Source organism: Heterodontus francisci, chromosome 43 (genome assembly GCF_036365525.1).
Source record: "Heterodontus francisci isolate sHetFra1 chromosome 43, sHetFra1.hap1, whole genome shotgun sequence".
Classification (NCBI taxonomy): Eukaryota; Metazoa; Chordata; class Chondrichthyes; order Heterodontiformes; family Heterodontidae; genus Heterodontus; species Heterodontus francisci.
In genome coordinates this window covers 8716268-8788356 of record NC_090413.1, presented here as the reverse complement: position 1 = coordinate 8788356, position 72089 = coordinate 8716268, and the positions used below count along the sequence as shown (strand labels likewise).

Sequence of the window (72089 nt, the reverse complement as noted above, 5' to 3'; positions counted from 1 at the left end):
TACATGAGGAGTTTGTCTCCACTCCCTGTACATGAGGAGATTGTTTCCACTCTCTGTACATGGGGAGATTGTCTCCACTCTGTGCACATGAGGAGATTGTCTCCACTCCCTGTACATGTGGTGATTGTCTCCCATCTCTGCACATGAGGACATTGTCACCACTCCCTGTACATGAGGAGATTGTCTCCACTCTCTGCACATGAGGAGATTGTCTCCACTCCCTGCATATGAGGAGACTGTCTCCACTCTCTGCACATAAGGACATTGTCACCACTCCCTGTACATGAGGAGATTGTCTCCACTCTCTGCACATGATTAGATTGTCTCCACTCCCTGTAGATAAGGAGATTGTCTCCACTCCCTGTACATGAGGAGATTGTCTCCACTCCCTGTACATGAGGAGATTGTCTCCACTCTCTGCACATGAGGAGATTGTCTCCACTCCCTGTACATGAGGAGATTGTCTCCACACTCTGCACATGAGGAGATTGTCTCCACTCCCTGTACATGAGGAGATTGTCTCCACTCCATGTACATGAGGAGATTGTCTCCACTTCCTGTACATGAGGAGATTGTCTGCACTCTCTGTACATGAGGAGATTGTCTCCACTCCCTGTACATGAGGAGATTGTCTCCACTCCCTGTACATGAGGAGATTGTCTCCACTTCCTGTATATGAGGAGATTGTCTCCACTCCCTGTACATGAGGAGATTGTCTCCACTCTCTGCACATGAAGAGATTGTCTCCACTCTGCACATGAGGAGATTGTCTCCACTCCCTGTACATGAGGAGATTGTCTCCACTCTCTGCACATGAGGAGATTGTCTCCACTCCCTGTACATGAGGAGATTGTCTCCACTCTCTGCACATGAGGAGATTGTCTCCCATCTCTGCACATGAGGAGATTGTCTCCACTCCCTGTACATGAGGAGATTGTCTCCACTCTCTGTACATGAGGAGATTGTCTCCATTCTCTGCACATGAGGAGATTGTCTCCACTCCCTGTACATGAGGAGATTGTCTCTGCTCTCTGCACATGAGGAGATTGTCTCCGCTCTCTGCACATGAGGAGATTGTCTCCGCTCTCTGCACATGAGGAGATTGTCTCCACTCCCTGTACATGAGGAGATTGTCTCCACTCCCTGTACATGAGGAGATTGTCTCTACTCCCTGTCCGTGAGGAGATTGTCTCCACTCCCGGTCCGTGAGGAGATTGTCTCCACTCCCTGTCCGTGAGGGGATTGTCTCCACTCCCTGTCCGTGAGGAGATTGACTCCACCCCCTGTACATGAGGAGATTGTCTCCACTCCCTGTCCGTGAGTAGATTGTCTTCACTCCCTGTACATGAGGAGATTGTCTCCACTCCCTGTCCGTGAGGGGATTGTCTCTACTCCCTGTACATGAGGAGATTGTCTGCACTCTCTGCACATGAGGAGATTGTCTGCACTCTCTGCACATGAGGAGATTGTCTCCACTCCCTGTACATGAGGAGATTGTCTCCCATCTCTGCACATGAGGAGATTGTCTCCACTTCCTGTACATGAGGAGATTGTCTACACTCTCTGTACATGAGCAGATTGTCCCCACTCTCTGTACATGAGCAGATTGTCCCCACTCTCTGCACATGAGGAGATTGTCTCCACTCCCTGTACATGAGGTGATTGTCTCCACTCTCTGTACATGGGGAGATTGTCTCCACTCTGTGCACATGAGGAGATTGTCTCCACTCCCTGTACATGAGGAGATTGTCTCCACTCTCTGCACATGAGGAGATTGTCGCCACTCCCTGGACATGAGGAGTTTGTCTCCACTCCCTGTACATGAGGAGATTGTTTCCACTCTCTGTACATGGGGAGATTGTCTCCACTCTGTGCACATGAGGAGATTGTCTCCACTCTCTGCACATGAGGAGATTGTCGCCACTCCCTGTACATGAGGAGTTTGTCTCCACTCTGTGCACATGAGGAGATTGTCACCACTCCCTGTACATGAGGAGATTGTCTCCACTCTCTGCACATGAGGAGATTGTCTCCACTCCCTGCATATCAGGAGACTGTCTCCACTCTCTGCACATAAGGACATTGTCACCACTCACTGTACATGAGGAGATTGTCTCCACTCTCTGCACATGAGTAGATTGTCTCCACTCCCTGTAGATAAGGAGATTGTCTCCACTCCCTGTACATGAGGAGATTGTCTCCACTCCCTGTACATGAGGAGATTGTCTCCACTCTGTGCACATGAGGAGATTGTCTCCACACCCTGTACATGAGGAGATTGTCTCCACTCTCTGCACATGAGGAGATTGTCTCTACTCCCTGTCCGTGAGGAGATTGTCTCCACTCCCTGTCCGTGAGGAGATTGTCTCCACTCCCTGTCCGTGAGGGGATTGTCTCCACTCCCTGTCCGTGAGGAGATTGACTCCACCCCCTGTACATGAGGAGATTGTCTCCACCCCTGTCCGTGAGTAGATTGTCTTCACTCCCTGTACATGAGGAGATTGTCTCCACTCCCTGTACATGAGGAGATTGTCTGCACTCTCTGCACATGAGGAGATTGTCTGCACTCTCTGCACATGAGGAGATTGTCTCCACTCCCTGTACATGAGGAGTTTGCCTCCACTCCCTGTCCGTGAGGAGATTGTCTCCATCCCCTGGACATGAGGAGATTGTCTCCACTCCCTGTACATGAGGAGATTGTCTCCACTCCCTGTACATGAGGAGATTGTCTCGCATCTCTGCACATGAGGAGATTGTCTCCACTTCCTGTACATGAGGAGATTGTCTACACTCTCTGTACATGAGCAGATTGTCCCCACTCTCTGTACATGAGCAGATTGTCCCCATTCTCTGCACATGAGGAGATTGTCTCCACTCCCTGTACATGAGGAGATTGTTTCCACTCTCTGTACATGGGGAGATTGTCTCCACTCTGTGCACATGAGGAGATTGTCTCCACTCTGTGCACATGAGGAGATTGTCGCCACTCCCTGTACATGAGGAGTTTGTCTCCACTCTGTGCACATGAGGAGATTGTCACCACTCCCTGTACATGAGGAGATTGTCTCCACTCTCTGCACATGAGGAGATTGTCTCCACTCCCTGCATATGAGGAGACTGTCTCCACTCTCTGCACATAAGGACATTGTCACCACTCCCTGTACATGAGGAGATTGTCTCCACTCTCTGCACATGAGTAGATTGTCTCCACTCCCTGTAGATAAGGAGATTGTCTCCACTCCCTGTACATGAGGAGTTGTCTCCACTCCCTGTACATGAGGAGATTGTCTCCACTCTGTGCACATGAGGAGATTGTCTCCCCTCCCTGTACATGAGGAGATTGTCTCCACTCTCTGCACATGAGGAGATTGTCTCTACTCCCTGTCCGTGAGGAGATTGTCTCCACTCCCTGTCCGTGAGGAGATTGTCTCCACTCCCTGTCCGTGAGGGGATTGTCTCCACTCCCTGTCCGTGAGGAGATTGACTCCACCCCCTGTACATGAGGAGATTGTCTCCACTCCCTGTCCGTGAGTAGATTGTCTTCACTCCCTGTACATGAGGAGATTGTCTCCACTCCCTGTACATGAGGAGATTGTCTGCACTCTCTGCACATGAGGAGATTGTCTGCACTCTCTGCACATGAGGAGATTGTCTCCACTCCCTGTACATGAGGAGTTTGCCTCCACTCCCTGTCCGTGAGGAGATTGTCTCCATCCCCTGGACATGAGGAGATTGTCTCCACTCCCTGTACATGAGGAGATTGTCTCCACTCCCTGTATATGAGGAGATTGTCTCCCATCTCTGCACATGAGGAGATTGTCTCCACTTCCTGTACATGAGGAGATTGTCTACACTCTCTGTACATGAGCAGATTGTCCCCACTCTCTGTACATGAGCAGATTGTCCCCATTCTCTGCACATGAGGAGATTGTCTCCACTCCCTGTACATGAGGTGATTGTCTCCACTCTCTGTACATGGCGAGATTGTCTCCACTCTGTGCACATGAGGAGATTGTCTCCACTCCCTGTACATGAGGAGATTGTCTCCACTCTCTGCACATGAGGAGATTGTCGCCACTCCCTGTACATGAGGAGTTTGTCTCCACTCCCTGTACATGAGGAGATTGTTTCCACTCTCTGTACATGAGGAGATTGTCTCCACTCTCTGTACATGTGGCGATTGTCTCCCATCTCTGCACATGAGGACATTGTCACCACTCCCTGTACATGAGGAGATTGTCTCCACTCTCTGCACATGAGGAGATTGTCTCCACTCCCTGCATATGAGGAGACTGTCTCCACTCTCTGCACATGAGGACATTGTCACCACTCCCTGTACATGAGGAGATTGTCTCCACTCTCTGCACATGAGTAGATTGTCTCCACTCCCTGTAGATAAGGAGATTGTCTCCACTCCCTGTACATGAGGATATTGTCTCCACTCCCTGTACATGAGGAGATTGTCTCCACTCTCTGCACATGAGGAGATTGTCTCCACTCCCTGAACATGAGGAGATTGTCTCCACTCTCTGCACATGAGGAGATTGTCTCCACTCCCTGTACATGAGGAGATTGTCTCCACTCCATGTACATGAGGAGATTGTCTCCACTTCCTGTACATGAGGAGATTGTCTGCACTCTCTGTACATGAGGAGATTGTCTCCACTCCCTGTACATGAGGAGATTGTCTCCACTCCCTGTACATGAGGAGATTGTCTCCACTTCCTGTACATGAGGAGATTGTCTCCACTCCCTGTACATGAGGAGATTGTCTCCACTCTCTGCACTTGAGGAGATTGTCTCCACTCTCTGCACATGAGGAGATTGTCTCCACTCCCTGTACATGAGGAGATTGTCTCCACTCTCTGCACATGAGGAGATTGTCTCCACTCCCTGTACATGAGGAGATTGCCTCCACTCTGTGCACATGAGGAGATTGTCTCCCATCTCTGCACATGAGGAGATTGTCTCCACTCCCTGTACATGAGGAGATTGTCTCCACTCTCTGTACATGAGGAGATTGTCTCCATTCTCTGCACATGAGGAGATTGTCTCCACTCCCTGTACATGAGGAGATTGTCTCCACTCTGTGCACTTGTGGAGATTGTCTCCCATCTCTGCACATGAGGAGATTGTCTCCACTCCCTGTACATGAGGTGATTGTCTCCACTCTCTGTACATGAGGAGATTGTCTCCACTCTCTGCACATGAGGAGATTGTCTCCACTCTCTGCACATGTGGAGATTGTCTCCCATCTCTGCACATGAGGAGATTGTCTCCACTCCCTGTACATGAGGTGATTGTCTCCACTCTCTGTACATGAGGAGATTGTCTCCACTCTCTGCACATGAGGAGATTGTCTCCACTCTCTGCACATGAGGAGATTGTCTCCACTCCCTGTACATGAGGTGATTGTCTCCACTCTCTGCACATGAGGACATTGTCACCACTCCCTGTACATGAGGAGATTGTCTCCACTCTCTGTACATGGGGAGATTGTCTCCACTCTGTGCACATGAGGATATTGTCTCCACTCCCTGTACATGAGGAGATTGTCTCCACTCTCTGCACATGAGGAGATTGTCGCCACTCCTGTACATGAGGAGTTAGTCTCCACTCCCTGTACATGAGGAGATTGTTTCCACTCTCTGTACATGGGGAGATTGTCTCCACTCTGTGCACATGAGGAGATTGTCTCCACTCCCTGTACATGAGGTGATTGTCTCCCATCTCTGCACATGAGCAGATTGTCTCCACTCCCTGAACATGAGGAGATTGTCTCCACTCTCTGCACATGAGGACATTGTCACACTCCCTGTACATGAGGAGATTGTCTCCATTCTCTGCACATGAGGAGATTGTCTCCACTCCCTGCATATGAAGAGACTGTCTCCACTCTCTGCACATAAGGACATTGTCACCACTCCCTGTACATGAGGAGATTGTCTCCACTCTCTGCACATGAGGAGCTTTTCTCCACTCCCTGTACATGAGGAGATTGTCTCCACTCCCTGTACATGAGGAGATTGTTTCCACTCTCTGTACATGGGGAGATTGTCTCCAATCTCTGCACATGAGGAGATTGTCTCCACTCCCTGTACATGAGGAGATTGTCTCCACTCTCTGCACTTGAGGACATTGTCTCCACTCCCTGTACATGAGGACATTGTCTCCACTCCCTGTACATGAGGAGATTGTCTCCCATCTCTGCACATGAGGAGATTGTCTCCACTTCCTGTACATGAGGAGATTGTCTACACTCTCTGTACATGAGCAGATTGTCCCCACTCTCTGCACCTGAGGAGATTGTCACCACTCCCTGGACATGAGGTGATTGTCTCCACTCTCTGTACATGGGGAGATTGTCTCCAATCTCTGCACATGAGGAGATTGTCTCCGCTTCCTGTACATGAGGTGATTGTCTCCACTCTCTGTCCATGGGGAGATTGTCTCCACTCTGTGCACATGAGGAGATTGTCTCCACTCCCTGTACATGAGGAGATTGTCTCCACTCTCTGCACATGAGGAGATTGTCGCCACTCCCTGTACATGAGGAGTTTGTCTCCACTCCCTGTACATGAGGAGATTGTTTCCACTCTCTGTACATGGGGAGATTGTCTCCAATCTCTGCATATGAGGAGATTGTCTCCGCTTCCTGTACATGAGGAGATTGTCTCCCATCTCTGCACATGAGGAGATTGTCTCCGCTTCCTGTACATGAGGAGATTGTCTACACTCTCTGTACATGAGCAGATTGTCCCCACTCTCTGTACATGAGCAGATTGTCCCCACTCTCTGCACATGAGGAGATTGTCTCCACTCCCTGTACATGAGGTGATTGTCTCCACTCTGTGCACATGGGGAGATTGTCTCCACTCTGTGCACATGAGGAGATTGTCTCCACTCCCTGTACATGAGGAGATTGTCTCCACTCTCTGCACATGAGGAGATTGTCGCCACTCCCTGTACATGAGGAGTTTGTCTCCACTCCCTGTACATGAGGAGATTGTTTCCACTCTCTGTACATGGGGAGATTGTCTCCACTCTGTGCACATGAGGAGATTGTCTCCACTCCCTGTACATGTGGTGATTGTCTCCCATCTCTGCACATGAGGACATTGTCACCACTCCCTGTACATGAGGAGATTGTCTCCACTCTCTGCACATGAGGAGATTGTCTCCACTCCCTGCATATGAGGAGACTGTCTCCACTCTCTGCACATAAGGACATTGTCACCACTCCCTGTACATGAGGAGATTGTCTCCACTCTCTGCACATGAGTAGATTGTCTCCACTCCCTGTAGATAAGGAAATTGTCTCCACTCCCTGTACATGAGGAGATTGTCTCCACTCCCTGTACATGAGGAGATTGTCTCCACTCTCTGCACATGAGGAGATTGTCTCCACTCCCTGTAGATGAGGAGATTGTCTCCACTCTCTGCACATGAGGAGATTGTCTCCACTCTCTGCACATGAAGAGATTGTCTCCACTCCCTTTACATGAGGAGATTGTCTCCACTCTCTGCACATGAGGAGATTGTCTCCACTCCCTGTACATGAGGAGATTGTCTCCTCTCTGTGCACATGAGGAGATTGTCTCCCATCTCTGCACATGAGGAGATTGTCTCCACTCCCTGTACATGAGGAGATTGTCTCCACTCCCTGTACATGAGGAGATTGTCTCCACTCCCTGTACATGAGGAGATTGTCTCTACTCCCTGTCCGTGAGGAGATTGTCTCCACTCCCTGTCCGTGAGGAGATTGTCTCCACTCCCTGTCCGTGAGGGGATTGTCTCCACTCCCTGTCCGTGAGGAGATTGACTCCACCCCCTGTACATGAGGAGATTGTTTCCACTCCCTGTCCGTGAGTAGATTGTCTTCACTCGCTGTACATGAGGAGATTGTCTCCACTCCCTGTCCGTGAGGGGATTGTCTCTACTCCCTGTACATGAGGAGATTGTCTGCACTCTCTGCACATGAGGAGATTGTCTGCACTCTCTGCACATGAGGAGATTGTCTCCACTCCCTGTACATGAGGAGTTTGCCTCCACTCCCTGTCCGTGAGGAGATTGTTTCCATCCCCTGGACATGAGGAGATTGTCTCCACTCCCTGTACATGAGGAGATTGTCTCCACTCCCTGTACATGAGGAGATTGTCTCCACTTCCTGAACATGAGGAGATTGTCTCGACTCACTGTACGTGAGGAGATTGTCTCCACTCTCCGTACATGAGGAGATTGTACCCACTCCCTGTTCGTGAGGAGAATGTCTCCACTCCCTGTACATGAGGAGATGTCACCACTCCCTCAACGTTTGGAGAAAGTCCATCCACTCCCTGAACATGTGGAGAATGACTCCAATCCCTGTACGTGAGGAGATTGCCTCCACTCCCTGTGCATGTGGAGATTGTCTCCACTCCCCGAAAGTGAGCAGTCTGTCACCACTCTCTGTAAATGAAGACATTGCCTCCACTCCCTGAACATGAGGAGATTGTCTCAACTGCCCGAGCGTGTAGGAATTGTCTCCACTCCCTGTTCGTGAGGAGATTCTCTCCACTCTCAGGACGTGAGGAAATTGTCTCCACTCCCTGCAAATGAGGGGACTGTCTCCACTCCCTCAACATAAGGAAGTTGTCTCCACTCCCTGGACATGATGAGATTGTCTAAACTCTGTGGACACGAGGAGACCGTTTCTGCTCTCTGGATACAAGGAGATTGTCATCGCTCCCTGTGCATCACATCTATTCTCTTGAATCCTAAATCCTGTCTAGATTGACTCCCTGGATTCTTGTTATGACAGCTCCTCACCTGACGCCTGTTTTTTCTGGTGCTGCAGGGACATAAGCTACTTGCCTCATCAGTCTTTTTCAGTTCCTTCTGCTCAGTGTTGTTCTGTGATTTTCCTCACAATTTACACTAAATGTCACTTTAAACATCTTCCTTCCCAGTGTTATGACTGAGGTGGGAGTAATGCACTGTCAATTCAGTCCCATTCAGGTCACAGTTTATTATGAAAGTTTCCCATCTCCTGTAAATTAGCCAAATTAAGCACTTTATTAATCCCCAGAATAAAATGCACTAAACCAGGTATCTTTAAACAACAACAAATTAATTATTTATTATTAAGCTAATTCTTAAACAATCCAGAGATAAATCTACGTTTGAAAAGACTTTATAACTTCTTATTCCTCCTAATCCTCATGCACGCACACTTACATTCAAAAACCAATGGTTAACTGGTTCAAAAATGATGTTTTAAATTAGAATTGTTTCTTTGGACTAATGAAACAACTGGGTTGTACGTCCTGGTTGGTTACTTTCCTGGACCAGTGCAGTCCCAGAGCTGAATAGTCAGATGCCACTCCAGGTCTCCAGGCGAGTTTGAGGAACAATCTGGAATGGATATGCATTCATAGCACTTTGGCTGCAGCAGGTGTCACACAGATCTTTCAACAAGGAGTGTAACAACAGGTCTATTTAGATTTTGAATTCTGCTGAGAGAGAGGCAAATCCCCACTTCCTTCAAGGAGAGCACTCTTCGCTGCTCTGCCAGATCAAACTGGCTCTAGTCAGTCTTACACACAGTCAAACTGATAAAGTAGGGCATGTAATTGCCACACTCATGCTGTTGCTTAGGAACAGGCTTGCTGCTCGCACACTTTTCTCAGAAAAATACAACTCTCAAAGGCATAGAGACCGCCTGTGAGAACAGAATTTTCGAGAACAGAATAATATGGGGACATTTAAGGTGAAATAATTAATCAATCATGTATTATTAACAAACTAACCTCGGAGCTGCACAGACATCTTATCAATGGAAATAGACTAACAAGCTAAAAACTAACAGGATAGCTGCAGCCTGCCGTAGAGTAGCCTATTGTACAACAATCAGCCCAACATTCCAAGGAAATAGGAGGATGAGAAACTGCTAGAGTAAGGAGGTGCCAATTGACAAGGCAGTACCCCAATCAGGCCATGACACCAAGAAACTGCAGAGTTTGTAAACCAATTGGGAACATAAAGGGGGTGTCAATTATTTGTAAGAAGAACTATAAGAAAGGCTTGAATACCCTGCTCAGGCAGGAGGAGACAAGGGAGAGCCCAGGTGTTGTTGTTGTTTGCTTTGCTGATGATGTAACCAAGAAGTAATGCAATAAAAGTTTCTTAAAGCTACAGTCGGACTTCATCTCTCTTTGTGTAACTAATGGGATCCAACAACTTGGCGTAGTCGGCAGGATCGCTGGAGGATAAAGACTGAAGCCACAGACATCGGACCTATCGGCGCCCCCAGAGGTAAGGACTCCTCTTTATGTTAAAAGTCCTTGGTCGTTGTCTAAATTTCGGTTCCCTGCCACGCGATCCCAAACTTGGCGGTATTTGATGGAAATACCCTTTCTTGTGCGGCTTGAGACCCCCTTTCTAGACGTCTAACTTGGCGGTATTTGACGAAATACCTATTTGGCGAAAGGCCTGATGGCTCGAGACCTACTTCCCTACCTGAATGGATAAAATGACAGACGAAGGCAACCGACAGTTACCAACTAACGTCAAAGGTGGGCGAGCCCCACCTGACGTTCCCGAAGATGAAATACTTCGGCAGTTGAAAGAATATGTAGAGCAACAGTTAAATCTGGCTGAAGCGTACACCGAAATTGGGCAAAAATATGGCAACTCCACGGGACAGTGGTCCCTGGAAGATATAAAGAGAGTCTGGGGAAAAACAACCCGTTTAAAGGATAAAGAACGGACCCAATGGTCCCTAGCCGTAATGGGCCACATTCGGCAGCGCAATGAGATTATGCGACAAGCCCAATGTGATCGCGACCTAACGGATGCAAAGGATCAACTGAAAGCGGTCTGCGAACAACTGAAAATTGAAAAGCTTGAAAAGGAAAAGCTGGAGATTGAAATTAAAGAGCTTAAAAAACAACTACAAGACCAGCAGACGACCCAACCGAAGGAACTGGGACAGCTCTGCAAACCCCGCCGACCACCTCCAACTAACTTGTATCCGAGTTTGAAGTCGTTACAAACGGAACAACGGAAGATGCAACTGCGTGAAGCAGGTGTAGCCGAGTCTTCCAGTGAAGAAAGTAACAATGATGATGGGTTACCGTTTCCGCGACCAGCTCCCCTTAAACAGAAATGCGTTAAGGTCAAGACGGAAAAGAAGACTGTGAACGGTCGCGAGGTCACCACGGCCGAGCACAATGCGTACTGGACACACGTCCCGGCTTCCCCTGAGAAAATCGACAAGTGGTCCACAAGATTGCCCGACCCGAAGAAAGGGGGTCTGAAAACGTGGGAGCAACTGGAACGATTGAAGGGAATTTACGATCTCCACCCGTGGGACGGGGTACAGATTCTAGCCCTAATGGTGCCCGGGCGAGCGAGCCGAAAGCTAAGGAGAGAAGTCCAAATTGCTTTGGGTGAAGATGGACAGCTACTTGACGCCGGATGGATTGTGATTAACACGTGGTTGCAAGAGTTTTGTCCTGTAAAAACGGACTGGGGCAAAGTTGCAGCCTGTCAGCAGAAGAACTCAGAGGAAGTGCGGGAGTATGAAGAGAGGTTTAGGTCCACCTGGGTGGAATACTCAGGGATAGTAGACCCTACTCCAGAGGATCTGGACGACACCAGTTTTGGACCCTTAAAAACCGCTTTTGTTGATGGACTAAAGCCAGAACTGTCTAAAATACTGAAGGCCACTCTACCGGAGTGGGACGCGGTAAGAGTAAAATACTCAGAGTTAATTGACAGATGCGCTCAGCTGGACAGGGATATGGGAGTCAAACTTCGAGCCGTGCAGACGGATCCAGTACCGAAAGAGCCTGACAAAGAGCAAGTTAGGCGACCCGGCCCCTGTTATTACTGCGGGAAGGAAGGCTATTGGGCTAAGTCGTGTAGAGCGAGAGGACGAGGCAGAGGACGCCAAGGACGCAACTCGGTACCCAAACCAGCTCCCTCCACTGATGCCAACGACCTCTTTGAGAAGGTCAAACGGTTGACGCCCCAGCAACAGAAGGAGATGTCCTCCTTACTCGATGCGACAAAAAACTAGAGGAGCCCTCCCTCGCCCTTTCGGCGCCTCTCCTAGCGCTAGTAGAAAATAGAAAAGATGGATTGTATGTTACTGTGAGGGTGGGCGATCAAGACATTGACTTCTTATTGGATACCGGAGCCGAATTAACATGTCTACCTCAACAATACGGAAACTCCCTACGGTAAGACGAAAAGAGCTTCCGCAGCTGGGGGCAATGGGTTGGTAATTAAGAGGACCCAGCCCGTACGCATTAGTCTTGGTCCGCATGAATTGATAATACCAGTCTGGGTAGGTCCGGTGGACCAAGCACTTCTCAGTATGGACGTTCTCACTCAGCTGGACTCTTCGTTGCATTTCGAAGGTGGCCAGGTAACTTGGTCTATCAGAAGTCTGAAGAAAGAGCAGCTGAGGGAGCACCCAATATGGGCCCAGGATAAGAACGATTGTGGGCTACTTCAGATGGAACCGGTAACGTTTACGGGATCTGCTCCGCCCTGTACTAAGCAATACCCCATCAGTCAAACATCTATTGCAGGAATCCTGCCCGTGATTAGACAGCTAGAGGAGCGAGGCGTGCTGGTTAAAACACACAGTACCTCAAACAGCCCTGTGTGGCCAGTACGGAAGCCAAACGGGACCTGGCGGCTTACTGTCGACTATAGAAAGGCTAACCAGTGTATTGATCAAAAGGCCCCTCTGGTAGCTGACCCCTCTACGGTAGTTAACGCCCTGAAGCCGGAACACGAATGGTTCTCTGTTATCGATATGGCCAACGGATTTTGGTCGGTGCCACTGGCACCCGAAGTCCAACCGTGGTTTGCCTATACTGTACAACAACAACAGTACACCTGGACTCGCCTGCCACAGGGTTTCCACAACAGCCCCACGGTATTTCATATGGCCCTACAAAACCATTTGAGGGAGTTACCTTCCATGCACTCCACGGTCATTCAGTACGTGGACGACATTCTGTTAGCCTCTGAGACAGAAGAACAGCACGAACAAGATCTGCGTACCCTGCTGGACCACCTTCATCAGAGAGGACACAAAGCCAGTATCGACAAAGCACAGATAGCAGAAGGAGAGGTCGTGTATCTGGGACAAAATATTTCGAAAGGAAAAAGGGAACTCACCCAGGACAGGACTGCCGCTATTCGAGCTGCCAAACTGCCCACCACTATCCGGGAGCTTAGGTCCTTTTTGGGTTTAACTTCAACAGAAACTGGATCGACTCCTACACACAGCTGGCTCAACCATTAACCGATCTCTTGAAGGGAAAGCGGGCCTCGAAAGAATCAGTTACCCTAACCAAAGAACAACAAGAAGATTTTGAAAACTTAAAGAGGGCTTTGTGCTCAGCGCCAGCTCTGGGAATCCCCGACAACGGGAAACCGTTCACCCTGTTTGTGCACGAAAAAGAGGGATATATGACTGCCATACTGACACAGGAGCACGGGGACAAACAGAGACCTATTGGGTACTATTCGAAAAGACTGGACACCGTCGTCCTAGAACGGGGCCGTTGTTTAAGAGCTGTGGAAGCGACATGCCAAGCAGTAATGGCGACTGCAGGTCTGGTGTCAGATCAAAAGTTAACTGTTAAGTGTCCGCACACAGTCCACACTTTGCTATCTATGAACAGAGTATCCCAAGTGACAGCAGCCAGATGGACCCGATGGACAACAATGGCTCCCAATCTCCACATTATCCGGGCCAGCCCGGTAAATCCAGCGACTATGCTCCCGTGGTCTGAAGAGATGGAGGAAGAAGAACATGATTGTGTGGAGATTATGGAAGAAACAGAGGAGCTAACCCTAGCGGCAGAGGAAGCATTGCTCAACCCAGATTTAATCCTATTCACAGACGGCTCATCCTTTGTTGACAACGGTATATGGAAAGCAGGATGGGCAGTTACAACTCAACATGAAGTTGTGGAAGTGGGATGCCTGCCTTCAGGGACATCAGCCCAACAAGCCGATCTGCGAGCCCTGTTGGAAGCGTGTCGAATAGCAGAGGGGAAGACAGCTAATATTTACACAGACTCGCGGTATGCTTTTGGAGTCGCTCACGACTTAGGTCAGCTGTGGCGTAAAAGAGGATTTTTCACGGCTGCTGGTACACCTATTCGAAATGGGAAAGAGGACTGACTGGAGGCCATGCAATTGCCACCAAAGGTATCCATTTTGAAATGTAAAGCCCATACGAAAGACAACACCATAGAGGCAAAGGGGAATGCCCTAGCCGACAAGGCAGCCAAGGAAGCCGCCTCGCAAGGTGATCCCCCGGACGCACGGACGCAAATATGTAAACTGAATGCGTCCCGTCTGACACAAGATCTACAAGTGATGCAGAGTGAATGTTCCAAAGAGGAAAAATGGACCTGGATAGAAGCAGGGATGAAGATATGTGACGACGGCATATGGAGGCAAAGGGACACCGGGAAACCCGTCGCACCACAGGCGTTGATGCCCTTTTTAGCCCAGCAAATTCACTCCTGGGGACACCTGGCCCCGCAACATTAGAACATTACAGCGCAGTACAGGCCCTTCGGCCCTCGATGTTGCGCCGACCTGTGAAACCATCTGACCTACACGATTCCATTTTCATCCATATGTCTATCCAATGACCACTTAAATGCCCTTAAAGTTGGCGAGTCTACTATTGTTGCAGGCAGGGCGTTCCACGCCCCTACTACTCTCTGAGTAAAGAAACTACCTCTAACATCTGTCCTATATCTATCACCCCTCAACTGAAAGCTATGTGCCCTCGTGTTTGTCATCACCATCCGAGGAAAAAGACTCTCACTATCCACCCTATCTAACCCTCTGATTATCTTATATGTCTCTATTAAATCACCTCTCCTCCTCCTTCTCTCCAACGAAAACAACCTCAAGTCCCTCAGCCTTTCCTCATAAGACCTTCCCTCCATACCAGGCAACATCCGAGTAAATCTCCTCTGCACCCTTTCCAAAGCTTCCACATCCTTCCTATAATGCGGTGACCAGAACTGCACGCAATACTCCAGGTGCGGCCTCACCAGAGTTTTGTACAGCTGCAGCATGACCTCGTGGATCCGAAACTCGATCCCCCTACTAATAAAAGCTAACACACCATATGCCTTCTCAACAGCCCTATTAACCTGGGTAGCAACTTTCAGGGATTTATGTACCTGGACACCAAGATCTCTCTGCTCATCTACACTACCAAGAATCTTCCCATTAGCCCAGTACTCAGCATTCCTGTTACTCCTTCCAAAGTGAATCACCTCACACTTTTCAGCATTAAACTCCATTTGCCATCTCTCAGCCCAGCTCTGCAGCCTATCTATGTCCCTCTGTACCCTACAACATCCTTCGGCACTATCCACAACTCCACCGACCTTCGTGTCATCCGCAAATTTACTAACCCACCCTTCTACACCCTCATCCAGGTCATTTATAAAAATGACAAACAGCAGTGGCCCCAAAACAGATCCTTGCGGTACACCACTAGTAACTAAACTCCAGGATGAACATTTGCCTTCAGCCACCACCCTCTGTCTTCTTTCAGCTAGCCAATTTCTGATCCAAAGCTCTAAATCACCTTCAACCCCATACTTCCGTATTTTCTGCAATAGCCTACCGTGGGGAACCTTATCAAACGCCTTACTGAAATCCATATACACCACATCCACGGCTTTACCCTCATCCACCTATTTGGTCACCTTCTCGAAAAATTCAATAAGGTTTGTGAGGCACGACCTACCCTTCATAAAACCGTGCTGACTATCGCTAATGAACTTATTCTTTTCAAGATGATTATAAATCCTATCTCTTATAACCTTTTCCAACATTTTACCCACAACCGAAGTAAGGCTCACAGGTCGATAATTACCAGGGCTGTCTTTACTCCCCTTCTTGAACAAGGGGACAACATTTGCTATCCTCCAGTCTTCCGGCACTATTCCTGTCGACAATGATGACATAAAGATCAAGGACAAAGGCTCTGCAATCTCATCCCTGGCTTCCCAGAGAATCCTAGGATAAATCCCATCTGGCCCAGGGGACTTATCTATTTTCACACTTTCCAAAATTGCTAACACCTCCTCCTTGTGAACCTCAATCCCATCTAGCCTGGTAGTCTGAATCTCAGTATTCTCCTCGACAACATTTTCTTTCTCCACTGTAAATACTGACGAAAAATATTCATTTAACGCTTCCCCTATCTCCTCTGATTCCACACACAACTTCCCACTACTATCCTTGATTGGCCATAATCTAACTCTAGTCATTCTTTTATTCCTGATATACCTATAGAAAGCCTTAGGGTTTTCCTTGATCCTATCCGCCAATGACTTCTCGTGTCCTCTCCTTGCTCTTCGTAGCTCTCCCTTTTGATCCTTCCTGGCTAGCGTGTAACTCTCAAGCGCCCTAACTGAGCCTTCACGTCTCATCCTAACATAAGCCTTCTTCTTCCTCTTGACAAGCGCTTCAACTTCTTTCGTAAACCACGGCTCCCTCGCTCGACAACTTCCTCCCTGCCTGACAGGTACATACTTATCAAGGACACGCAGTAGCTGCTCCTTGAATAAGCTCCACATTTCGATTGTGCCCATCCCCTGCAGTTTCCTTCCCCATCCTACGCATCCTAAATCTTGCCTAATCGCATCATAATTTCCTTTCCCCCAGCTATAATTCTTGCCCTGAGGTATATACCTGTCTCTGCCCATTGCTAAGGTAAACCTAACCGAATTGTGATCACTATCGCCAAAGTGCTCACCAACATCTAAATCTAACACCTAGCCGGGTTCATTACCCAGTGCCAAATCCAATGTGGCATCGCCCCTGGTTGGCCTGTCTACATACTGTTTCAGAAAACCCTCCTGCACACACTGGACAAAAACTGACCCATCTAAAGTACTCGAACTATAGTATTTCCAGTCGATATTTGGAAAGTTAAAGTCCCCCATAACAACTACCCTGTTACTCTCGCTCCTGTCGAGAATCATCTTCACTATCCTTTCCTCTACATCTCTGGAACTATTCGGAGGTCTATAGAAAACTCCCAACAGGGTGACCTCTCCTCTCCCGTTTCTAACCTCAGCCCATACTACCTCAGTAGACGAGTCCTCAAACGTCCTTTCTGCCGCTGTAATACTCTCCTTGATTAACAATGCCACACCCCCCCTCTTTTACCATCTTCTCTGTTCTTACTGAAACATCTAAATCCCGGAACCTGCAACATCCATTCCTGCCCCTGCTCTACTCATGTCTCCGAAATGGCCACAACATCGAGATCCCAGGTACCAACCCATGCTGCAAGTTCACCCACCTTATTCCGGATGCTCCTGGAGTTGAAGTAGACACACATTAAACCAAGTTCTTGCTTGTCAGTGCCCTCTTGTGTCCTTGTAACCTTATCCCTGACCTCACTACTCTCAACATCCTGTGCACTGGAACTACAGTTTAGGTTCCCATTCCCCTGCTGAATTAGTTTAAACCCCCGCCGAAGAGCACTACCAATTCCCCCCCCCCCCCCCACCCCCCCCCAGGATATTGGTACCCCTCTGGTTCAGGTGAAGACCATCCTGTTTGTAGAGGTCCCACCTACCCCAGAAACAGCCCCAATTATCCAGGAAACCAAAACCCTCCCTCCTACACCATCCCTGCAGCCACGTGTTCAACTCCTCTCTCCCCCTATTCCTCGCTTCCTTAGCACGTGGCACGGGCAACAACCCAGAGATAACAACTCTGTTTGTTCTCGCTCTAAGCTTCCTACCTAGCTCCCTGAATTTCCGCCTTAAATCCCCATCTCTCTTCCTACCTATGTCGTTGGTGCCTATGTGGACCACGACTTGGGGCTGCTCCCCCTTCCCCTTAAGGATCCCAAAAACACGATCTGAGACATCACGAACCCTGGCACCTGGGAGGCAACACACCAACCGTGAGTCTCTCTCGTTCCCACAGAACCTCCTATCTGTTCCCCTAACTATGGAGTCCCCAATGACTAATGTTCTGCTCCTCTTCCCCCTTCCCTTCTGAGCAACAGGGACAGACTCTGTGCCAGATATCTGTACCCCATTGCTTACCCCTGGTAAGTCATCCCCCGCAACAGTATCCAAAATGGTATACCTGTTGTTGAGGGAAACGGCCACAGGGGATCCCTGCACTGCCTGCTGGTTCCCTCTCCTTCCCCTGACGGTAACCCATCTACCTACTTCTTTTACCTGAGGTGTGACTACCTCCCCATAACTCCTCTCAATAACCCCCTCCGCCTCCCGAATGATCCGAAGTTCATCCAGCTCCAGCTCCAGTTCCCTAACGCGGTTCTCGAGGAGCTGGAGTTGGGTGCACTTCCCGCAGATGCAGTCAGCAGGGACACTCTTGGCGACCCTTACCTCCCACATTCTGCAGGAGGAACATTCAACTGCCTTAACCTCCATTCCCACTATTCTAAATTCCCAACAAATCTACTGAAAAACCAAAAAAAAAGTCAAAACTTGTTCGCTTAGCAATCCGACGGACAGAACTTTTTAAATAACAGATGGCAACACGGTTCCAGAAAAGCTGGTGGGGTTGAGGGTTCACGAAACACGCACAGCTGGTAGCTGACCGCTGTGTGGTCTGTCAGAAAAACAATCCAGGACCCACTACAATAATATAAAAGCAAAATACTGCAGATGCTGGAAATCTGAAATAAAAACAAGAAATGCTGGAACCACTCAGCAGGTCTGGCAGCATCTGTGGAAAGAGAAGCAGAGTTAACGTTTCGGGTCAGTGACCCTTCTTCGGAACGAAGACCCTTCCGAAGAAGGGTCACTGACCCGAAACGTTAACTCTGCTTCTCCTTCCACAGATGCTGCCAGACCCACTACAATAATGCCTCAACTAAAAGCCCCTGCTCCAGCCGGCCCATTCCAGTGCTTCCAAGTTGACTATATCACTCTCCCACCTTGCCAAGGATACACCAGCACTTTAGTCATTGTCGATAAATTTTCTAGATGGGTAGAAGCCGTCCCAGCCAGAAAAGCCACGGCCAATCACACCGCGAAGGTCCTGTGTAAGGAGTACATCCCCAGATGGGGAGTACCGGTCAGCATTGACTCTGACCAAGGAACTCATTTCACAGGCGCGGTTTGTCAGGAAGTCAGTCGACTACTAAACATTACGTGGGATTTACACTGTCCTCATCATCCCCAGTCATCAGGTCAAGTGGAACGAATGAATCAGACACTAAAACAGCGACTATCCAAGTATCACCAGGAAGGAATAAAGTGGCCTCAGGCGTTGCCGATAGTTCTGTGTAGTATCAAAGTGACCCCGAACAGAACTACAGGCTTGAGCCCATTTGAAGTAATAACAGGGAGACCCATGGCTTTCCCGGGAATAATTGACCTGCGTAAAGCTGATAGTCACTTGATGAGTAACGCTTTACTAGAATATTGCCAGAACTTAACAAATGCTGTCAGTTCTGCTTCCTCGCAGGTTGGGGTGACCCACCAGAAGGGGGGCACGACATCATCCTGGGAATCTGGGTCTACGTGAAGAAAATACACAAAGAACCTTTGGGCGCCAAGTGGGAGGGACCTTTCCAAGTGTTACTGACAACCCAGGCAGCAGTTAAAGTCGAAGGAAAGAAAGCCTGGAAACACGCCTCTCACGTAAAACGAGCGACCCGTGATTCAACGCCGAATTGTTAATTGCTACCATGTTTAAAATTTGTATTATCTTCTTTGCATGTATTGTAAGTATTTGCTCATTTTTGTCTTACCAAACCTGTTCACATGAGGAAACGAATCGAGTGTCCGGAGAATTACATGTTAACTCTTTCCTTTACATGACCTTTACTTATGCCAAAGAAGCTAACCTCTCCCGCTGTTGGATATGTGCACATGTGCCTATCCAGTCCAGGGGAGGCATCCCCTTACGTCCCATTCCGTTTAATGCATCAGAGTCGGCGGAATGGATCGCAAGAGGGTCTCGGAACAGACGAGCCTTCATGGGGTGGTACCGGCCCCATTACAATCGGACCCAAGAACCTCCGTTCTTGGTCCTTACTAACACCTCAGGTGTGGGAAGACCACAGGGATTCATAAGCCTGGTTAGAGACCAAAGGGGTGGACGAGAAGTGGGACGAAGTAACTGCTCCCACTATTTCAATGCAACTCCAGGCGCCAAAGCTATTCTCCTGCGGGACCTTGAGGAACGAAAAGGATCGGGACGCCACCTGGCAGGTGGACCCCGAAACAACTAGAAACCCCATTGCCTATAATGGTACTTATTTTATTTGTGGCAATAAAGCCTATCACTGGTTACCGAAATTCTGGACAGGATCATGTTATTTAGGTTATGTTACACCTTATATCCATCATTTGACCTCCCTGTATAAGCCACCTCAGGGACAAAGAAGGAAACGAGCTATCACTGAGACTGAGAGATTTTTCTCGATCATGTTCCCGTGGTATGGGTAAGAGAGCCAGGGAATCCATCAATATTGCTTCTGTCCCAGAAAATGTGGCCAATGACACCGCCGAAGCCCTTGATAAAATAAATGCAGAAATGGTAGCTACCTGCACCGTAGCACTCCAGAACCAAATGGCCTTAGATTTTGTCCCTGCAGAAAATGGGGGTACATGTGCCCTGATAGGACCCGAGTGCTGTACTTACATTCCAGATAGCTCCGAAGAAATTTCTGATCTGGCAGCACACATCCGAAAGGAGGTGGAAAAGCTAAAACAACCCCCAGCTTCCACCTTATGGGGCTGGGCGACCAGTTGGTTGGGCTCGATAGGGACTTCAGTGGTACAGGGTTTGGTCTTATTTCTAGTTATAGTTGTAATTCTGTATTTGATGTTTTTGCTTATTAAGTGCTGTTGTAAACAAGTAACTGAAGCCCCTGCAAAACTTATGCCTTTACAGAGCTCCCGCGGGCCCCTCCTGCGGCACAAGCAGACAACGTATTGAATGTGACTCCTCCGGGTGTTGAAGGCTGTTTCTAAACAAGTAGAGACCATTAAAGGCACCTAGGTGGGATCAAGGGAATGATTCTTAAAAGTGTTTTGAAGAATCAAAGGGGGGACTGTGAGAAATGAATTTTCGAGAACAGAATAATATGGGGACATTTGAGGTGAAATAATTAATCAATCATGTATTACTAACAAACTAACCTCGGAGCTGCACAGACATCTTATCAAAAATAACTTCATAGCTTCAGGGCTGCACAGACAGCTTATCAGTGGAAATAGACTAACAAGCTAAAAACTAACAGGACAGCTGCAGCCTGCCAAAGAGTAGCCTATTGTACAACAATGAGCCGAACATTCCAAGGAAATAGGGGATGAGAAACTGCTAGAGTAAGGAGGTGCAACAAATTGACAAGGCAGTACCCCAATCAGGCCATGACAGCAAGAAACTGCAGAGTTTGTCAACCAATTGGGAACATAAAGGGGGTGTCACTGATTTGTATGAAGAACTATAAGAAAGGCTTGATTTCCCTGCTCAGGCCGGAGAGGGCAGGAGGAGACAAGGGAGAGCCCAGGTGTTGTTTTTGTTTGCTTTGCTGATGATGTAACCAAGAAGTACTGTAATAAAAGTTTCTTGTAGCTACAGTCGGACTTTGTCTCTCCATTCCCAGGCTACTGACTCCATCACTTTCTCTGGCAACTGTCTGAGGCTGAACCTGATTGTTTGCAACCTCGTTGTCATATTTGACCTTGAGATGTGCTTTCAACCACCTATCCAATCTGTCATTAATTCTGCGTATCTCCGCCACCATAAAATGTCTTGACCTCCAGACTTGCCTGTTCAGACGTACTCCTGGCTAGCCTCCCACGTTCTACCATCCATCAACTTGAGGTCATCCAAAACTCTGCTGTCTGGGGTATAACTCGCATCAAGTGCCATTCACACATCACCCCTGTGCTCACTGTCTTACACTGACTCCCAGTTAAGCAACACTTCAATTTTTCACAACCCTCCTTGGCCTGCCCTTTTCCGATCTCTGTAATCTCCTCCAGCCCTACAACTCTCCATGACATCTGCACTCCACTAACTCTGACCTCTTGTGCATCCCCAATTTTAATTGCTCGCCACTGGTGGCTGTGTCTTCAGCTGCCTCGGCACTATGTTTTGGAACGCCCTCCCTAAATCTCTCCACCTCTCCACCTCACTTTCCTCCTTTAAGACATTCCTTAAGATCTTACCTCTTTCACCAAGGTTTTTGCCCTTTGCCCTAATACCTCCTTTTGTGGCTCGGTATCATATTGTGATGGAATCTACGGCTGTGGAACCAGTGGGAGAACGTGTGTGAACTGTTGTCTGGACAGGTGACTTATTGAATGTTCTGTTAGGTACAATTTCAAAGCTTGTTTTCTTTTTAGACAGACCCTAACTGAAAGAGAAACTAAAATTTCAGGTTTCTGGGGAAACAGAAGCTGGTTGGAACCAGATTAAAAGACAGAGCCATCAGGCTCTCATCATGCCGGTGTGGAGTCCAGGCAGGCTGAAGAAAGTAAAGCACAGATCCAGGAGCTGGCCACAGGCAAATACAAGTTGCTGCAGCTGTTTCTGTTACATAAGGTAATACTGGTAGATCCACACCATCAAGACTGTCTTGAGCTGAGGTGTTTCTCGAGAACAGTACAATTTTGGCAAATTCTGTACCCATGGAGCTCAGGGAGAAAAGGAAACTCGTGTCAGATGAGAATCAGTGGCTGCATCTTGGAAGAAAGGAGCTGGAGATAGATTGAGGAAGGTCAGAGCTTTGTAGAACTTTGTGACTCTAATTGGTGCCATTTATGCTGAATGGACTGTCCAGTAAATCAGTGAGATCTATCTTTGTTGTATCTGATAATTAATGTGTAACTGGTGTCACGGAACCATATTTATTTTCTCCTCTGATTAAAACAATTTGCCTTTCAGACTCTGCTAAAAACAGTGTACCTTTAGGACAGGGAGAAAAGTTTTGGATTTCAGAGGCACAGTGTGCCAGCTGCACCTGCTCCTCGGCCACAGCAGGAGAGAGAGGTCACATGGTGTATTGTAACAATTTAACTGTGTATAAAAATCAGCTGACACCAGTTTTGATAGACTCAACAGCAATGCATGCTGCTAAAGAAGAGCTGTCTATTTCTCTCAGCAAACATTTTACAAGGAGCTACAGACCGAGTTAATTGCCTAAGAATGAAAAAATATCTGAAGTAAAGTTTCGACTGAGAGACTGTCGGTTTTAAAATTCAAGTAGACCTATTGCTGTGCTCATCGTTGAAAGAACTGTTTGATGCCTGCTGCAGCCATAGTGTTTTGAATGCCTATCTACTGAGAGGCTATTTCATCAAATCCGCATAGAGACTTCGAGTGGCATTTGATTATTTTCACATTAGAATACCTCACCCATCAGAAACATAACCCATAAAGACTTATATGCCAGTTATTTATTTATTCTTAAGAAACAACTAATATTTAAAACATAATTCTTTTTTAAAAAGGAAGCCAGTTAACCATAATTTTTGAGTGTATGCGTGTGAATGGGGGAGGTTGGTTAAAATAAGCAGTTATAAGGTCTTTAGACAGGTTTATCTTAATAGTGTTTAAGATTTAATTTTAATAAATAGTTAATTTGATGTTGTCTAAAGATACCTGGTTTGGTCTGTTTTATTCTGTGGGCTGCTGGAGTGTTTAATTTGGCTGCTTTCCGGTTGGGTGGGAAAACTTAAATATTGTGCTACGACCTGTGGAGTGATGGGACTGAATTGACAGTGCATTGCTCCCGCCTCAGTCGTAATATTGGTAATACTTGGTAATAATTGTCCATGATTTGTCTGTTCATTCATGTTTAAACTATGTTGATTTTGGTTTGATTGTTAAAGTAAAGATTATAAAAGTGAATATTTTTCCTTTTTTTACTGGGGAAATGAGACAATTCAAAATAGAGAACATGAAATTGGAAAGGGAAAGAGAAGAAAAGGAAAAAGAAAGAGAAATGCAAAACCTTGAATCAAAATGAGAAAGAGAAAGGAAAAAGGAAAATGTAGAAAGAGAAACAAAAAAATGAGAAATATGAAAACTTGACTTAGAATAAGGAAAAGGGAAAGGGAGAACTTAGAATTGGCAAAGGAAAAGCTCAAAGTCTGTGAAGGTGCATTGGAGATGAAAAGTAAGGATCACCCAGAACAACCTCATCATAGTTACGATTTGGCAAAGAATATATACTTGGTGGCCATTTTTCGGAGGGAGTAGAAATGTACTTTGGGCCATTTGAGAAGGTGCCACCTAGAACATACAGTTTGTAAGATAAAGGTAGACACAGATGATTACGAATTGATTCACAGGAGCTAGTCACAGGCCCCAATTTGGAAACTTTCAGAGAATTTGAAGAGATAGGAAGTTTGATAATGAATAGAGATCTGGTTCTATTGAGAAATATGGCAAAGGTAAAGACACAAACACTCCTCAGGTTGGTAAAAGAGAAAGTCCGGCGGACAAGCTTGGTTCGAGGGGACCGACCTGCTATTTTTATCATAAAAAAAGACATGTGAAAGCTGAGTGTTGGAAATGGAAAAACGAGCCCGTGGCATGTTTGCAGTCAAATGGTGTCCCCCAGGATATACTATCCTAATAGGGTGACATTCATGACAAACAGATAGTTTCTCTCCCATTCCTTGACAGAATGAATCAGTTTGCTGGAAATTATAGATGTTTTCCGTTTGAGGGTGAAGTATCCCCGTGTTTGTCTGGTGAGACAGGGAAGTCAATTGTTATTCTTAGCGATACAGGGGCGGTACAGTCACTGATTTGTCAGGTGCGATAAATTTCCGTACCCCGCCCCCCCCCCCCCCCCACCCCACCCCGATAGTTTTCTGAATGCGAAGGTGTTAATTCAGGGTATTGTTGGAAATTTACTGATATAGGGTTGATTTGAAATGTGACTTAGTCTTGTGTCTTGTGTCCATTGGTGTTGATCCTAGTTTGCCGACTTAAGGTTGGATTTTTTTTGACAGGAAATAACCTGGCTAGGGATAAGGTATTGGTGTCTCCAATGGTTTTGGGGAAGACAGCTGAGGCTGCGGAAACTGAGGTTTTGCAGGAAGAATTTCCTGGACTATTCCCGAATTGTGTTGTGACTGGGTCCCAGGCTCATAGGGTGAAACAAAATGAATTGGATACAGTTGTTGTGAAGGACAATTTGGATGTCTGGTTGGCTGAAGACTTTTTCAAGTACTTGGATGAGGATGTTGGTTTTAAAGGTTCCAAGGTTACCAATAATGAATTGTTTAGAAGATCTGATCTGTGAGGTGTGGAAAACATCTGGAAAACTCGACATCTAGATCTTCTTTGAAACTTGGCTTCAAAATTCTGGACTTATCTCAACATTGAGAAGAAGTTTTTGCTCTGGACTACACTGGTTATAATGCAAGGCCCAACTTTGTCTCTGAATTGCTGCTGTGTTGCGATATTTAAAGTAACTTTGATCAGTTTACTGTCCTTCCCCCACCACTGCTGCAATTGAGAGACTTCAATCTCTGGCTGAGCCTGTGACTGGCTACTGATTATACTGGTTTTTCTGCTTCAGCTTGGCCAGAAAATTGCCGGCGCTGAGTTCACTCCTAAGTGACCCACAGTGATCTCAGATTGACCACCTGAAGGCGTAGTAGTTGTAGAGTTCGGGGGATGGAGGTGGCAACCTGGAGGTGGGAAGCAGGGACCTGCAGCTGCTCCTTTTGCACACCAGGAGGACAAGATCACACCTACTTGTGTGCTGATCTTGGGCCCTGCTGGTCAGTGACTTCAACATTAACAACATCAAGGGCTAAGGGAGTAATCCTGACAAATTCTGGAGTGGAGTCCCATTCGGTGGTTAGTGGCTCCCTCAAGGGAGCACCTTCCAGCAACTCCTGCACCCGAATAGGCCCCAGATGTTTAGGCTTTCGTCTTTCCTCTGGGCACCGGCCACGAGGTTCGAGAGGGGGTTGAAGATGCTAGGCAAGTCTGCGCTTCCTGAAACCATGCATAGACTACACAGCAAACAAAGAAAGATAACCTTTCAGCTTGGAAGCTGGAACAAAGAACAAAGAACAAAGATAATTACAGCACAGGAACAGGCCCTTCGGCCCTCCAAGCCTGCGCCGATCCAGATCCTCTCTTTAAACATGTTGCCTATTTTCTAAGGTTCTCTATCTCTTTTCTTCCTGCCCATTCATGTATCTGTCTAGATACATCTTAAAAGACGCTATCGTGCCCGCATCTACCACCTCCGCTGGCAACGCGTTCCAGGCACCCACCACCCTCTGCGTAAAGAACTTTCCACGCATATCCCCCACTAAACTTTTCCCCTTTCACTTTGAACTCGTGTCCTCTAGTAATTGAATCCCCCACTCTGGGAAAAAGCCTCTTGCTATCCACCCTGTCTATACCTCTCATGATTTTGTACACCTCAATCAGGTCCCCCCTCAACCTCCGTCTTTCTAATGAAAATAATCCTAATCTACTCAACCTCTCTTCATAGCTAGCGCCCTCCATACCAGGCAACATCCTGGTGAACCTCCTCTGCACCCTCTCCAAAGCATCTCCATCCTTTTGGTAATGTGGCGACCAGAACTGTACGCAGTATTCCAAATGTGGCCGAACCAAAGTCCTATACAACTGTAACATGACCTGCCAACTCTTGTACTCAATACCCCGTCCGATGAAGGAAAGCATGCCGTATGCCTTCTTGACCACTCTATTTACCTGCGTTGCCACCTTCAGGGAACAGAGGACCTGAACACCCAAATCTCTCTGGACATCAATTTTCCCCAGGACTTTTCCATTTACTGTATAGTTCACTCTTGAATTGGATCTTCCAAAATGCATCACCTCGCATTTGCCCTGATTGAACTCCATCTGCCATTTCTCTGCCCAATTCTCCAATCTATCTATATTCTGCTGTATTCTCTGACAGTCCCCTTCACTATCTGCTACTCCACCAATCTTAATGTCGTCTGCAAACTTGCTAATCAGTCCACCTATACTTTCCTCCAAATCATTTATGTATATCACAAACAACAGTGGTCCCAGCACGGATCCCTGTGGAACACCACTGGTCACACGACTCCATTTTGAGAAACTCCCTTCTACTGCTACTCTCTGTCTCCTGTTGCCCAGCCAGTTCTTTATCCATCTAGCTAGTACACCTTGGACCCCAAGCGCCTTCACTTTCTCCATCAGCCTGCCATGGGGAACCTTATCAAACGCCTTACTGAAGTCCATGTATATGACATCGACAGCCCTTCCCTCATCAATCAACTTTGTCACTTCCTCAAAGAATTCTATTAAGTTGGTAAGACATGACCTTCCCTGCACAAAACCATGTTGCCTATCACTGATAACCCCATTTTCTTCCAAATGGGAATAGATCCTATCCCTCAGTCTCTTCTCCAGCAGCTTCCCTACCACTGACGTCAGGCTCACCGGTCTATAATTACCTGGATTATCCCTGCTACCCTTCTTAAACAAGGGGACAACATTAGCAATTCTCCAGTCCTCCGGGACCTCACCCGTGTTTAAGGATGCTGCAAAGATATCTGTTAAGGCCCCAGCTATTTCCTCTCTCGCTTCCCTCAGTAACCTGGGATAGATCCCATCCGGACCTGGGGACTTGTCCACCTTAATGCCCTTTAGAATACCCAACACTTCCTCCCTCCTTATGCCGACTTGACCTAGAGTAATCAAACATCTGTTCCTAACCTCAACATCCGCCATGTCCCTCTCCTCGGTGAATACCGATGCAAAGTACTCATTTAGAATCTCACCCATTTTCTCTGAGTCCAAGCATAACATTCCTCCTTTGTCCTTTAGTGGGCCAATCCTTTCTCTAGTTACCCTCTTTCTCCTCATATATGAATAAAAGGCTTTGGGATTTTCTTTAACCCTGTTTGCTAAAGATATTTCATGACCCCTTTTAGCCCTCTTAATTCCTCGTTTAATATTGGTCCTACATTCCCGATATTCTTTCAAAGCTTCGTCTTTCATCAGCCGCCTAGACCTTATGTATGCTTCCTTTTTTCTCTTAGCTAGTCTCACAATTTCACCTGTCATCCATGGTTCCCTAATCTTGCCATTTCTATCCCTCATTTTCACAGGAACATGTCTCTCCTGCACGCTAATCAACCTCTCTTTAAAAGCCTCCCACATATCACATGTGGATTTACCTTCAAACAGCTGCTCCCAATCTACATTCCCCAGCTCCTGCCGAATTTTGGTATAGTTGGCCTTCCCCCAATTTAGCACTCTTCCTTTAGGACCACTCTCGTCTTTGTCCATGAGTATTTTAAAGCTTACGGAATTGTGATCACTATTCCCAAAGTAGTCCCCTACTGAAACTTCAACCACCTGGCCGGGCTCATTCCCCAACACCAGGTCCAGTATGGCCCCTTCCCGAGTTGGACTATTTACATACTGCTCTAGAAAACCCTCCTGGATGCTCCTTACAAATTCTGCTCCATCTAGGCCTCTAACACTAAGTGAATCCCAGTCAATGTTGGGAAAATTAAAATCTCCTATCACCACCACCCTGTTGCTCCTACATCTTTCCGTAATCTGTTTACATATTTGTACCTCTATCTCACGCTCGCTGTTGGGAGGCCTGTAGTGCAGCCCCAACATTGTTACCGCACCCTTCCTATTTCTGAGTTCTGTCCATATTGCCTCACTGCTCGAGTCCTCCATAGTGCCCTCCTTCAGCACAGCTGTGATATCCTCTTTGACCAGTAATGCAGCTCCTCCACCCCTTTTACCTCCCTCTCTATCCCGCCTGAAGCATCGATATCCTGGGATATTTAGTTGCCAATCATGCCCTTCCCTCAACCAAGTCTCAGTAATAGCAATAACATCATACTCCCAGGTACTAATCCAAGCCCTAAGTTCATCTGCCTTACCTACTACACTTCTTGCATTAAAACAAATGCACCTCAGACCACCAGTCCCTTTATATTCATCATCTGCTCCCTGCCTGCTCTTCCCCTTAGTCACACTGACTTCATTATCTAGTTCCTTACAGGCTTTTGTTACTACCTCCTTACTGTCAACTGACCTCAATTGGTTCCCATCCCCCTGCCACATTAGTTTAAACCCTCCCCAACAGCGTTAGCAAAAGCACCCCCAAGGACATTGGATCCAGTCCGGCCCAGGTGTAGACCCTCCAATTTGTAATAGTCCCACCTCCCCCAGAACCGGTCCCAATGTCCCAAAAATCTGAACCCCTCCTTCCTGCACCATCTCTCAAGCCACGCATTCATCCTGACTATTCTTTCATTTTTACTCTGACTATCACGTGGCACTGGTAGCAATCCTGAGATTACTACCTCTGAGGTCCTGCTTTTTAACTTGGCTCCTAACTCCCTAAACTCTGCTTGTAGGACCTCATCCCGTTTTTTACCTATATCATTGGTGCCTATGTGCACAATGACAACTGGCTGTTCACCCTCCCCCTTTAGAATGTTCTGCAGCCGATCTGAGACATCCCTGACCCATGCACCTGGGAGGCAACATACCATTCGGGAGCCTCGTTTTCGACCACAGAACTGCCTATCTACTCCCCTTACAATCGAATCCCCTACGACTATAGCCCTTCCACGCTTTTTCCCACCCTTCTGAACAGCAGAGCCAGCCACGGTGCCATGGACCTGGCTACTGCTGCCTTCCCCTGGTGAGCCATCTCCCTCAACAGTATCCAAAACGGTATACTTGTTTTGGAGGGAGATGACCGCAGGGGACTCCTGCGCTGCCTTCCTGCTCTTTCTCTGCCTTTTGGTCACCCATTCCCTTTTTCCCTCAGCAATCCTAATCTGCGGTGTGACCAATTCACTAAACGTGCTATCCACGACCTCCTCAGCATCGCGCATGCTCCAAAGTGAGTCCATCCGCAGCTCGAGAGCCGTCATGCGATCTAACAAGAGCTGCAGTTGGACACACTTCCTGCACGTGAAGGAGTCAGGGACATCAGCCATGTCCCTGAGCTCCCACATTGAGCAAGAGGAGCATGACACGGGTCTGAGATCTCCTGCCATTTTTAATCTTAAGCTTAACTTAGTTAAATGAAAAAGGAACGAAAAGTTTTTACCAATCACGATAAAACCAGAGAAATAGAAAAAGCATAACCTTATAAACACCCCACCGATTCCTTTTTTTTTGGTTAGAGGAGGAGGGCGGGTGGGAGACACGACAAGTGTGGTGTCTCAGGTTCAGAAACCGCCCAAATATATAGTGTTTTACTTACCCAGCAGCCCCCTGGCCTCCGCCGAAAACAAAAGGAAATTAAGTTTACTTTCAAATTGACCTTCCCAGCTGCTCACTCGCTCACACTCTGCTCCCGAAAAAGCTGATGCAATGAAAGGAAAGTTATTTTAAACCGCCCAAATATATAGTGTTTTACTTACCCAGCAGCCCCCTGGCCTCCGCCGAAAAACAAAAGGAAATTAAGTTTACTTTCAAACTGACCTTCCCAGCTGCTCACTCGCTCACACTCTGCTCCCGAAAAAGCTGCTGCAATGAAAGGCAACGTGAGGACTATGTGCCCTGGAATGAACAACAAACTGCGCTCCACAGCTAGTGTACACGTGACAGCCTGATTGACCGTGAGCTGCACAGGTTTGGTGTCAACATTGCCACTCTCAAAGAAACCAGATTAGCTGACACAGGCTCTATTCGGGAGGCTAATTACTCCTGTTTAGGGGCTTTGATCATTGCAGATTCTCCAGATATTGCTGCTCCTTCAGTCAATGGAATTCTCCCTTGTGTTGCAGGTCTCGCTCACTCCCTCGGACCTAATCGATCTGCTGTGCTTCTGGGCATGTAACCTGTGTCAACCCTTGAACTGCAACAGCTCAACCTAATTCTTCGCCCTCCCAGTGACTGAGCCTCAGTCAGCAGCATAATATCCACTCTAAATCAGCACTGTCATTGCAAATGTGGTAAAGTGCCAGTGGGATTAGGTGGATAGGTGAAGGGGGAAAAAAATTGAATGGGAATAGACACTCAATGGAATGGAAATACACGCTCAATGGAATGCGAATACACACTCAATGGAATGGAAATACATGCTCAATGGAATGGAAATACATGCTCAATGGAATGCGAATACATGCTCAATAGAATGGAAATACATGCTCAATGGAATGGAAATACATGCTCAATGGAATGCGAATACATGCTCAATAGAATGGAAATACATGCTCAATGGAATGGAAATACACGCTCAATGGAATGCGAATACACGATCAATGGAATGGAAATACATGCTCAATGGAATGGAAATACATGCTCAATGGAATGGAAATTCATGCTCAATGGAATGGAAATACACGCTCAATGGAATGGAAATACATGCTCAATGGAATGGAAATTCATGCTCAATGGAATGGAAATACACGATCAATGGAATGGAAATTCATGCTCAATGGAATGGAAATACACGCTCAATGGAATGGAAATACATGCTCAATGGAATGCGAATACACGCTCAATGGAATGGAAATACATGCTCAATGGAATGGAAATTCATGCTCAATGGAATGGAAATACACGCTCAATGGAATGGAAATACATGCTCAATGGAATGGAAATTCATGCTCAATGGAATGGAAATACACGATCAATGGAATGGAAATACCTGCTCAATGGCATGCGAATACATGCTCAATGGAATGCGAATACATGCTCAATGGAATGGAAATACATGCTCAATGGCATGCGAATACATGCTCAATGGAATGCGAATACATGCTCAATGGAATGGAAATACACGCTCAATGGAATGGAAATGCATGCTCAATGGCATGCGAATACATGCTCAATGGAATGCGAATACATGCTCAATGGAATGGAAATACACGCTCAATGGAATGGAAATACACGCTCAATGGAATGGAAATACATGCTCAATGGAATGCGAATACATGCTCAATGGAATGGAAATACACGCTCAATGGAATGGAAATACATGCTCAATGGAATGCGAATACATGCTCAATGGAATTGAAATACACGCTCAATGGAATGGAAATACACGCTCAATGGAATGGAAATACATGCTCAATGGAATGCGAATACATGCTCAATGGAATTGAAATACACGCTCAATGGAATGGAAATACACGCTCAATGGAATGGAAATACATGCTCAATGGAAAGCGAATACATGCTCAATGGAATGGAAATACATGCTCAGTGGAATGCGAATACATGCTCAATGGAATGGAAATACACGCTCAATGGAATGGAAATACATGCTCAATGGAATGGAAATACATGCTCAATGGAATGCGAATACATGCTCAATTGAATTGAAATAAACGCTCAATGGAATGGAAATACACGCTCAATGGAATGGAAATACATGCTCAATGGAATGCGAATACATGCTCAATGGAATGGAAATACATGCTCAATGGAATGGAAATACATGCTCAATGGAATGTGAATACACGCTCAATGGAATGGAAATTCATGCTCAATGGAATGGAAATACACGCTCAATGGAATGCGAATACACGCTCAATGGAATGCGAATGCATGCTCAATGGAATGGAAGTACATGCTCAATGGAATGGAAATACATGCTCAATGGAATGCGAATACATGCTCAATGGAATGGAAATACATGCTCAATGGAATGTGAATACACGCTCAATGGAATGGAAATTCAAGCTCAATGGAATGGAAATACATGCTCAATGGAATGGAAATACATGCTCAATGGAATGCGAATACATGCTCAATGGAATGGAAATACATGCTCAATGGAATGTGAATACACGCTCAATGGAATGGAAATTCATGCTCAATGGAATGGAAATACATGCTCAATGGAATGGAAATACATGCTCAATGGAATGGAAATACATGCTCAATGGAATGCGAATACATGCTCAATGGAATGGAAATACACGCTCAATGGAATGCGAATACATGCTCAATGGAATGTGAATACATGCTCAATGGAATGCGAATACATGCTCAATGGAATGGAAATACTTGCTCAATGGAATGGGAGTACACATTCCAGGTTGTGATGTACCTGCCATGAGCTTCTTCATTATCAGAGGAATTATGAATGAGCTGAAAACTTTGAAATCATCGATGAACAGTTTCACTTCTGAACTATAAATGGAGGGAGAATCATTGTTGAAGCAACTGAAAATGGATAGGCTGAGGATGCTGCTGTGAGGACCACCAGCAGTGATGCCTTGGGTTTGCAATGATTTGCAATGACCATTTTGATGTTGTTCAGATATCAACCAAGCCATAGGAACAATAGGAACAGGAAGAGGCCATTCGGCCCCTTGGACCTGCTTCGTCATTCAATTAGATCATGACTGATCTACACCTCAACTCTACTTCTCCGCCTTTGCTTCATTTCCCTTGATGCTATTCCCTAACAAAAAAATCCTATCAGTCTTGGAAGCTGCAATTGCCCAGCATTCAGAGCTTTTGGGGAGAGCGAGTTCCAAATTTTTACCCTTTGTGCCAAAAAGTGCTTCCTGACTTCGTTCCTGAATGGCCAAGTTCCAGCATCCACCCGATCAAATCCTTTTTATATTTGAAACGCTTTGATTATTTCACCCCTCAATCTGCTATAATCAAGGGAATTCAATGCTTGCATAATGTCCTCTCCTTCATATTCCAGCCCTCTTTGAAATAATGATCTTTGTGTGCATTTAAGATAGTATTCTGGTGCAATATGTTCTCGAACCAACATGACAGCAGGTCATACTAGGTTTTGTAATGAGCAATCAGCCAGATTTAGTTAATAATTGTACAGTTAAGGGAGCATTTATCAAACAATGATCATAATATGATCAAATTCAATGTTAGGTTTAAAATGGAGAAATATAACACAGTTACTAAGATTCTAAAATTTACGAAGGTATCTTTAATGGGATGAGGCAGAGATCAATGACAGAAGATTGGTCAAAACTGTTATCGGGTAAAACTACAGATGAGAAGTGTTCGAAACAGAAGTTAGCTTAATACAGGATCTGTACATACCTCGAAGGGGCAAGAACTCTAATTACAGAATATAACAGCCGTGGTCAAGAAAAGAGGTGAGAGATAATATAAAACTAAAGGGAAGAGGATATAAAAGTGCAAGAAGAGTGTTAATCCAGGGGTTCTGCAGAAGGGTCACTGACCTGAAACGTTAACTCTGCTTCTCTCTCCACAGATGCTGCCAGACCTGCTGAGTATTTCCAGCATTTCTTGTTTTTATTTCAGATTTCCAGCATCTGCAGTATTTTGCTTTTATTTTATGTTAATCCAGGGGACTGGGGGAAACATAAAGAACAGCAAAGGAAGACAAAAATGGTTGTAAGAGCTGTGAGAAGGGAATACAAATCGAAATTTGGGAAATTAACCATGGTTAACATTGGAGGCCAGTGACCAGTGGTGTGCCGTAGGGACCGGTGCTGGGCCGTCTGTTGTTTGTCATATATATTAATGACTTGGATGAGAATGTAGGGGGAATGATTAGTAAATTTGCAGATGACACCAGAATTGGTGGTATAGTGGACAGTGAAAAAGGTTATCTAAGGTTACAAAAGGATATAGATCAACCGGGAAAGTGGGCAAGGGTGTGGCAAATGAAATTTAACACAGACAAGTGTGAAGTGATGCATTTTTGGAAGTTAAACCAGGGCAGGACATATACAGTGAATGGCAGAGCCCTGGGGAGTGTTGTTGAGCAGAGAGACCTTGAGGTGCAAGTACATAGTTCCTTGAAAGTGGCAACACAGGTAGACAGGGTGGTGAAGGCATGCTTGCCTTCATCGGTCGAGGCATTGAGTACAAGAGTTGGGACGTCATGTTGCAGTTGTACATAATGTTGGTTAGGCTGCACTTGGAGTACTGTGTGCAGTTCAGGTCGCTGCACTACAGGAAAGATATGATTAAGCAAGAGAGGGTGCAGAAAAGATTCACAAGGATGTTGCCTGGTTTGGAGGGCTTGAGTTCTAAAGAGAGATTGGATAGGCTGGGTCTGTTTTCCCTGGAGTGAAGGAGGCTGAAAGGGGACATGATAGAGGTATATAAAATTATGAGAGGCATAGATAGGGGTAGATAGCCAGAGTCTGTTTCCCATGGTAGGGGTGACTAAAACTAGAGGGCATAGATTTAAGGTGAGAGGGAGGAGGTTTAAAGGGGATCAAAGGGGTAAATTTTTCACACAAAGAATAGTGAGTATCTGGAATGAGCTGCCTGAGGAGGTGGTGGAGGCAGGAACAGTAGCGACATTTAAGAGACATCTGGACAGGTACTTGAATGAGCAAGGCATAGAGGGATATGGAATTAATGCAGGCAGGTGGGATTAGTATAGATAGGCATTATGATCGGTATGGACGCGGTGGGCCGAAGGGCCTGTTTCTATGCTGTATGACTCTGTGACTCTATAACATAAAAAAAGTTAATCACAATTATATAGGAAGTAAAGAGACAGTCAAGGGTAACGTGGTCTCTTTAAAAAATACTGTGAGTAATATTGCAAATGAAAATAAGGAAATGGCAGAATTACTGAATCATTGCTTTGTGTCAGACTTCACAGTAGAGGACATTCCGGGGAAACTAATTACGTGGTGAAGTGGTGAGGTGGTGGTTTGTGGTATTGTCACTGAACTAGTAATCTAGAGGCCCAGGCTAATGTCCTGGGGACATGGCTTCAAATCCCACCACAGCAGCTGTGTGGAATCTCGTTCCACTATTGGTGTCTGTAACATTTGCTGCTGTTACCTTGTTGGCTCTCGACGCCGTCGGCCAGGGGTTGAACAATAGAATTTGGCGTCCCTGTGTTGTCGCGGATTGAAGGGTTAACTCGAATTTCCAGAGATCCCACCGTGTCCGAAACCTAAAACAGCTGTTTAAATATACCAATTATGCAAATAAGAAGGGGCCCAAATGGATGGACTACTATGCGGACAGTTTTGCGAGTCCAGGATCCATGTCCGAATCAATATGGACGAAGGTCCATGGGAATAACAGGAAAAGGAAAGCTGCGAAAATGCGAAAGTTTGCAGCAATTACTTGTTGCCTGAACGAATTAGAAGAAAGAGAAGCAGAAACAGTAGTTTTAAAATGTTGCCTGGAACAAATGGAGAAACAGGCTGATGAGTGGAAGGAAAAGGCCCAGCGCTGGGAAGAGCAGTGAGCCAATTATACGTTGCATGTGAGTAGTTTTCAGACTCAGGCCGAGCAGGCGGAGTCCAGTCACTGTAAAGCAGAACGAGACCCACACAGGCACGAGAAGAAAAATGGAAGGGAGAGCAGAAATGTACAGACCTCCAAGCTGCACTCCAAGCAGGGCTCACAAGGAGGCTCGACAGACTAAATGTCAGAAAGAAATCGACAGGCTAAGAAATCAGTTATTGGTCCAAAGAGGGATCATTTGTGCCTTTGGAGATAAATCTAAGGGGAGAGATTCGGGTAATGATACACCCGACAGGGGAGGATTAGGTGAGGAAGCCTGGCGATATGGCCAGGGCCATGATGGCTATGATTACGATAAACCACCCCCAGGAGACTCCCCCAGAGGACGCATCCGGCCCGCCTCCACCGCTTACACCAGAGCCGATGCATCCTCTGGTGACACGACGTGCAGCGGACCAACCCGCCAGTCAGAATCAGGGTGCAGGAGGGCAGGGAGGAGCTCAGGCTGTCCCAGTCTCACGAGGACAGCAACAACAACCACAAGCCGAACAGCCAGAGGCAGTAACGTATTCCACCCCACATACAATCACACAGCTGTCCAAAATGAAAAACGATATACCCAACTAAAATGGTACGGGAGACCCATACGCCACGTTTGGCACTTTAAAAAAAATTCATTTATGGGATATGGTCGTCACTGGCTATGCCAGCATTTACTGCCCATCCCTAATTGCCATTGAGAAGGTGGTGGTGAGCTGCCTTCTTGAACCGCTGCAGTCCATGTGGGGTAGGTACACCCACAGTGCTGTTCGGAAGGGAGTTCCAGGATTTTGACCCAGTGACAGTGAAGGAACGGTGATATAGTTCCAAGTCAGGATGGTGTGTGACTTGGACGGGAACTTGCAGGTGGTGGTGTTCCCATGCATCTGCTGCTCTTGTCCTTCGAGGTGGTAGAGGTCGCGGGTTTGGAAGGTGCTGTCTAAGGAGCCTTGGTGCGTTGCTGCAGCGCATCTTGTAGATGGTACAGACTGCTGCCACTGTGAGTAGGTGGTGGAGGGAGTGAATTAGATTAGATTAGATTAGATTAGAAATACAGCACTGAAACAGGCCCTTCGGCCCACCGAGTCTGTGCCGACCATCAACCACCCATTTATACTAATCCTACACTAATCCCATATTCTTACCAAACATCCCCACCTGTCCCTATATTTCCCTACCACCTACCTACACTAGTGACAATTTATAATGGCCAATTTACCTATCAACCTGCAAGTCTTTGGCTTGTGGGAGGAAACCGGAGCACCCGGAGGAAACCCACGCAGACACAGGGAGAACTTGCAAACTCCACACAGGCAGTACCCAGAATCGAACCCAGGTCCCTGGAGCTGTGAGGCTGCAGTGCTAACCACTGCGGGGGTGCCAATCAAGCGGGCTGCTTTGTTCCGGATGGTGTCGGGCTTCTTGACTGTTGTTGGAGCTGCACCCATCCAGACAACTGGAGAATATTCCATCACACTCCTGACTTGTGCCTTGTAGATGGTGGACAGGCTTTGGGGAGTCAGGAGGTGAGTTACTCGCCTCAGGATTCCTAGCCTCTGATCTGCTCTTGTACCCACGGTATTTATGTGACTACTCCAGTTCAGTTTCTGGTCAATGGTCGCCTCTGGATGTTGATAGTGAGGGATTCAGCAATGGTAATGTCTTTGAATGTCAAGGGGAGATGGTTAGATTCTCTCTTGTTGGAGATGGTCATTGCCTGGCACTTGTGTGGCGCAAATGTTACATGCCACTTATCAGCCCAAGCCTGGATATTGTCCAGGTCTTGCTGCATTTCTACACGGACTGCTTCAGTATCTGAGGAGTTGCGAATGGTGCTGAACATTGTGCAATCATCAGCGAATATCCCCACTTCTGACCTTATGATTGAAGGAAGGTCATTGATGAAGCAGCTGAAGATGGCTGGGCCTAGGGCACTACCCTGAGGAACTCCTGCAGTGATTTCCTGGAGCTCAGATGATTGACCTCCAACAACCACAGCCATCTTTCTTTGCCTAAGTATGACTCCAACCAGCAGAGGGATTTCCTCCTGATTTCCATTGACTCCAGTTTTGCTGGGGCTCCTTGATGCAGATGCTGCCTTGATGTCAAGGGCAATCAGTCTCACCTCACCTCTTGAGTTCCGCTCTTTTGTCCATGTTTGAACCAAGGCTGTAATGAGGTCAGGAGCTGAGTGGCCCTGGCAGAACCCAAACTGAGCGTCACTGAGCAGGTTGTTGCTAAGCAAGTGCTGTCACTCAATTAAAATCTCTGCACGGCTTTGATGATGCAGAGGAAGTGAAACTGCTTGACATGAGCAAAAGTTCCATCCTATTTTCCATCCTATCACAAGATAAATACGAGAGGAGGGCCCCTGAGACAAGCTATTCTAAATGCAGCTGGCCTCAACAGAGGAGAGCCCGATGCTTATTTGAAACGGTGCCAGCAGGGACCACAATTTGCCAATCGCCTGTGGAATAATTTTGATTGGGTGTACAGGCCTGGCCTGGTAAGGGCAAATCTGCCCGTTGAAAAGCAAAGTACATGGAAGCGTACTGTCATAGTCCATGTTTTTTACTTTTAGCATATGAGATTTATCTTTGGAAAGAAAAGGGGTGATGTATGATGGTCTTTAAGAGGATATCCCGTTAAGATCTTAGTATGCTTATAAGCTAAGTGCTGAAAATAGTCATGTGACTCGAAGCCGGAGTCACTCTGCAACTGTAACACCTCGGGTAAGGTTCTATAAATAGTTAGCTCTGTACTGTATATAATAGTTTAGCTGTAATAAACCAATTTGAGATCTTCAACATAACTGGACTACACGCATCTCATTTATGGTGCATCAGACAACATAAAGAATGCATTACAATGCTATTAGCCTTTTTTGTATAGCTTAATTTACACATTTTCACAGAATTGTGTATTTGAATCTCCAGGTCCTTTCTGTTCATCCACAAACTTTCAGCATCTTTCTATTGAGTGTGTACTCCAATTCCTATGAGTGTGTACTCCAATTCTATTAAATGTGTACTCCCATTCCATTAAGTGTGTACTCCAATTCCACTGAGTGTGTACTCCAATTCTATTAAGTGTGTACTCCAATTCCACTGAGTGTGTACTCCAATTCCACTGAGTGTGTACTCCAATTCCATTAAATGTGTACTCCCATCCCATTGTGTGTACTCCAATTCCATTAAATGTGTACTCCCATTCCATTAAGTGTGTACTCCCATTCCATTAAGTGTGTACTCCAATTCCATTAAATGTGTACTCCCATCCCATTGTGTGTACTCCAATTCCATTAAGTGTGCACTCCAATTCCATTAAGTGTGTACTCCCATTCCATTAAGTGTGTACTCCAATTCCACTGAGTGTGTACTCCAATTCCACTGAGTGTGTACTCCAATTCCACTGAGTGTGTACTCCAATTCCACTGAGTGTGTACTCCAATTCCACTGAGTGTGTACTTCAATTCCACTGAGTGTGTACTCCAATTCTATTAAGTGTGTACTTCCATTCCGTTGAGTGTGTGCCCCCTTTCCATTAAGTGTTTAATCCAATTCCACTGAGTGTGTACGCCCACTTCATTGCCTGTGTGCTTTTATTTCACTGTGTGCATTCCTGCTCCATTGAGTGTGCACTGGAGGTTTTAGACAAATGTTAATATAAAATGGTGAAATACATTGACATAAAATGGCTGATATTATATGTCTTATGAGAAGTAGAAACAAGCCTGAGTTAGACAGACAGGAACTTCAGTGCAGATAGTTCATCGGGGTAACACTGATTAAACACCCATTGTGGTCAGTAAACAGGAAAAATTTAATGGGATAAAGAAATAACAGGAACTTGTCCATTATTAGGCACAAAACAATCTTCAGCCAGAGTGACTAATCAGATAGATTAGATTATAAAGTGGGATGTTTATAACTGTACTTGTGAAACTAAGATAAATAATATATTTAACAGTTGGCAAGTTGGTTTAGGAATAATGAGAAAATCACTGAAGGAAATTAATGAAAGGCCGTTCAATACCAAGGAATGTGTCCTCATAAAGCACAGATAAGAAATGGGACTATTTCCAGCTACAGTTTTGCTCTGTAACAAAGCATGTGGTCTGGGATGTCCTTGGGACTTGAGCAAGGTTTCGCCGAGTTTAGTATAAGATATGAGGCAAAGATTGAGAAACAAAGACTGCAGCAGCTGAACATAAAGGCTTCTCCTTTTATCCTGTTTCAATTTCACTTTCACTTTCACTCCACTTTGTTAGCATTTGTGTTCTTCAGCAGCTCCAAGTGTACACAAAGCAATTTCAAAACACTGCAACACTGCATCCTTCCCCTTCTTAGTAAATGAGAGACATAGCATGTTTCTAAAAATGGAAGCATTAATCTTCAACATGAATAGTTCACTTTGTAACAGAGCAACTTATGTATGGTGGACATATTCTCTCACAAGTCGAATATTATCTCACATCAGGTGTAGTCTTGTTTGAATTATGTTCTTCATCTGAGGTGTCAATGTTGGAATCAGATTCAATGCTTGTGTTTGGTGTTTTCAGTGTTTTGAAGAATGACTGGTTTCTTATGATGATTTGTGAACCGGGCTTTGCATTAATCATTGATTCTTTTGTGTGGTCACAACAAATGGGTGGACGTCATAAAGGTTTGTTTATTTTCCAATACGACCATCACGTTTCACAAGTACTTTATCTCCTGGTTTTAATGGTGTAGCTCTAAGTTTCACATTTCACTCTGCATGTATTTTCATTCAATCCTTCTGTTCTCGATCGCCTTCACGTACACATTGATCACTAGCTCCGCAGGGTAGCTCAGGTAAACGTGTGCACGTAGGATGTGCAAAGATGATTGTAGCTGGAGGTTTTCCAGTAGTCGAGTGAGATATTGCTCTGTAATTATGTTGTTTCCATGACTTGTTCTCAGCTCGAGCTGTACGTTATCATTTTTATCAAGGTTTGCATAAATTTCTCAACTTCTCCATCAGTTCTTGGCCAAAGGGGTGTGATTTTCCCATGAGTGAACCCGAGACAATTGACGAATTTACTGAACTCATGGCTGTTGAATGGGGACTTACTCTCTATGGACTGAAACATGACCTGTTGCACAAATCATTCTGGATTGTAGGACTCAGGGTAAACAATGAACCCCTTGTACCAATCAGATGGACTTTAGGGATAGCAATAATCACACTGTACCCTCCCAATATCTCGAACTGCTGATAAACAACACACGAACAGACCATGAGAAACCAACATTACATACCATCTTTGTGAAGAAATAAATTTACAAAAAGCACGATGAAAGCAAATGGCAGATTTCACTCGATTATAATATTTAAAGTTCTGGAAAACAATCTTGGAGTTTTGGAGTTACAGACCCAGCAATCTAATTAAATGGTCCAGGTACCAGAAAGCAAGTGGGCAGGAGAGGTGGGGCAAGTGGGAGGTGGGAAGCAGGTGGCGAGGTGGGTGGTGGAGGGCTGGGCGGAATGAAGGGTATTTGGGGGCAGAAAGTGGGTGGGTCATGGGGGTGGCTGGGGCAGAGGGAGTGGTGGGAGGTGAAGGATGATGGGAGTGGATGGGCAGGTGTGAGGTTGAGGAGGAGGTGGGGGGGGAGGTGAACATTGCAGGGCAGGTGGGAGGGGAACGGGCAGAAGGGGAATGAGGATGAGTCTGGACTCCAGTCGTCAGCTGAGATAAGATTTAAGTGAATTTAAGGCCATCGATTTTTCTGTCTACACTCTGATTGCTGAAGGGAGCAGGAACTGTTGAAAGCCCATTACATCCCTCGAAGGAAGAAGACACATGTCACTACAAGTTTGAGATTCCCAGAGCAGCTTTGCTCCAATGGGCCTGGGCTGGAGGGATGTGAGGAAGCAGGACATGCTGGTGTACACAGGGGTCCGCAAGATGGAGAAAGATGGATAGAGAGGGAGAGGGAGGGAGTGAGAAGGAGGGAGGGAAGAGAGAGGGAGAGAGGGGGCAGAGAGAGAGGGGCAGAGAGAGAGGGGCGCAGAGAATGGAGGGCAGAGAGAGGGGAGCAGAAGGACGAGGCTGAGAGATAGAAAAGGGTGGAGAGAGAGAGGGAAGGGGCAGAAGGAGAGAGAAGGGCAGAGAGAGAGAGAAGAGAGACAGAAAGAGGGAAGGGGCAGAGAGAGAGAGAAAGGGGGCAGAGAACAAGGGGGGAAGACACAGAGGGAGGGGGATTGACACGGAGAGGGGAGGATGACAGAGAGGGGGACACATAGAGCGAAAGAGACAGACAGACACAGAGGTCTGGATTTTGCCAGCCCCCAGACATCAAGGGTCATGGCAGGGCAGTCCAGAAAATGCCTCCAGGAGAGGCCCGCCATGGGCCACGATGCTGGGAAGGCCCTGACCCATATTACCAGCAGAGTGAGTCCTCTTGGCAGCACACCCGCCACTTGGTGACGGGAGCAGGATTTAAATATTTAAATTGGAGAATTAATGAGGCTACCTGCTCCCGTCGGCCGTCCCACTGACCTTTTCCGGTCAGTTGTCCAGACTCCTGCACATTCGTATCTCCGTTTGGAAATCCAAGGCGGCACACTTTTTGGGAGTGGGGAGCAGGTAAGTTTTCAGGTGGGGGTATGGGGAGAGGGGAAAACGATTGTGATTGTTGGAAGGGATGGTGGGAAGGAGTTAAAGGTAAAAGATAATAAGCTTTGGGAGGGAAAGGACGGGATCGCAAAGGAAGTTTTTGGGGGGAGAAGGAAATTAATAAACTGTTTAGTCATTAGGGGGTGGGAGAGGGGGCTTGAATTTTTTACTAAATGTTTTAATTTAACGTTAACATCTATTTAACTTTAAAAATTCAAATTACATGTAAGGCTTGAAGCCCTTTAAAAATAGCACTGCTGCCTGCGCAGTGGCACCGGACGCCATTTCCGGGGACTGAGCACTCGCCCCCTCCACGTCATCGGGGCGGGGGGCGGTCCGCCACAGCCATGTAAATCAGCTACCGCGTCTAATATCGCAGGAGCTCCATGGAGTCAAACATAGTGACCAGAAAGTAAGTCAATAAATTAGTCTTCTCATTTCAAGCTTCTTCTCAAAAATGCACCTTTGCTTTTTGTTTTTATTAATGGTAAGATACATTTTTAATGCCTTTATCTTGTTAAGATTGTCTCACTGGACCTCTATGTAAGATAAAAATTGTAATGTAGCCCCACCCCACCCCCCCATGAATCAGGCACCCCTGATTCAAGCCTTGTGTTTTAAAACAACCTCACAGCAAATGTAATTCGCATTGGCATTGCATACTATTTTGCTTGCTAGCTAGCTAATACAGTCGTGCTGCTCTCCATTGATATTTGCATCCTTAGCTACTTTATTTATAGGGAGAAATGTGTTTTAAATCGGACTGTGTTTTGATTGCATGAGATTGACTGTATACTTTATGTAAAGATTACTTGCCCCCAAGTCCATGGCTGAATCAATAATTTTGTCAAATGTCCATGGTGCAACATGTTGGTGCCTAATCCTGGGTGTACAAACACTGACTGGCACATTTCAACATTCCGGAAAATTGGATTTGCTTCAAAACAGTACAGGGCAATAGGGATATTCTACCATAATAATATAAAAGCAAAATACTGCGGATGCTGGAAATCTGAAACAAAAACAAGAAATGCTGGATTCACTCAGCAGGTCTGGCAGCATCTGTGGAAAGAGAAGCAGAGTTAACGTTTCGGGTCAGTGACCCTTCTTCGGAACTGACAAATATTAGAAATATTAGAAATATTTTTCTAATATTTGTCAGTTCCGAAGAAGGGTCACTGACCCGAAACGTTAACTCTGCTTCTCTTTCCACAGATGCTGCCAGACCTGCTGAGTGAATCCAGGGATATTCTACCATGTGGGTCTTCATATTTCTGGATTATCATAAAATGGCAGAACAAAGTGTGTCGAGTTGGCTTTAGGACAGTTGCAGACAGGAGAGAGAGGGTGGGAGGGAGAGCCCCAGCCACACACCCACCATACCAATATCAGCTCAGGGCTGATTGCCCAGTGTACATGGACAAAATGTTGAAAAATAGTTTCACTTTCTACTTTGCACTGACTGTAACATTCAGGAAAATAATCATTGTGCTGACTTTTCACAGATCCAGTGTAGCTGATTACCACACGGCATATCATTCCACTTTCCAGAACCGAGCTCCTCTACACAGTCTTCATTGTTGGAATTATTGGGCTCCCCCTGATTCCAAAGTCTAAACACAAAAACATGATGAGAATAAAATTCTTTATAAGAATTCCAACTTCAAGCTGAAACTCAACAATTAACCAGGTCATGATATTCCAGTGAGAGTCAGGTGGAGCTGTTTAACTGCAGTGTAGTAATGTAACCAGAGATCATACAGCACCTGTTTGAGAGAAACCTGTTAGAATTGACAGATCCATGGTCGTTCAGTAAACTTGTATTTTTCTCGCGAATAAAGGGCTCATTTTAAAATTGCACGTTTTGCTGGCAGTGTTTGCTGGAAGCTGTGCACATCAGAAAATGGGCACAGAGTCAGTAATGTCCCATTAATGTGCTGATAAGCAGCACTGATAACAAAGAATCTCAGCAATAACATGCTCCTGTAAACTGCTCCTTAAATCTAACTCCACTGTTAAATATCAAGCAGTGGTTCTTAATTTGAAAAATTGCTTTGCGAGATGTGTGGAAGCTGAAGAATTGACGGACGGAGAGTGAGTTCTATTCCTCCACATAGAACATGCCGGAATGGGACAGACTGGCACTGATTCAGGGGCAAAACATTAGACTTTGTGACATTGTCAGCTTGGCGGAGTGTCCCATGTGACCAACCACAGACTCAGCTGACAGAAAAAGGCAGTCTGCCCAGGGCAGCATTATGCTTTCCCAGAACTGGTACAATACGTGGAATAGTCACCACACTCTGTGAGGGGGAGGGAAGGCGATGGTGGAGGAGGGTGTGAGAGTGGGAGGGGGCAATGGAGAAGGGGAAATTGAGGAGGCAATGCGGGAGGTGATAATAGACAGGGAGGGGCGATAGAGGTGGAGATGATGGCGAGGGAGGAGGCAATGAATTGGAATGGCCAGTGGAGTGTGAGGAATGATGGAGAGGGAGGGAGAAATATGGATCGAGTGCAAAGGGCGACGGAGAGAGAGAGAGAGTGCATATGGAAAGGGATAAGTGATGGGGGGAGGGGGCGTGGAAGGGGTCATCGACAGGATAGGGGATGCAATAGAAAGGAGAGAAGTTGTGTCCCAAAGTTGGGTCACCTTAGAGTTGTGTGTGATTGATCACATGATATTTCTTTACCACATCTGCAGCATTAATTTGACACACGTAAACTGCCAACATCATTAAACTTTGTCAATTATACTGACATCACCCTTTGAAATCACAACATTTTGAGATTTTGGGTCATTTGAAGGGGTTTATGGGAAGACAGGAGGACAGTGGAATTGCTCTTACACAGCTGACACAAGCATAATGGTGATAGTGTAAAATGGACAATTGTGCAAACGCGGGATATTGTCAGGACCCATAGCCTTTGCAAGTATCCAGTGCCTTCAGCCATTCCTTGATGTCACGTGAAGTATCAACATCCTGGGGGTTACCATTGACCAGAAACTGAACTGGAGTAGCCATATCAATACCGTGGCTACAAGAGGAGGTCAGAGGCTCGGAATCCTGCAGCCAGTAACTCACCTCCTGACTCCCCAAAGCCTGTCCGCCATCAACAAGGCACAGGTCAGGAGTGTGATGGAATACTCTCCACTCGCCTGCATGTGTGCAGCTCCAACAACACTCAAGAACTTCAACAGCATCCAGAACAAAGCAGCCCACCTGATTGGCACCCCAGTCACCAACATTCACTCCTTCCACCACCGACACACAGTGGCAGCTGTGTGTACCATCTACAAGATGGACTGGAGCAACTCACCAAGGCTACTCTGCCAGCACCTTCCAAAGCACAACCTCTCCCACCTAGAAGGACAAGGCCAGCAGATACATGGGAACACCACCAACTGCACGTTCCCCTCCAAGCCACACACCATCCTGACTTGGAACTATTTCGCCGTTCCTTCACTGTCGCTGGGTCAAAATCCAGGAACTACCTTCCTCACCGCACTGTGGGTGTACCTACCCCACATGGACTGCAGTGGTTCAAGAAGGCAGCTTGAAAACAAATCCAGCTTCCTCATTAATGTTCAGTGTCCCTGATATTGTCCAGAATGTGCAACTGAAAAGAGAACTCACTTTACAGAGGAAGTATAATCTGTTCCATCCACCCAGCGCCAGTCACCTTCAGAGATCGAATCACTGAGGCCAATCCAGGAACGTTTTGCAATCAATGTTTCAATAAATGCCTGTCATGTAAATAAAGTGTCACGACTGTATATGGAGCAATATAGATTTTCACAATATTAGTGACAAACCCTCCAGTTGACAATCTTCTGTCTGAGGCCTTTACCCATTTATTTTAAACCAGCTTCCCTCCCAAATGAATATGGGACAGAGGAATGTGTGATGATTGCAGTTTCAGCTTGGCTCAGTTGCACTTTTGACTGAGTCAGAAGATCAAGAGTTCAAACCCCCGCCAGGACTTTAGTGCATGTTCTAAGATGAGACTTCAATTCGACAGTGAGAACGTGCTGCCTTTTGGATGAGACATTATTGTCGTCGTTACTGTATTCGTAATCCAGAGATTTTGAGATCAAATCCCTCTATAGTAGTTTGAGAATTGGAATTCAGTTTAAAAGATCTTGAAATAAAACATTGCATTCATATTCTCTTTTCCCTTTATTAGTTTCTTCATTATCTGTTGCTGGATTCTAAATTGCTCCCAATCCTCGGACTTACTACTTTTCCTGGCAATCATATAACCCACTTCCTTTGATCAAATGCAATGTTTAACTACTTTAGCCATGGTTGATTCATATTGGGTTTTTGTGTCTTACAGGAATGCATATTTGTTGCAGACCATGTAATATTTCTTTAAATACTAGCCATTGCCTGTCTACTGTCAAATCTTTTCGTGTATTTTCCAAATCCACCATAGCCAACTTGCCCCTCGTACCTTTGTAGTTTCCTTTCTTCAGATTTAAGACACTAGTTTCAGAATGAACGATATCATTTTCAAACTTAATGTAAAATTCTATCATATTATGGTTACTATTTCCCAAAGGCTCCTTTTCAGAAAGGTTATTAATTAGCCTTTTCTCATTACATAATACGAAATCAAAAATAGCCCGATTCCTAGTGGGTTCTTAAATGTACTGCGCCAGAAACCCATCTCCCCCGCATTCCAGGAATTCATCCTCCATGGCATTTCTGCTGATTAGATTTACCCAGTCGAAAGATAAATTTAAATTGCCCATTATTACTGTATTACCCATGTTAAATGCACCTCTAATTTCCTGATTTATACCATTTGGTGATCTGTAAACAACTCCCACCAATGTTTGCTGCCCAGTTTCTTAGCTCCACCCAAATTGATTGTACAACTTGATCCTTTGATCTAAGATCCTCTCTCACTAATGAACTGATCTTGTCCCTTATTAAGAGTGCTAACCCACCTCCTTTTTCTTTTTGACTATCATTCCTAAATGATGAATATCATTGAATATTCAGTCCCAGTCTTGGTCACCCTGCAACCACGTCTCTGTAATGGCAGTTCAATCATACCCATTTATCTCTATTTATCCCTTCAAATCAACTACCTTCTTGCAAATGCTATGTGCATTCAGATAGAGTGCCCTTAACTTTCTCTTTTTATCATTCCTTCTTCTGATCCTATTTGATGTTTTCCTTTAGTTCATCTGAGTTCTAATTTTGCTTACTATTTTTCTATATACTGTTCCCAATTTTGCTTTCTTCCAAGCTTCGCTTCTTACCACTCTCAGATTATCAATTCCCTTACATCTATATTGCGCTCCTGCCTTCTCCTCTCTCTCTAAATTATTACATCTTCTCTCACTTGATCCCTCACCTCCACTATTTAGTTTAAAGCCCTCTCTACGATCCTAGTTATACAACTCGCCAGAACACTGGTCCAGCACGGTTCAGGTGAAGACCATCCCAACGTTACAGCTCCCATTTTCCCCAGTACTGGTACCAGTGCCCCATGAAACCCATTTCTCCCACATCAATCTTTGAGCCATGCATTTAACTGTCTAATCTTATTTACCCTATGTCAATTTGCTCGTGGCTCAGGTAATAATCCAGAGATTCTACTTTTTAATTTAACCCCCAGCTGCTCATATGCAGAACCTCTTTCCTAGTCCTATCTATGTCGGGGATCAGAGGGGATCGAGCAGCTGAATGTACGCTGTCAGGGAATGAAGTACAATGTTTTCATTCTAAGGCAGCAGAAGGAAGAATCATGATTTGGAACCCCAGAGATGCTGTGTGTTCAGAGATTATAACAACAATTAAAAAGCAATTAGAAAAATATCTGAACAGGAATAGAAAAGCATTTGATGAAAGGGCAGGGTATTTGTTTGGAGTAGATCGAGTTGAAGGGCTAGTATCAGCACAGGAGTGAGTGCTGAATGGCCTTTGTCTCTGTCCTTCAGCTTTTATATCACCACTGAACATGCTGACAAATGATCAGCCATTGGTGAATTGGAAATTATAATGATCTCCTACCTGTTCCACAGCACTGTTGATGACAACAAGATTGGCGTCCATTAATGCACAGGATTTCTGGGCATCTGTCCAGTTTTTTTTGTTTGGTGAAAAGTAATAACAGTTTTGCCGGAACCATATCCATTGGGCAGGACACTGGAAATGAGGCAGATCTGTAAAGACATTTGAATAAATGTTAGAGGCAGCTGGGACACTCACAAACTTCCTTATTCACCGAGTTTTTACCCAGCATTGTAAAGCTGCTGGTTACAGACCATCAAGTGTCTGACCCCAGGAGTTATCCAACTCAGAATATCACACTCCAGGGTCTGGTAATTGGATCTGGCCTGAACCAGACATAATTCCAATGGGCGGCACAGTGTTGCAGTGGTTAGCACTGCAGCCTCACAGCTCGAGTAGCCCAGGTTCGGTTCCAGCTACTGCCTGTGCGGAGTTTGCAAGTTATCCCTGTGACTGCGTGGGTTTCCTCCCACAGCCAAAGACTTGAAGGTTGATAGGTAAAATTGGCCATTGTAAATTGCCCCTAGTGTAGGTAGATGGTAGGAGAAATGGTAGGGAATGTAGGATTAGTATAAATGGGTGGTTGATAGTCGGCACAGACTCAGTGGACCAAAGGGCCTGTTTCAGTGCTGTATCTCTCTATGATAATGTGGCAAACGCTGCACGTGGATAAAAAGGACCATGGGAAATCAGTCCGCTGGGCCTAATGTTTTATTACCAGTGGATGTCAGACCCCAGTCATAATCGCAGAGGCAGCTCCACAGACCCAGGTACCAGACTCCAGAGACAGCTCAATGGACCCAGGAGCCAGCAAGATCATCTGGCCCAGCAGAGGCCTTTTGGAGAATCCAGGGAGGGGAGAAAGTCGGGGCAACAGACATGGGGGTGCAGGGAGCGGGGAAGGGGAGGTAGTTGGCAGGGAAAGTAGTCAGTGATGAAGTAGAGGTGTTGGGGGAAGGTGGAAGGGATGCAGTCTGGGAAGGGGAAGCAGTTGGATGGAGGACGAGAGGTGGATTGTGCAAAGTTGCCAGACTTTCTATTTGCATCTGCAAAGTGTCAAATGTATGTTTCAGCTGCATGTCCTTTCACAATCTGGGAAGCGCCGCACTTCCAGCACAGAATTAATGAACTCACCACCCACCATATTGGATCCTTCGGCACCTGTACAACAGGCTTAGCGCAATTCAATTTCTAGGCCAAGATTTCTTGAGTCACTCCCTAGCAATGAATAACTGAGGTGTTTGCTGTTGCCTTCCACACAGATGAGTGACCATAATATGATAGAATTCTCCATCAAGATGGAGAGTGACGTAGTTGATTCTGAGACTAGGGTCCTGAATCTTAATAAAGGAAACTACAAAGGTATGAGGTGCGAGTTGGCTATGATGGATTGGGAAATGTTACTTAAAGGGATGACGGTGGATTGGCAATGGCAAACATTCAAAGAGCTCATGGATGAACTGCAACAATTGGTTATTTCTGTCTGGCACAAAAGGGAAATTAGAGATAGCGTTAGATCCAAGGAAGAGGCATACAAATTCGCCAGAAAAAACAACAGACCTGAGGATTGGGAGCAGTTTAGAATTCAGCAAAGGAGGACCAAGGGATTGATTAAGAAGGGGAAAATAGAATACGAGAGTAAGCTTGCGGGGAACATAAAAACTGACTATAAAAGATTCTATCGGTATGTGAAGAGAAAAAGATTGGTGAAGGCAAATGTAGGTCCCTTACACTCAGAAACAGGGGAATTTATTATGGGGAAGAAAGAAATGGCTGCCCAATTAACTGCATACTTTGGTTCTGTCTTCACAAAAGAGGACACAAATAACATACCAGAAATGTTGGCGAACACAGGGTTTAGTGAGAGGGAGGAACTGAAGGAAATCAATATTAGTAGAGAAATGGTGTTGGGGAAATTGATAGGATTGAAGGCCGATAAATCCCCAGGGTCTGATAATCTACATCCCAGACTACGTAAGGAAGTGGCCCAAGAAATAGTGGATGCATTGGTGGTCATTTTTCAAGATTCTATAGACTCTGGAACAGTTCCTGCAGATTGGAGGTTAGCTAATGTAGCCCCACTATTTAAAAAGGGAGGTAGAGAGAAAGCAATGAATTATAGACCAGTCAGCCTGACGTCTGTAGTGGGGAAAATGCGAGAGTCCATATTCAAAGATTTTATAGCAGAGCACTTGGAGAAAAGTGGTAGAATCGGACAGAGTGAACATGGATTTACGAAAGGGAAATCATGCTTGACTATTCTACTAGTTGGTGGCACAGTGGTTAGCACCGCAGCCTCACAGCTCCAGCGAGCCGGGTTCGATTCCAGGTACTGCCTGTGCGGAGCTTGCAAGTTCTCCCCGTGACCGTGTGGGTTTCCGCCGGGTGCTCCGGTTTCCTCCCACAGTCAAAAAACTTGCAGGTTGATAGGTAAATTGGCTGCTGTAAATTGCCCCTCGTGTAGGTAGGTGGTAGGTGGTAGGAGAATGGTAGGGAATTTGGGATTACTGTCGGGTGGTTGTTGGTCGGCACAGACTCGGTGGGCCAAAGGGCCTGTTTCAGTGCTGTATCGCTATGACTACTAGAATTTTTCAAGGATGTAACCAGTAGAGTTGATGAGGGGGAGCCGGTGGATGTGGTTTAATTGGACTTTCAGAAGGCTTTTGACAAAGTCCCACTCCTTTCTGGAGTTCTGGGTTCTGGTCATTAACAAGGCCCTGACCCCAATACAGGCCTGGCCCAGGCAGCAGTGGGGACCCAGCAGTGGAGTCAGAGAGCTGATGTAGGCAAACAGCACAGTTATGTATCTGGCTGCGAGGCCTCGTGTCCACTATACAAAAAGAGCCAAAGGATCTGATGGTTCCCTGTGGGGGATGAAGGCCACTGACTACTTGCTCCTGCTGTCTGTCTCCTGAAAGTTCCAGGCCCAAGGACAGGCCGCATTATCTTTAAACACATCGCACGCAACTTGTATTCAGAGAAAACTCAGACTCCGGGCTGGTGACCCCTCCCTTCAGATCCACACGATTGCAATGCCTGCACCTGTTATAGACACAGGAGCTCTGCCCCACCCCATTCCCCTCCTGGGGTAGCTGGAAACCCTGGGGTAACCTTTCCCCTCCTGTCAGTTGGGGAATTGAGCATCTCCAGGAGCAGAGTGAGGAGGGAAATTGCTTGCTGATGTGATCACACCAGATACAAATGTATATAGTAACTGGAGTCAGTGATGAGTAGCTGTGCAGTATTATCAATCAGCTGATTCCAGTGTCAACATTCAGATAGTTTCCAGTATGAATAATTGGAGATTAAAGGTCTCTCTGATGATTATTTAACTTACTCTGCGGAAGTTGTGAAATTTTAGTCCCGAGTTCAGTGAGTGAGCTTCTTGTCTCCTCAGACATTCCTGTAACTGAAAGAGGAAAACACTTTAGATCATGTGATACTGTTTCTCCAGAGATCATTATCACCTCTCTAGGCTTACTTTGAAAGGGCAGTGATACTCCTCAACACATTATCAATCTTTATATAAAAGTATAAAAACCTTGTGTTCAGCACATGTACATCACACTTCAAACAATCAGAATAGGCAAAGAGAGAAAGACAGTTACTTTATGCTGATCTTTTCTATCCAGGAAGCAGACATTTACAAGCATCTGCCAATCTGCATGTTCTCTTGACCAAGAGCAATGATCTGCTGATGGATCTCAGGATATCCCGATGGTCAGTAACTAGACTGCAGCCTTAAAGGGACAGACCATTGAGACACAGAGTCACTTTTGCAGCAGAATATTACATGCTACATTATAAGTTACAGTGTTCCTGTGGTGATATCCAGAGTATGATCTGGCCTGCGATGCGCAATGCTACAGGAGGTCAGCTAGTGACATATTAAATGTCTCACCTGAAGCACATCAGATTAAATGTGCCCCTGGCAGTAATATCTGATTGGCTCAAATTTCCCAAAGACCAATCAAAAATGTTTTCCCACTATCCACTTACTTCACTATTTCATGACATCTCAGCCCCAGGACATCTCTGCAAGAGTTCCTCACGGGAGCATCCATCTTCAGTCATTTCATCAAACTGACCTGACTTGACATACGTCATGGTTCCCACATTGGTGGTCAATATCCTTGAATTCCCTAATGAACCCCATAGTGGGAAAACCATTGCTACGGGAATTGCACAGTTCAAGGAGGAAGTCCACTCTCACCATCTCAGGACAGCTAGTGATGGTCAATAAGAGTGCTTGCTCAGCCACTGAGAGGGAAGTTCAGAGTCAACCATGTTGTTATGGGACTGGACTCACATATAGACCAGACTGGGTAAAGACAACAGGTTTCTTTCCTTGAAGGACATTGGAGAACCAGTTGGTATATTTTGACAATTTGACAGATCCATGACCATGTTTACAGATTCCAAATTTTTATTTACAGATTTTCGAAACTGAAGTTAAATGTTCAAAGTGTCACACTAGGATTTCACCTCACACTCTGTGAATATTAGTCCAGGCCTCAGGATTATTGTCCAGTAAATACCAATGTTCTCCTCTTGACCTTGTCCTCATCCTGTTGCAGATGCATCTGTCCATAACAGCATTGGTAGGAGTGACCCTAGCACGGGCCTTGTGGAGGTTAATTCCAGTGCTCACACTGCGGGTACTCTCCATTGTGTCATGTGCAATGCCACCTTGCTAAGTAGAGTAGATGTATAACAGAGCTAGAAGCTCACATCTGGGCACCCATGTGACTATGTGGGTCATCAGCAGTAGTGGATGTGTTTTCCATCACAATCTGTAAACTCAGCATCCAGCTTATCCCTCACTCCTCTACCACCATCAGCCAATCCTATTTCAGTAAGGAATCTGGAAACACCTGTCAGTAGCAGCACCAGAGAAATCTGAGAATGTGTTCCTAGGATAAGCAGAGAGATCCTGGTGTCCATATACACAAATCCTAGAGCCCCTATAAATAGATACAGACTGAATCTGCAGTGGCTGGGTTAGGAGGTGTATGCTTATAATGTGTAACTCTGTAAATGAATAGAAAAGTGTGCAAAGATTGGCTCCAGTTCTACATTTTCTGGTGTTAGAATATAGTAACATAAGATGGTTGCTTAAAGGTGAAGGTTGGAAAAAAAAGAAAAAAATCAGACAGAAAACTACAATGCCAGTAATCATTGTGAAAAATTGCAGAAAGCAAGTATAAATTGTTGGGCTATCATTACACTCGGATGTTCTCTGAGGCTGAACAGTGTGACTAGTGAAGAATGAAGTGAATATATTGACACAGGTGACCTACCTACCAAAGAGGAAACAAGGTATGGCTTTGGCATTGTCGCTTCCTGCCAGAAGTAAAATCAGAAATAAAGTATTTTGTGAGCTGGATGCCCATCAACTGGATAGTGATGAAGGTTTGGACCTTCTATTCGAGTGCTTGGGCAAAATTTACAAGAAAGATGATTTGTTAAATATCTATGAAGCACGGTCAGAATTTGATTGATTTCCAAAAACAGATGGTCATTTCATGGAGAAATATATCATGGACTTGAACTGATTGATGAAATTGAATTTCAGGATGCCTGCAGTTTTGGTCTCCATACTTAGGGAGGCAGATACTTGCATTGGAAGCAGTTCAGAGCAGGTTCACTGGGCTGATTCCTGGGATGAAGAGGTGCCTTATGAGGGAGGATTGAGCAAATTGGGCCGATACTCATTGGAGTTTCGAAGAAAGAGAGGTGATCTTATTGAATCATATCAGATTCTGAGGGGGCTGGACAGGATAGATACTGAGAGGATGTTTCCTCTTGTGGGGGAATCTAGAATTAGGGTGCACAGTTTAAGAATAAGAGATCTCCCATTTGAGATATAGATGATGAGCATTTTTTCCCTCAGAGAGTCATCTTTGGAATTCTCTTCCCCGGAGAACAGTCAAGGCTGAGTCATTGAATATATTCAAAGCTGAGCGAGACAGATTTTTGATCAACAAGGGAACCAAGGTTTCTGGGGAAGGAAAGTGAAGTTAAGGCCACAATCAGATCAGCCATTATCTTACTGAATGGCAGGGCAGGCTCGAGTGGCTGAATGGACTGCTCCGCCTCCTATTTCTTATCATCTTATGCTTCAGCACTAACATTTAAATTGCTGGATTGTGCTGAGGTGTCTAATGTACAGGCTACTGGTTATAACTGGTGTTTGGTTCTCAGAGAGGGAGACCCTGTTGGATCAGATGTCTGCTGCCTTGAATGAATTCCTGGGAAACAATCATTTCCTTCATCCTTTCTGGAACAAATGGGACATTCCATGATGGCAAAGGAATAGAGGACTCAATGATTGCCAGATTTCAAAATGGTCTCGAAACTGGACACAGGCATCAAGACAATGGAAGAGTTAAAGACAAGCAGAAGGGGGATGAAAATACTTTTTTGCAGATCGGCCATTATAACAGAAGACAGAATTGGAACAGCAATATGAGAGAAATGAATTCCAGTTGGATTCCATCCCAGGAATGTCTAAGAAACAGTTAATAGGTATATCAGCTTTGGCTGAAAGTAGCTTCAGGCAGTGAACTGCTCAAAGCAGAGAGGCACATGTTGAAGAGAATTCTGTGGAAGAGGATGAAGATAGTGATGAATCTGAACCATTTATACTGGTCACAAGGACTTTTAGTCCTGTGATCAATGTGTCAGTTGCAGACTCATTTACCTGTGCAGTGCTAGATGTATCTTGCACTTCAACAGTACCTAGAACAGATTGATCATAAGAACATTCGAACTGAAGAGCTAGGAGCAGGAGTAAATAGACTATATGGCCTTGCGAGCCTGCTCCATGGTTGATCTTCTGCCTCAACTCCACTTTCCTGCCTGATCCCCATATCCCTCAATTCCCTGGGAGACCAAAAATCTATCTCAGCCTGAAATATTCTCAAAGATGGAGCATCCACAACACTCTGGGATAGGCAATACCAAAGATTCACAAATCTTTGAGTGAAGAAATTTCTCCTCATCTCAGTCCCAAAAGATCAGCCCCTTATCCTGAGACTGTGCCCCCATGTTCAAGATTCCCCAGCCAGGGGAAACAAACTCTGACAGTCTGCCCTTCCATGCCCTTTCAGAAACTTATATGTTTTAATGAGATGATCTCACATTCTTCTAAACTCCAGAGATTATAGGCCCAATTTACTCAGCCTATCATCATGGGACAACCTCTCATCCCAGGAACCAATCAAGTGGACCTTAGCTGCACTACCTCCAATGCATGGAACTTATTCGTTGATGCACTATTGTCACGGAACTGAGTTTTTTTCTGTTGTTTAAAACAGTATACCTTTGAGACACTGTTTAAAAACAGTGTGCCTTTAAGAATGAGCACAGTGTGCCAGCAGCTGCACCTGTTTCCTAAGCCACAGCAGGAGAAAGGTCACATGGTGTACTGTAACTTTTATTTGTGTGGAAAAAAAGGCTAAACAGGTTTGAACTGGAAAATCGGCGAAGTGTGCTTGCCTGGAAAGAAGAGAATTCTCTCAGCAGAAATTCTACAATGAGCTACAGTCTGTGTTACTTGCCCAAGGAGAAAAAAAAAACCCCTTGGAAGAGAAGATTTGTATTGTTGGAGGGAGCAAAATTCCTTTTCTTTACTTCCAATTCAAGAAGTCTTTGCTTCAAGATTGACCCTCTCTTGACTCATTGTGTTTTCTGGAATTTACAGTAAAGCTAAAAGACTACCAATTTTAAAATCCAAATATAGACCTGTCATTATACTCCATGTTGAAAGAACTGTATGACACCTGCTTCAACCGAAGTGCTTTGAATGCCTATCCGGTACGGACTGTCAAATTCACCTGGAGACTTAGAGTGGCATTTGATTGTTCTAATCTGGGATACCTCATCAACCAGGAACATAACTTACCAGGACTTAAAACCCAGCGACTTATTTTATTTCGAAGAATCACTTTTTAAAAAACTGGTTAACCATTACAAGTTTTTGAATGTATGTGTGTGTGAATGGGGAGGCTTAGGTTAAATAAGAAGTTATAAGATCTTTAGACATAGGTTTATCTTAATAGTGTTTAAGATTTAGTTTATAAATAAATAGGGGAGGCAGTGGCCTAGTGGTATTATCACTGGACTAGTAACCCAGAGACCCAGGGTATTTCTCTGGGGACATGGGTTCGAATCCCACCACAGCAGAAGGTGGAATTTGAATTGAATTAATAAATCTAGAATTTAAAAAAAAGCTAGTCTAATGATGGACATGAAACCATTGACAATTGTTGTGAAACCCACCTAGTTCACTAATGTCCTTTAGGGAAGGAAATCTGCTGTCCTTAACTGGTCTGGCTGACATGTGGCTCCAGACCCACAGCAATGTGGTTAACTCTTACATGCCTTCTGTAATGGCCTAGCAAGCCACTCAGTTGCACCTAACGGCTACAAAGTCAATAAAAAGGAATGAAACCGGACGGACCACCCAACATCGACCTGGGCACCGGAAATGACAATGGCAAACCCAGCCCTGTTGACCCTGCAAAGTCTTCCTTACTAACATCTGGGGGCTTGTGCTAAAGTTGGGAGAGCTGTCCCTCAGACTAGTCAAGCAACAGCCTGACCTAGTCATACTCACGGAATCATACCTTACAGACAATGTCCCAGACACTGCAATCACTATCCCTGTAGAGGTGGCGGGACAGTGGTCTACAGTGGGAAGGAGTTGCCCTGGGAGCCCTCAACATCGACGCAGGACCCCATGAAGTCTCATGGTATCAGGTCAAACATGGGTAAGGTAACCTCCAACTGATTACCACCTACCGCCCTCCCTCAGCTGATGACTCAGTACTCCTCCATGTTGAACACCACTTGGAGGAAGCACTGAGGGTGGCAAGGGCGCAAAATGTACTCTGGGTGGTGGACTTCAATGTCCATCACCAAGAGTGGTTCGGTAGCACCACTACTGACCGAACTGGCCGAGTCCTAAAGGACATAGCTGCTAGAGTGGGTCTGCGGCAGGTGGTGGGGGAATCAACACGAGGGAAAAACATGACCTTGTCCTCACCAATCTGCCTGCCTCAGTTTCTTCTGTCCATGACTATATTGGTAGGAGTGACCACCGCACAGTCGTTGTGGAGATGAAGTCCCGCCTTCACATTGAGGATACCGTCCATCTTGTTGTGTGGCACTACCACCGTGCTAAACGGGATAGATTTTGAACAGATCGAGCAATACAAAACTGGGCATCCCTGAGTCGCTGTGGGCCATCAGCAGCAGCAGAATTGTACTCAACCACAATCTGTAACCTCATGTCCTGGCATATCCCCCACTCTACCATTACCATCAAGCCAGGAGACCAACCCTGGTTCAATGAATTGTGCAGGAGGGCATGCCAGGAGCAGCACCAGGCATACCTCAAAATGAGGTGTCAACCTGGTGAAGCTACAACCCAGGACTACTTGCATGCCGAGCTGCATAAGCAGCATGCAATAGACAGAGCTAAGTGATCCCATAACCAACGGATCAGACCAAAGCTCTGAAGTCCTGCCAATCCAGACGTGAATGGTGGTGGACAATTAAACAACTAACTGGAGGAGGTGGGTCCACAAATATCCCCATCCTCAATGATGGGGGAGCCCAGCACATCAGTGCAAAAGATAAGGCAGAAGCATTTGCAACAATCTGCAGCCTGAAGTGCCGAGTTGATGGTCCGTCTTGGCTCCCTCCTGAAGTCCCCAGCATCACAGATGCCAGACTTCAGCCAATTCGATTCAGTCCCCGTGATATCAAGAAACGACTGAAGGCACTGGATACTGCAAAGGCTATGGGTCCTGACAATATTACAGCAATAGTACTGAAGACCTGTGCTCCAGAAATTGCCGCACCCCTAGCCAAGCTGTTCCAGTATAGCTATAACACTGGCATCTACCCGGCAGGACAAGTCCAACCCGGCCAATTACCACCCCATCAGTCTACTCTCAATCATCAGTAAAGTGATGGAAGGTGTCATCAGAAGTGCCATCAAGCGGCACTTGCATAGCAATAATCTGCTCAGTGATGCTCAGTTTGGGTTCCGCCAGGGCCACTCAGCTCCTGCCCTCATTACAGCCTTGGTTCAAACATGGACAAAAGAGCTGAACTCAGGAAGTGAGATGAGAGTGACTGCCCTTGACATCAAGGCAGCATTTGACCGAGTATGGCATCAAGGAGCCCTAGCAAAACTGGAGTCAATGGGAATCAGGGGGATAACTCTCCGCTGGTTGGAGTCATACCTCGCGCAAATCAAGATGGCTGTGGCTGTTGGAGGTCAATCATCTGAGCTCCAGGACATCACGACAGGAGTTCCTCAGGGTAATGTCCAAGGCCCAACCATCTTCAGCTACTTAATCAATGACCTTCCTTCAATCATAAGGTCAGAAGTGGGGATGTTCGCTGATGATTGCACAATGTTCAGCACCATTCGCGACTCCTCAAATACTGAAGCAGTCCGGATCGAAATGCAGCAAGACCTGGACAATATCCAGGCTTGGGCTGATAAGTGGCATGTAACATTCGCGCCACACAAGTGCCAGGCAATAACCATCTCCAACAAGAGAGAATCTACCCATTGCCCCTTGACATTCAATGGCATTACCATCGCTGAATCCCCCACTATCAACATCCTGGGAGCTACCATTGACCAGAAACTGAACAGGAGTCGCTATATAAATACTGTGGCTACAAGAGCAGGTCAGAGGCTAGGAATCCTGAGGCGAGTAACTCACCTCCTGACTCCCCAAAGCCTGTCCACCATCTACAAGACACAAGTTTGGAGTGTGATGGAATACTCTCCACTCGCCTGGATGGGTGCAGCTCCAACAACACTCAAGAAGCTCAACACCATCCAGAACAAAGCAGCCCGCTTGATTGGCACCCCATCTACAAACATTCACTCCCTGCACCTTCGATGCACATTGGCAGCAGTGTGTACCATCTACAAGATGCACTGAAGCAATGCACCAAGGCTCCTTCGACATCACCTTCCAAACCCGCGACCTCTACCACCTCGAAGGACAAGAGCAGCAGATGCATGGGAACACTACCACCTGCAAGTTCCCGTCCAAGTCACACACCATCCTGACTTGGAACTATATCACCGTTCCTTCACTGTCGCTGGGTCGAAATTCTGCAACTCCCTTCCTAACAGCACTGTGGGTGTACCTACCTCACATGGACTGCAGTGGTTCAAGAAGGCAGCTCACCACCACCTTCTCAAGGACTAATAGGGATGGGCAATAGATGCTGGCCTGGCCAGTGATGCCCACATCCCATGAATGAATTAAAAAATATAGTTAATTTGTTGTTGTCTCAAGATACTTGGTTTGGTGTATTTTATTCTGGGAGTTAATAACTTGTTTAATTTGGTTGTTTTCCGGTTAGATCGGAAAACTTTAATAATATGCTGTGACCTGTGGAGTGATGGGACATGAATTGACAGTGCATTACTCCCACCTGGGTCGTAACACAATTACCATGAAACTTTCTGAACCTTCCTTTCCCATTCCGATTGTCTTTACCCAAATCACTGCACTGCTCTGTTGCCTCGACTTTTCTCTTAGATTCTAAATCTCCCTTCACCTGATCCCTCACCCCCTTTTAGTTTATTGACATGGTTAGGAAATTGGTCAGATGGTAGAACACAAAGTATAAAGATTGTGGGCTTGTACTCAAATTGGAAGGAAGAGACTTTTGGGGGGACTTTGATCTTGGTGGTGGGAAATCGGCGTCCAGGAAGAATGACGCCATGATCCCCACGTTCCTATTTCTCCAAAAGGCCAACCAAATCTGGTGCTAATCAGGCACTTAAGTAGACAGCAGTGGGCCTTCCACGGGATCAAGGACCTCATCAGCAGAAATCTCACCTTTGGAGAGCTGCCAGCCAATCAGAGGTCGGCAGCAGTAGTGCCATCATGGAGGCGGTGGTTGCTTCTGGAGAAGCACCGACCAGAGGCCGAGGAGCATCACTGGAACCAGGTCTCACGTAGGTCTGGGCGAGAGGGGTCTTCCGGATGGGGGTCAGGGAAGGGGTGGGGTTGGCAGCAAGGGAAGGGGAGTGGCTCTCAGTGGGATCCCCTTTCCTGATGCTGTGCCCATTGTTCAGGCACGAAGTGCCTTTGAATGAGATCCCCCAGCCCAGCAGCTGGGAAGCAGCCCGCACGGTCTTTCGTACCGTGCTTCCCGTGTGGCAACAAGGCCACCCGCCGCATGGGTACTTGTGGCTGTGGCGTGAAGAAGTACTTATTTAGGGATTAATTACCCAGTTAAGAGTCTCAATTGGCAGTGGGGTGGAAAGGCCGTTCACAGGCCTTCCAAAACCTTCCCAGCCTTGACTAAATTTTGTCTGAGGCAGGCTAATGGCTGGGTTCCCTCGTCCCCGCCACCACCATCCCACCTGATTTTATGCGATCCCAGCCTCCAAGCCCGTGGTGGGAGAGAGCATAAAATTCCCCCCGTGGTCTCCCACAAGGATTTGTGCTGGGGACTCAAGCAGGAACCAAACTCATCATGAGAGGTATAGACAGGGTGGATAGCAAGAAGCTTTTTCCCAGAGTGAGGGATTCATTTCCTAGGGGTCACGAGTTCAAAGTGAGAGGGGAAAGGTTTAGGGGGGATATGCGTGGAAAGTTCTTTACGCAGAGGGTGGTGGGTGCCTGGAACGCGTTGCCAGCGGAGGTGGAAGACGCGGGCACGATAGCGTCTTTTAAGATGTATCTAGACAGATACATGAATGGTCAGGAAGCAAAGTGATACAGACCCTTAGAAAATAGGCGAAAGGTTTAGATAGAGAATCTGGATCGGCGCAGACTTAGGGGGCCGAAGGGCCTGTTCCTGTGCTGTCATTTTCTTTGTTCTTTGTTCTAATTAGACAGAAAGCCAGATATGCAAATCTGGTGATGGCACAAAAACTGGTGGCATTGTCTGTATTGCAGGCAGGAGCATAAATTTACAAGGAAACATTGATAGATTAAAACTATGGCAGATGGATTTCAATGCAGGTCAGCTTAAGATCAACCATTTTGGACAAAAAAGGATAGATTTGAGTATTTTCTAAATGGTGAAAAGGTCAGAACAGTGGAATTCCAATGTGATTTAGGGGTCCACTTACACAGATCACTAATAAATAATAGTCAGGTTCAAAAATTAATCAAAGGGCAGGGGAGTGGAATGGAACATTAGCCTTTATAACTAGAGGGCTAGAATATAAAGGGCAGAAAGTTCTCCTACAGCAATACAAAGCATTGGCAAGACCACACGTGCAATACTGTGTCTGGTTTAGTTTAGAGATACAGCACTGAAACAGGCCCTTCGGCCCACCGAGTCTGTGCCGACCATCAACCACCCATTTATACTAATCCTACACTAATCCCACATTCCTACCACATCCCCACCTGTCCCTATATTTCCCTACCACCTACCTATACTAGGGGTAATTTATAATGGCCAATTAACCTATCAACCTGCAAGTCTTTGGCATGTGGGAGGAAACCGGAGCACCCGGAGTAAACCCACGCAGACACAGGGAGAACTTGCAAACTCCACACAGGCAGTACCCAGAATTGAACCCAGGTCGCTGGAGCTGTGAGGCTGCGGTGCTAACCACTGCGCCACTGTGCCGCCCATCTGAGCGTTCTGAGCATCACACCTTAGAAAGGATGTATTACCTTTGAAAGGATGTATTGAGTGCAGTGCAGATTCACCACAATGTAACCAAGACTTCAATAATGAAGAGAGATGATAAACATCAACCCATCCCCCACCAGTGCCCCGTGGCTGCTGTCTGCATTATCTAGAAGATGCACTGCAGCAATTCACCAAGTCTTCTTTGGGTTTACCTCCCATATCCACAAGCTCCACCAATCAAACAAGGTCAAGGACAAGGGCTGCAGGTACATGGGAACATCATCACCTTGAAATTCCTCTCCAAGTTACACATCATCCCAACTTGGACATATATCACCATTCCTTCATTGTTGCTAAATTTAAATCATGGGAATCGCTACCTAACAGCACTGTGGGAGCACCTTCACCACACACCACAGCAGTTTAAGAATATGGCCATCACCACCTTCTCAAGACCTTCTAGGGATGGACAATACATGAGAGCGATGCTCACATTCTGAGAATGAATTTGTAAAAATCTGGTTGCTTATGGAAACACCTGGGGCTCCTTTTTGATCTCTCTCAATATCTACGCTATTTAAAGGAAGAGGAACTGGATGAACAGAACGGCCTCTTGGATGCAAGGGCAGTGAGGCATCACCAAAGGTGTCGGGTATCTTTATTCCGTAACCCTATTGTCAGAATATATAATTTATGATAATGTTTTTTACACCTTACAGAGGAGCTGTCTGTTCACAGGCTTTGGTTCAGCAGGAAGATAGCCCAGATCTTTGTGATGTCTAACTGCACTGTCGAACTGATATAGTGCTACCAGTGTCAGCAAAGCTCACCATATCTTGAATTTTTATTCCTCAAGGATCCACAATCAACACAGGCAGTCAGCAATATGTCATAAATTAAAATTAATTTCATTATAATTGAATTTGATATGAGGTTTGAAAGGGAGAGTCACAAACCTGCATTTGAAATGTAAGTGAAGCAAATTTCAAAGGGATGAGAATTGAATTCGCCACAGTAAATTGGCCTGAACAGTTAATGTTTAAACCTACAGACAGCCAATAGGAAACACAGCTCGAAAAGACAGACTCCACTCGGGTATTGAAGCAACTGTTGTCAATTAATTGAGATAAGGGACAGTATTGAGCTAAATGAAATCATTTATACAAATGGAAGGAAAAATGGAAATCCAGCAGACTGGGAGAACTAGAAAGAGCAAGAAGTGGATACAAAGAAAGTAATAAGAAGTGCAAAAAGAGAATATGAAATAAGATCTTGAAAACAATATCAGAGCAAGCAGGGAAAGGTTTCACTGCCCTACGATTTGTTGAAAAATTTCAAGATAGAGACCTTCAACATGGTACAGCCTTTAATTTCCATATTTAATATGTACACCCCTCAGGTCACAATACAGAACCTCCCCAATTCCCAATCTCCCGACACCCCCAATCCCAAAACCCCATCTCACACCCAGCCTCACCCTGGAATCCCAGTCTGCCATCTAGACTCTCTGTTCACCCTTTCCCAGTCCAATCCATTCCAATCCCGCAAATCCCGCACTCCATCTTTCTCTCCCAGACTCCAGCTGTTCCCATTTCCTCCGACACCTTGAGCCGCATTCGTCTCCCTGTGACGGCGGGAGTGTGACATCATGCAGTCGGGATTGTGATGTCATATTGCGGGGATGTGATGTCAACAATGACAACAACTTGTATTTCTGTATCGCCTTTAATGTGGTAAAATGTCTCAAGGCACATCACAGGAATGTTATCAAACAAGAGGCTGGGATTGGAGTAGCACAGGGATCTTGGAGGGTTGTCGGCTGGACGAGATTGCAGGCATAATAAAGGGCGGGGCTGTAGAGGAATTCGAAAATAAAGATTAGAATTATTAAATCGAGGCATTGCTTAACCGAGGGAGGATGTGAGGGAGTGATGTCATACAGTGGGGGATGGGAGGCTGGTGTTGCACCATTGGGGAGGCAAGATGATGTAACACAGCAAGAGAGGTATCGTCAAATTTCAAAGACCCAGCTCTCCTGGGCAGCTGAAAGAGGGCCCAGGAGATTTATAATCCATATCAGAGGAGTTGAAATCTCAAAGGACACTGTGGGTTGGATGAAACTATCCCACATGCCGTATGTTTCACTCCCCTGAGATAGAGAATAACAGCAAACTACATCCCATCACATCAGTGCAGAATGGTACTAAGTTTTAGTTCCAGCCACAAACCTAAACTGGGACCAAAATATATAATTGTGTTGCAGTGACCTTCACCCAAATAGGACCATCCTCCTCAGTGGTAACTTCCACAGGAGGAGCTCGAACCCTCCAGACTTGAAAGCAGAACAAGATGGTGTCAGGGTGAGTGTTCAGAAATTGATCAGACCTTGTGAAAAACTGGAGAACTCTCTGAATTGGAGACTCAATGATTTGTCAGATTGGGATTTCACACTCACCATTACTCTTCAACTGGGAAAGTTCCATTTTCAAATCAGCATCCGACGTCTTCATTTCACTGAGCATCTGTGTAACTGAAATGGAAAGAAGGATTTGACTGTCGCACTTTAGAAATTGGAGGAGCACAGGTATCGAATGTCTGTTGAAGGGAAGTTACTGGAATCTATAATTAAGGACAATGACTGAGTAATTAGAGTAATTTGAGATGATTAAAGTGAGCCAACGATTTGTAAAGTCGAGACCATGTGCTGAATTTAATCATTGCGTCACACTTAGCGGCAGCGCACTTTGAACATGGCGGCCTTCCGAGACGCAAGCGCCACTGCAGATCCCCCGCGATATTACGCATGGGGGCTCATTTAAATGGAGGGGGTGGAAAGGCCACCCCCGATGACGTAGAGGGGACGTAAATGGCGTCCGGCACCATTTTTAAAGAACTTCAAGACCTTCAATGGAATGTACAGTTTTAAAGTGACATTAATGTAATGTTGATTGTAATGAATTCAATAAAATCTGGAAGCCCTTTACCCCCTGCCACCCCCCCCCCCTCAACAATGACCACATTTCTGGTCTTTTCCCACCAGAAAAACCTTTATTGACAATCCGAACTTTTCCCCCTGAACTTGGCCAACATTGCCCTTCAACCCCCTCCCACCATCACCATAGCCAATGAAAAAGGTTTTTCTATTCCCCCCTCCCACCCTGATAAATCCAGTCCTCCCCCCTCCTCACCAGTGTCTCTGCACAGAGTTCCGAAGACGTGCTAGTTGCAGTCAGCGGCCGTAAAATCGGCGTGGGGCAGCCACTGAGACCAGGTAGATTCATTTCCATAATTATTACTCTGATTTCAATATTTAAATTAAGGCCGCACTGAGACCTCACCGTCACTGGCAATATGCGGCGAGGCCTTCTCGGCATCATGGGTCATGACGGGCCTCCCCGCCGCAATCCACAACATTGAGGGGCTGGTAAAATCCAGCCCCACATCTAATCAAACTAATCGAATTATTTAAGGAAGTAAATGAAGTAGTCAGCAGAGAAAGATCTATGGATGTAATTTATATGGAATTCCAGAAGGCATTCAATAAGGTTCCACATAAGAGACTGTGAGCTAAAATTAAAGCCCGTGGAATTGACAGTGAAGGGATGTGAATGAGGAAAGAGACTTCGGGGTTCAACATAATTCCTTGATGGTCAATAACATCTGAAGATGTAGACTGAGAGGAGTACAAGGGAAATCACTAAACAATAATTTCATACAAGGCAATGGTTAGGCCATAGTTGAAGATCTGTTTACTCTTTGACCATCCCATTAATCAAAGAACATAAAGTAATGAGAGTGTTCGGTGTAGATTCATGAGGATGATGTTAGAGATAGGAAGCTATAATTATGAGGAGAAGTGTGAGATACTGAGACTATTTCCAGTGGAAATAGAGGGATATGGGCCCCGGAAGTGCAGAAGGTGTTAGTTTAGGCAGGCATCAAGATCGGAGCAGGCTTGGAGGGCCAAATGGCCTGTTCCTGTGCTGGACTGTTCTTTGTTCTTTGGAGCAAAGAAAGAAAAGATGAAATGCAATGGAGGCCTTTAGAATTCAGAAGTTGAATAGCGAAAGAACATTTCCTCTGTCAGGGGACTGAGTGAAGAGCTATCATCAACTTAAAATTGGCACGCAGAGTCTGAGGAACGAGGAGAGAGTGAACAAAAAGGGGAGGATGGAGGGTAGGAGAGGTTTCTTTATAGAGTGTTACAGCAAGGGATGATTTGGCACAGGGAGTAGTTCAGGCAGAGGCTACTGCATTTTTAAGAGAAAAATGGATACTCGTTCAAAAAGAGGGGTACGCAGGGCTATAGAGGAAGAGGAGAACAGTGGATTAGTTCTGAATTTCTCTGGCAAAGAACCAACATGAGCTGAATGGTCTCCTTCTATTTCCTTTGTCTTTCTATTGAGTTTACACTCCCTATCGCTGTATTCACCTCCAGCCATACAATCCTGTGAGATACCAGTGCTCCTCTAATTCTGGCCTCCAGAGCATCCCTGCTTTTAATTGCTCCACCAGTGGTGGCCGTGCTTTCAGCTACCAAGGCCCTAAGGTCTGGAACTCCCTCCTTCAACCTCTATGCCTCTCCACTTGCATTCTCTCCAAGTGAGGCAGGTAAGGGGATAGAGAAGGCAGAATTGGAGGAGTCTCAGCCCTTGCAATTGTCCAAAAGGTTCGACGTTCTTGCAGCTTGTATGGATGAGAGTGGGGTCTGCAGGGTAGGTGAGCTACCTGACCATGGCACTGTAGTACAGGAACCCATTCAAGCAGGGGGAGTAAGTAGAAATTTAATGGTAGTAAGAGAGAGTATAGTCATGGGGATTGACACTGTTCTCTGCAGCTGGGAGTGAGAGTCCAGAAGGCTGTGTTGCCTGCCCAGTGCCAGGGTTCAGGAATTCTGCTCGGGGCTGGAGAGGAACTTGCAGTGGGAGGGGGAGGATCCAGTTGTCGATGCCCACATGGGCACCAATGACATAGGCAGAACTAAGAGAGAGGTTCTGCTTCAGGATTATGAGCAGCTAGGAACTAAATTAGAAAGCAGAACCACAAAGGTAATAATCTCCAGATTACTACCTGAGCCACAAGCAAATTGGTGTAATGTAAATAAAGTTAAAAAGTTAAACACTTGGTTCAAAGACTGGAATGGGATAAATGGGTTTTTATTCATGAGGCACTGGTACCAATACTGGGGAAAGTGAGAGCTGTATTATAGGGATAGTCTTCACCTGAACTGTGCTGGGACCAGTGTTCTAGCGAGTCGTATAACTAGGACAGTAGAGAGAGCCTTAAACTAAATAGTGAGGGGCAAAGGATCAATTGATGAGAGATGTGATAAATTAAAGGGAAAGAACAAGGCAATAGGAAAAGGTAGAGACATGGGTAATGATAACCAGAGTGTGACAGGAAGACACAGAATGTACAAACTTAAGAGTGCATCAGCAGATAAGGTCAGAATTTGCAAAAGTGGTAAAAAGACAGAATTAAAGGTTCTGTATCTGAATTCATTCAGAACAAAATGGATCAAATGACAGCTCAAATAGTAGCAGCGTAAAACAGCTAACGTTACCTGTTACTCAAACTTTTGGTCTACATTACCCATTAAAGGGTAATTGGAGGTAGACTGGGCACTGTCCAGGGCCGAGAAAGACGGCCTTCTGCCCATTCATAATTTTGTGCGATATACAGCAAGAAATGATCTGATCAGGGTAGCCATTGTCACACAGGATGTCTTTGATTCGCCCTATTTCAGCATCAAACTTGCATGGTGAGCAAATGGCTCGGGTCCTATTTATTAATTTGGGCAACGAGTAAAGCTAGCTGTTTCACGCTGCTACTGTGCAGTCGCAATACTTGTAGTGTTCACCACTAACAGGATGCTGCCATCAAGCCAAAAAGACGTCCTGCCTATCACACAAATGAGTAATGTGATATATGAATTTCAATGCCGGTGTGATGCTCGGCATATAGACCATACGTCCCAAAGAATGGTGGACCATATCAAACAACATGTCCCTTCTGCTGTTTGCAACAGGCAAGGGACAGGCCGTACCCAACCAGCCCGTGGTTGCAAAACTCAAAACACAGTGTCCAGCATTAGATGTGATTGTGTGATTGGACATTTGCTAAATAATCCTCAGTGTGCTAGGAATTACCCTGACATACAATTTAAGATTGTCTGTAAGGCTTGCAATGCATTTTCACGGACTGGAAGATACATATATTAATACACAGGGCCCTGTTCTTTGCAGACAGAAATAATATGTACAAACATTGCACCTGTTTCAGCTGAACAAAATAAGTGACAGCAATTCGCTGGTTCATTCCTCAGGTAATGCCTTAACCAATCAGAGTCAAGCTACCTGGTTTAAATTTCAAACAAAGCTTGACAGTTAACTGTCAGTCACCGTAAACTAGTGCATTCTCCATGGCAAGGCCGCGACCAATCAGAGTTCACTTGCCAACCAATCAGCACTCTCTTCTCATGCAGTATAATTTATTTTCCCTTTCATTGCTTATTCTTGTGGATTGTCCTGATGAGTATAAGACGAAAAGCTTCAAAAACATGTCTATTTTCAGCAATTGCCTGCATTATTAATATATGCTAACATAGTGACATTTCTGTAATAGCTTTGTTCATTATCAATGCTGATTTTACAACAGCGTCAGCCTCTTATACTGTTCTAATGAAGCTCAGTGTAAGCTTGAGGAACAGCACCTCATCTTTAGATTAGGCACTTTACAACCTTCTGGACTCAACATTAAGTTCAACAGTCTGTAACCTCGCCCCCATTTTTTTGGTGGTATATTTCCCTTCCCATTTACACCTCCTCTCGACCCATATTTTTTTCATTACTTGTCCCATTAACATCTCTTTTTTCCTTTCACCATCACCCCTTTTGTAATTTAATCTTTCATGCCTTCCACTCTATCACGCCCTTCCCTTTTGTTCTTTCCTCCCATTCCCTCCTTTCCCTGCCTTGCTTCAAAACTGTTACATCTTGAAGTACTAGCAGTTCTGAAGAACGATCATCACCCAGAAACGTTAACTCTGTTTCTCTCTCCACAGATGCTGAGGATTTCCAGCATTTTCTGTTTGTATTTTAGATTTCCAGCATTCACAGTATTGTGCTCGTATCAGAACAATAAAATAGTTTAAAATGTCACTAAACTTACACAGTATAAATGCAGTGCCGAGCCCCACTCCAGACAGCAGAATGGAGAGAGCCAGGATAATGTAAATGACCAGAGGTGACCATTTTCCATGGACAGGCTCTGCTGATTGGACTCCAGGTTCTGTAAAGTGTAAGAGAAAATCATCAATGAAAGGATTAGAGGAAAGCGTTTTGTGAAAAAGACTGCAAACACTTTCTCATTTGGTCCTGGAGAAGAGGCAGAGGAGCCGAGTGTTGTTGTCAGCACTGGACTATTTTAAACTTTGCACAGTTGGGCCAAACGAAGACACATTTCATCAATTCAAGATTATTCATTAACAGCAGGTTGAAGATATAAACTGAGCAGGAAATTGAAATGACAGCAAGTTATGCACAGTTACAAACAACGGACACAAAATATCATTTACTCCAGTAATCTGCAAAGTACAAAAATAAAAATCTCAGTCCTCATTATTTCTTCAATATTTCACCAGCCCTTATCCAGAATTTTTACTTCAAACTGTTCCTCACTGACTTCAGCGTGAGTCAGTAATGCTGGTCATGGCATTTTCCTGACTCCAATGCTTTATTTCACTGCTTGTTAACATCACCATTGGTTAAAGGGATGGTCACAAAGGTTTCAGCTCTAAAATCCATCAGTTCTTCTGAAGAAGTGGAATCTCCTGACAATGAGAAATGACCTTTACACTGTCGATAATTGATCTGAAGCTCTTAAAGAATTCCTAGTAAATTAACTCAAATTGAACAGCCTGCACAGTATGATCAGATCACAGATGTGTACCTGGCTTCAGCTCTTCCTGTTTTCTTCTCTCTCCTTTGAATTGATCAGGATGCAAGTCATCAATATTTTCATGATCGTTTAGCTCCATGTTATCAGCTGGAGGAAATTTTTGACTGTGAAGAGCATGTGAGAGGTGCTTAGGGAAACAGTTCCTCTTCCTGCACTTTCAGTGCTTCTCACAACAACCACAACTATAAATTATGTTTGCTGGATGCCAAGATAATCCAGCACTTCTGTTTTTTGCAGATGAGTTGAAATGGCAATGCCCTGAACTTGAGGGGTCTGTCAGGCACTCCCGACTAAACATGCTCTCAGACTGGCAGGGGTTTTATATAGATCTCTCAGTGTTTGTAGATATTCGCTGTCGGTCGGAGCCCATGAGTGAAAGTGGTCTTCAGTATCTGGGCTGCTATTGAGTACAATAAGTGTGCCATTAAAGAGAATGATTTCAAGTGATGTTAGGTTCCTGTCACGAAAACGAGCTTTATGTGAAATGATGATTTTTTAATCCAATGTCTGGAAACCCGAATTGAAATAAAAAAAAGAGACTAAAGGCGCACTGCCCTATTGGGCACCACATCATGGAGCTGCTGCGATTTCAAACACAGGGACTCATTTGCCACAGCGCCCACCCCCCTCCCCCCCATGATGACGGGGAAGGGGCAGGCGAGCCATCGCAGGCAATGGAGTCCGGCGCCAATGCGCAGTCACCGGTGCCATTTTTAAGAGGCTTACAGCCCTGACTGGACATTTAAAAATTAAAGGGTCAGGTAAGTTACGTTGCAACAAAACAGAATTACACGATCTTTGAATGCATTTTCCCACCCCATCTCCCAATGGCATTTCCGGCCATTTGTGCCTTTCCTCCCCTCAGAATGCAAATAGCGAGAATTTTCCCTTTCCCGCCTCCAAAGTTCAGTAACTTTGACCTTTACCCCTTCCCATCAGCACCCCGACCAATCCGCATCATTTTAACCTCACTACCTCCCACCCCCCGACAGAGAAATAATCTGCCTCCCCTCTCCCCACAGTGATCAAGGAGGCGACGAGACCCCCATTAAATCAGGTATGCAAATTTGTTTGCATATTTAAATGGGGGTCCCATCACTGAGCGGCGGGGCGGCCACAAGAGGGCTCGCTGCTGACGCCGAGATCGGAACAGGGCCTGTCGCCGTCGGGGTCAATGGTAGGCCTCCGCTGCACTGATCTTCATTGCAACGCCCCCCCCACCACACCGCCAATGTTCCTGATGGCAGAGGGGCTTTCAAATCCAGCCCACCATGTCTGTAAAGACCCTTCAAGGACAATGACCTGGGGAATATGAGTGAATCATACACCCCATCCCCATCGTCAGGGCATCAAGGCAATCATCTGAGCTAAGTAAAATAATAAAATACGCTCCAACTTTCACACACACACACACACAAAAACACACCCTCAAAGTTCACAAACTCACACAAATAGATTACAGAGTGAGGGGATAGATAGATTAGTCAAATTAGAGACCAGAGAAATGAAAGAGATATACAGTCTGTGAAGGTCAGTGAATTGGCTGGCTTTAGGCTGAATTTGGTGGTCATGTGACTTTCTCTTGGTGGTCT

General features: G+C 45.7%; 1 protein-coding gene across 1 annotated transcript; it reads right to left on the bottom strand.

Moving 5' to 3' along the window:
* Positions 1 to 44035: 44035 nt before the first annotated feature.
* LOC137355537 (CD209 antigen-like protein C) lies at positions 44036 to 70609 on the bottom strand. Its single transcript, XM_068020781.1, has 7 exons — positions 70489 to 70609; positions 69709 to 69828; positions 64994 to 65068; positions 52232 to 52303; positions 48895 to 49046; positions 46504 to 46613; positions 44036 to 44481 (listed from the first exon to the last, which is right to left on the bottom strand). The coding sequence occupies exons 1-7, from the start codon at positions 70574 to 70576 to the stop codon at positions 44352 to 44354; spliced, it is 747 nt and encodes a 248-aa protein (XP_067876882.1). The 5' UTR covers positions 70577 to 70609; the 3' UTR covers positions 44036 to 44351.
* Positions 70610 to 72089: the final 1480 nt, after the last annotated feature.

What these genes read in the sequence shown, in the direction of transcription:
- LOC137355537 (XM_068020781.1), bottom strand. Translation starts at nt 70,576, where the DNA reads ATGGAGCTAAACGATCATGAAAATATTGATGACTTGCATCCTGATCAA. An exon ending in TTCCCAGTTGAAGAGTAATG is followed by an intron (nt 52,304 to 64,993) that starts GTGAGTGTGAAA and finishes TTCCTCTTTCAG; the next exon opens with TTACAGGAATGTCTGAGGAG. An exon ending in GATTATACTTCCTCTGTAAA is followed by an intron (nt 44,482 to 46,503) that starts GTGAGTTCTCTT and finishes TTTTGTGTTTAG; the next exon opens with ACTTTGGAATCAGGGGGAGC.